We start from the raw sequence: 72089 nt of genomic DNA on the forward strand, positions 1-72089 counted from the left end.
TACGATGATGATGATTCTTGTTTTTATTGTGAATGCCTAAAAAGTGTGAATAATGGAAATATCCGAAAAATGTAAAACATATATAAAATGTTATTGTGCGCACTCGTGCGAGCGCTCGCGCGCGGCTGTGTGTCTGTGTGTGAAAAATGTAAATTGTAGACCTTAAAAGTAAGTGACGTTAACTCACATATGCAAATGGAAATACCCCTTTCTTATTGACTAGATTAAACAGTCAATCGCCAGGAAAATACGTAATCGAATTTGTTTGTTAGCAAGTACCATGCATACTCTTTGATGTAAATTTATATAACTTAGTTTCTTTGAGATTAAAAAATTTCCGTTGCATTTGCTCAGAAAGTGAATATGTGGAAAAATATCCTCTTTAATATATTATATCGTCTTGTTTCATGCTATTGTGCCTTGCACAGGCGGAGAGAGAGAAAGAGACACACACACACACACACACACACACACACACACACACACACACAGAGAGAGAGAGAGAGAGAGAGAGAGAGAGAGAGAGAGAGAGAGAGAGGAGGTTACGTTTCCGAGGAGTACAGTTTATGATATGTGAAAGCAGACGGAGATGAAATGCAAATGTGTGTGTGTTTCTGATGTATTTTGAAGTGGAAATGCTGTAAGTTTCAACTTACCTATTTTTTGGAGAAATGCTTTCGAATATATTGCAAAAAATTCATGTCCTTTGGCTATCTTGGGAGGATAGCCACGGTGGCTGCTAACTGGACGAGTGTGAAGTGGAGGGGGTGGGGGTTGGAGGGATGGATAGGATGATATCATCTAATAGAAGCATGGCTTGTCGCCTGATGATGACAGTGTCGAAAAGGCTGTAAGGCTTGTGCCGTCAGTGTTGCGGGCCAAATGACTAGTACATGATAACTTTCAGCAGACGTTTGATGGTAGACGCACTACTGACTGGTATGTTTCACATTTCTTCATTAATGACTTGTTTTACTCAAGCAGAACAACATCACTGAAAAAATATTCATAATTCCGGTTAAAATGGAATGTTACTCATACTTGGGCATACTTGCTCTGTTTCTGAACGAGACGTGACGACTGGGTGTTGTGTGATGTCCTTAGGTTAGTTAGATTTAAGTATTTCTAAGTTCTAGGGGACTGATGACCATAGATGTTAAGTCCCATAGTGCTCAGAGCCATTTGAACCATTTTTCTAAATGAGTGGTGTTTGTGCATCACTGAATTGTATTTTATTTTGCTATTGTTAATTAAAACATTATTATTTACATTGCGACGGTGAAACATTTTCTTCAGGCGGATAGTTAAAACGATGTAAAGGAAGAAACTTCCATATTTTTGGATTATTTTGTGACAGAGTTGTACAATACATTTAATCAATATTGTTATTTCGTCATCCTTTCTCTTATGTGAACAAGAATCTCTCTCTCTCAAGCCCTCGAACACTATCTGTCTATGTCTGTCTGCGATCATTGTATCTACTTGTATCTACTGTTTTGTAAACACATCAATAAGTTATTGCAGAGTGTTATCAAATAACCATCGTTATGATTTGTACTTACCCCTATATACAATCTATTGAAGAAACGGTGTCATAAAGAAGCTCAGAATATATTGCACACTGTACGTCAGTGTTTAGTACATTTATGCAAAATATTTTCGTACTGTCGGAGTATTACTTAAAAATAAGTGATAGAAGGTGGTACTACAAAGCATAACATTTTGGAAAACGAAAGTTTATGGAAGCATTTACATCTATAACATTTATTTATTCGTTCAATTAGACGCATTTAGTACATATTTTATAATGAAGAGGACTGTCATCTTTTTTCACTTTATGATGAAGTCACTGACTGATATTTACGTTTTTAGTACGATTACTTCGTAATAAATGACCAAACTTCCCTTAAACCGCACAAGGAAATTTGTGTTTACGGCAGCAGATCGTGCCAGAAATTCATATCTGTACCAAACAAACTCTTCGCTGTTTTAAGAGGAGATGTTATCTCGAGGTATGTCGGCGACGATTCGTCATACTCGTTCCAGACTTCTGTCACAAGCGAGTTTCCTTCCGGTGTTGGGTTGCTGAAACAAGAATACAAACGTTGCGGTTTATTACCCAGCGTCCCTTCAACATAGTAACATTTAATTTCTTACACTCAGGATTTGTCTAGATCACAATAAGTAGAGATTCCTTATGGTACATTTCGACTATGCGCTTGCTGAATTCAAAACAGAACCCAAATATATTGTATACCGTTAAAAAGTGTATCTAAGTGTCAGATTCTCTATAATGTATAGCAGAATTTTGATGTGAAACATTGTGTCTAAGGCTTAAAGTTCTATTTTTATCTAATGATGGCAGTGCATGTACAGTATAGCACGCAGATTACATTATTAAATCTGTCGATGAGATGCTGGGATACTGAGTGCGAAATACTCTACATTAGGCTGCCACCTCTCGCAGAAACAATGGTTCTAAGACAACACAGTTCGCCATTGAATCGAACTGAAATTCGATGAAAGTTATCAGTATGTCATTCCGCATGCTTCAACTCTACGCCAGGCCCATGTTGCAATGAAAAATGGAGTATGGGAACGTTCGTTCCCCTGCGGCAGACGACATAAAGACACATGTAACATGATGCTGTACGCAGAACTGGAATTTGTCTGATAAGACGACGCGGTGCCACTTCTGAATACAGTGTTATCGTGCGGTAACACGCTGTAGACGCGCCCCGCGCCCCACGCAGTAGTACACTCAGTCATCAGACGTATAATACAGCAAAACTCCACCTACAGAATTTCAGAGGTCGTCCAGGGTTATTTTATGAGTATTTTAGTATAAGGGACTTGCGGTTCCTGGCTGCCTAGATACAGAATGATAATGTAATTATGATTTATCCGGTTTTATAGTACAAGTACCTTCACTACAATTAAATATCCCGTAACATGTAATAACCAAAATGCACAACAGAAAAAACAAGTAATGCCACAACAATGAAACGAAACTCTTACGCTTTTGTGACAGCGTGTCGAGTCTGTTCCCTCGGTGTATAGTTTACTAACAAATGCGAATCTATCCGCTTAGACGTATTGTTGAATATAAGGACAACCATGATAACGGCGGAGCGTACAACGATACACCATGAGTTGTCTTATCGGCTCCAAATTCCCAGGAGTTTGTCGTAGTTCTTCTGCGGCTGTGACAATCCATCTCCATGTGAGTAACGACAGGAGTCTCGTAAACGTGAGTCTCAATAGGCCCTCAAAAGGTGAAGTTTGTTGTTGACATGACTTATGGCGGGTATGGCCGTGGAGCAGGACCACCTCGACGAATCCAATTTTGTCCAAACTGTGGTTCCTTACACAGAGTGCAATTTGTGCAGACGTACGGTTATATAGTTGTTGTGGTCGTCAGTCCGAAGACTGGTTTGATGCAGCTCTCCATGCTGCTCCATCCTATGCGAACCTTTCCATTTCCGAATAACCTCGGAACCAACATCCTTCTGGAACTGCTTACTGTATTTATCTCATGGTCTTCTTGTGCGATTTTTGCCTCCCCTCCAATGCTAAACTGGTGATTCCATGATGTCTCAGGATGTGTCCTATCAATCGATCTCTTCTTTTGAACAAGTTGTGCCACAAATTTCTTGTCACGCCATTTCTGTTTACTACCTCCTCAACCTACCTAATCTTCAGCACTCTTCTTTAGCACCAAATTTTGAAGGCTTCTATTCTTTTTTTGTCTAAAGTGATTATTGTCAATGTTTCAACTCCATACACGGCTCCACTCCAGACAAATTTTTTCAGAAAAGACTTCCTTGCGCTTCAGTCTGTATTCGATGTTAACAAATTTCTCTGCTTTTCTTTCCATTGGCAGTCTACATTTTATATCCTCTCTACTTCGGCAGTCATCCGTTATTTTGATGCCCAAATAGCAAAACTCAACTACTACTTTACGCGCTTCGTTTGCTAAGCTAAATCCCTCAGCATCGCCTGATTTAATTCTTCTATATTCCACTATCCTTGTTTTGATTTTATTGATGTTCATCTTCCGTCCTCCTTTCAAGATAATGTCCATCCCGTTCAACTGCCCTTCCAACTCCATTGCTGTCTCTGACAGAATTAAAATGTGATTGGGAAACGTCGAAGTTCTTATTTATTTTCCCCTAACTTTAATTCCCACTCCAAATATTTCTTTGGTTTCCTTTACTGCTTCTTCAGTGCACAAATTGAATCACATTTCGGATAGGCTACAACCCTCTCTCACTCCATTCTCAAGCTCTGCTTCCCTTTCATGCCCCTGAACTCCAATTACTACCGTCTGGTTTCTGTACAAGTTGTAAATAGCCTTTCGCTCCCTGTGTTTTACCTCTGCTACCTTCAACACTGTCAAAAGCTAAGCCCAAGAACGCTGTAAATATAGGTTTGCCTTTCCTCAATCTACCGTCTAAGATAAGTCGGAGGATCAGTATTGCCGCGCGTGTTTCTAGATTTTTCCTGAAACGAAACTGATCTTCTCCGAGGTCGGCTTCTAGCTGTTCTTTGTTTCTTCTGTAAAGAATTTGTCCCACTATTTTCCTACCATGACTGATTTAACTGATAGTTCGGTAATTTTCACACCTCTCAGCCACTGTTTTCTTTGGAATTGCAATTTTATATGCTTCTTGAAGTCTTTAAGGTATTTCGCCTCTCTCATACGTCTTGCCAACCAGGTGAAAGGGTTTTGTCATGGCTGCCTCTCCCAGGGGTATCAACAGCTCTGACGGAATAACTTCTTCTCCCGAGATCTTGTTTCAGAACTATGTCAGTTTCTTGTCGCAGTATCATGTCTTTCACATCATCTTTATCTACGTCCACTTCCCTTTCTACACTCCTGGAAATGGAAAAAAGAACACATTGACACCAGTGTGTCAGACCCATCATACTTGCTCCGGACACTGCGAGAGGGCTGTACAAGCAATGATCACACGCACAGCACAGCGGACACACCAGGAACCGCGGTGTTGGCCGTCGAATGGCGCTAGCTGCGCAGCATTTGTGCACCGCCGCCGTCAGTGTCAGCCAGTTTGCCGTGGCATACGGAGCTCCATCGCAGTCTATAACACTGGTAGCATGCCGCGACAGCGTGGACGTGAACCGTATGTGCAGTTGACGGACTTTGAGCGAGGGCGTATAGTGGGCATGCGGGAGGCCGGGTGGACGTACCGCCGAATTGCTCAACACGTGGGGCGTGAGGTCTCCACAGTACATCGATGTTGTCGTCAGTGGTCGGCGGAAGGTGCACGTGCCCGTCGACCTGGGACCGGACCGCAGCGACGCACGGATGCACGCCAAGACCGTAGGATCCTACGCAGTGCCGTAGGGGACCGCACCGCCACTTCCCAGCAAATTAGGGACACTGTTCCTCCTGGGGTATCGGCGAGGACCATTCGCAACCGTCTCCATGCAGCTGGGCTACGGTCCCGCACACCGTTAGGCCGTCTTCCGCTCACGCCCCAACATCGTGCAGCCCGCCTACAGTGGTGTCGCAACAGGCGTGAATGGAGGGACGAATGGAGACGTGTCGTCTTCAGCGATGAGAGTCGCTTCTGCCTTGGTGCCAATGATGTTCGTATGCGTGTTTGGGCCGTGCAGGTGAGCGTCACAATCAGGACTGCATACGACCGAGGTACACAGGGCCAACACCCGGCATCATGGTGTGGGGAGCGATCTCCTACACTGGCCGTACACCTCTGGTGATCGTCGAGGGGACACTAAATAGTGCACGGTACATCCAAACCGTCATCGAACCCATCGTTCTACCATTCCTAGACCGGCAAGGGAACTTGCTGTTCCAACAGGACAATGCACGTCTGCATGTATCCCGTGCCACCCAACGTGCTCTAGAAGGTGTAAGTCAACTACCCTGGCCAGTAAGATCTCCGGATCTGTCCCCCATTGAACATGTTTGGGACTGGATGAAGCGTCGTCTCACGCGGTCTGCACGTCCAGCACGAACGCTGGTCCAACTGAGGCGCCAGTTGGAAATGGCATGGCAAGCCGTTCCACAGGACTACATCCAGCATCTCTACGATCGTCTCCATGGGAGAATAGCAGCCTGCATTGCTGCGAAAGGTGGATATACACTGTACTAGTGCCGACATTGTGCATGCTCTGTTGCCTGTGTCTATGTGCCTGTGGTTCTGTCAGTGTGATCATGTGATGTATCTGACACCAGGAATGTGTCAATAAAGTTTCCCCTTCCTGGGACAATGAATTCATGGTGTTCTTATTTCAATTTCCAGGAGTGTATAATACTGCCTTCAAGCTTATCTCCCTTGCGTAGACGCTCTATATACTCCTTCCGCCTTTCAGCTTTCCATTCTTTGCTTAGGACTGCTTTCCCATCTGAGCTCTTGATATACGAAGAGCTGCTCCTCTTCACTCCAAAAGCCTCTTTAATTTTCCTGTAGACGTTATTTATCTTTCCGCTAACGACATACTTTTCTGAATCCTTAGATTTCTCCACTAGTCATTCCTGCGTAGCCATTTTGCATTGCCTGTCAATTGCATTTTTTAAACGTTTGTATTCCTTTTCCCCTGCATCTTTTCTCATTTCATCAATTAAATTCTATTTCACTTTTGTTCTCCAAAGATTCCTACTAGGTCGTATCTTTTTATCTGCTTGACCCTCTGCTGGCTTTGCTACTTGATCTATTAAAGCTATCCTTTCGTTTTCTACTGTACTGATTTCTCCAGTCATGTAGGAACCACATAAACTAATTTTCAGCATTATATACAGTCGACATTTGGACTTTAGTACAGAAATTTTCAATACAATACAGAAACAAAGTAAATTGTTGTCAGAAGTCAAAAGAAATTGAATTATTCTGTACTAGCCCCCAGCCATACCCGTATTATTAGTGCAGCTCTGGTTCACTCAGTATTATAGTTTTTGCAGAGTGTATGTTTCTTGCTTATTTTTGGTATTCCGAGAGAGGCCCATGGGATTGACATGGCCAGTGAGCATTCAGTGGCAACTAAGCGACAGAGTTGGGTGTTGGTCACGCTGCTGAGCGGTCTGAAAATAACTTGCTGAACACAGAGAAGAAAACGCGGAGGACGTTGCTTTTTGGAAATGTGATTTTCTAAAGATTAATTAGAAAAGTATGAAGATAGTCAGATAATGTCGCTACAGGACACTCACATGCGTAGTTTTTGATGACTCTGAACGAAGCAAATTTTTACCATGATTTTTCTAGGTGATTCTGGCCAGTTAGCTTGATTATCGAGGCGAGATGAAGCAAAATTATTTGCTCATACGTCTTTCATTTAGAGTTTAGTTTCTGAGCACCATTAGCGTTTCAGTAACGCATTAAATGGAACAGTAATATTTTTTAATTGGAAATTAATATTGTAAAGACTGTTGTAATTTTTAAGGAATGATTTTCAAAATTCACAACATAATTTTTGAATGTTTCGTTCTTATCATCATTCAGTAAGTTTAGTTCTCCCCACCGTTTACTCAGGAAAATTTAATATTGTAATTGAGTGTTGCTGCATTGCATTGAGTGAATCGCAGTCGTTCAAAATAAACCATGATGTGCATAGCATAGCTGCTTTTCACAGCACTGCACTTGGCAAGTATCTATTTTCTTCTTTTTTCTTAGTTAGTCAGTTTTCTGCGCCACTGTATTTTAATGTTCATAACTTTTGAGCGTCTAAAATCATTCACCGTTAAGCACTGAATTACAAAATTATTATCATGATCAGTTTAGATGAAGTTAGTTCAGACTTGACATACTTTGTCAGCTGACCTTATTCTTGCAGTGCAGTGTTACTCGTTCGCGCGTTTGTCATTTAGTGTTCGGGATTTCTGTTTGACGACAGCAATTTTGCTCAGACGTGTTTAACGATGGTGTGATTACATGTACCCCACATAATTTTTTATTCTGACGAGGATTGCCCTAGTGCAGTCGAAACCGTGATCAATTCTCAAAATTTGGTGCAACCGAAGTGGCTGTACATACGTTCCTGTAACAAAATGGAATTTGTTTTTGTTTGATTTGAGCGATATTTTTGCGATTTAATGCAAATTAATTGTCAGATTAAGGTCATTGTAGTAGATATTTTAGTAGATTTGATTTAATATATGCAGGATTTTTATTAATTTACCATCTGGGGCAAGTTACGTTTTCGTGGCCAGTCAGTGTTGAAAAGTTTCATTTTTTATGGGCAACGAATTTTTTATAGTATTTCATTCTTTGATAGGAATTTACACAGTACTACCAAAACTGTACTTGCGTCGCTTTCTGTTGATATTACTGTAGAATCTGGTAACGTCAGTATTGTAGAATTGTTGCTACAGATGAAAAATCTGCATGAAGGCACGATAGCATATATTGAGGATAGTACCAGGAAACAGGAAGAAAATATTAGGTCACTGAAAGAAAACCGGGAAGAGTTGATTAGGCCACAGGAAGAAAACACTAGAAAACAAGAAGAGAAACTGGAATAGATAAAAAGTCAATCGAAGAATATACTAGTTCACAGGAAGCGATAAAATCACAGAAAGAGAATTCAACAACTCTAATTAGGAAAGAGATCAATGACGAATTCCAAACGATAATGAATATTATTGAGACCAGGTTCCATAATAATGAGACGAGCGTCAACAGAACGAAACATTTTCAGAAAGAGAGAAAAGGGTAGATGAGATGATTTCAAATGTTGAAAAGAATCAACAGTGGAGTAAAGAATAATTCTTATCAATGATAAAATCCGTTACAATTGTAATAATTATTTATTTCTAAAAAGGACACCACTAACCTATTGCAGGATACAAGTCTCACCTGCAGGTGCATCTGCTAAATTTTAAATGAATAATACTAACTATCCACATTATTAAGATAATCAAAGCTAAACAGGACCAATAGAAATTCTCAGAAGAAACCCCTACACCTACACTAAAATTTGAGTCCATAAAGGTTGCATAACTAAGATTAAAATAGATTAAAATGTGTTAAAATAGCTTATGCACCATAGATGTACTATTTTAGCATATTTTGAAATTATTTTAAACTTGTTACGCAGCCTTTGTAGACACACATTTTGATATACTTGCTATACGTTTTTCTAGGAATTTCTATGGTTTCTTTTTATCTTAATCATGTGGACAGGTTTTATTATCCATTGCAAATTTTTGAGATGAACCTGAAGATGGGAAATATGTCCTGAAATTGGGCAGAGCTTTTCTTTTTAGAAATAAGTAAGTTTCACAACTGTAGCGTATTTAATCAATGACGATGAACAACAGTTGTGGATGTCCCGTCAAGAAAAACATGTGAAGAATTTTTAAGAGAAATAGTGTAATGCAGAGTGCTGTGATCACTCAAGTAAAGGAACAGAACGATTGATTCGATGTTATAATTCGCGAAACAGGTGAACATATCGAAGCACAGAAATTACAATCGGAAATACAGAAAGTTCTGAGAAAGTTGACGAACTTACCGTGAAAATCACAAATTCGTCGTCCAATGCAGAAGGGGCTCGGATGACACTTTACCTACCCATTTTTTGGAAGCAGGAGAATAAAAGGCTTTAAAATAATTTAAAGATGCTCAAATGAAAACAAGCAAGAACAGAATCGAAACGTAAATACAATGTGCCATCAGCTCACAGGAATCGAAAGAAACTTACTCGAGGAGGCGATGTTGCTGATTTTTGACATTGTCATCAAATATCTAATGAACAATGAAACTAATAGTATGTAGGATTATTGAGAATGAAATTTCTGTCGTAGACAAGATGGCGAACGGCTTCGATTACAATCGTTTTCTGACGGTTAGAAAATTTACTGTGTTTCTAAATTTTCGAAAAGAAGAAAGCAGTGAATTCTCAATGACCATTTTTCACTTAGTATGTTTGTACCTAGCTTACTTCTTGGGCCAGTTGACTGTCAGTTGATTGTGGAATATCTATTGCTGTAATTTGTATTGTTGCCTTTTCAGTTCCATGTACTGAATTGTAATGTAGAGAATACATGGTATTTGGTACAGAGTACTTTTCCGTGTTTCTGAATATCTTTTTATATGTTTAAGGGATTCATATCTACCACAGAAGGGATTAATTGTTCCTCAGCTGATGGAAGTAGATGATGGAAAATTTGTAAGACTTGCATGAGCGATTAAGACAGAGAAGAAGGATTTACAGAGTCCTGTTCGCTTTTCTTCTTGTAGTATACGCATTACTTTAGACCTTACTTTTAAATTTGATTTTCCTGCCATGAGTTTATGGTTTTTCTTTAAATGTTGTAAGACGGCATTATGTGGGTATGTTTGCTTGTGAAAATGTTCCTTTCAAGTTATATAAATGTTCGTTTTAGGAAAATATGAAAATATAACTCAGGAGCCCAATGAATCTAGGTAAGCAAAATTATGTGCTTTGCTGTAAAGGACCTCGGCCTTGCCGTTTCAAACTAACCGTTCCGACATTTGCCGGAACCGATTTAGGGAAATAATGGATAACCTAAGTCATGATGGCCGGATGCGGATTTGAACCGTTGTCCTCCCATATGTGACTCCAGTGTGGTAGCCACTGCACCGACTCGGTCCAAAATTATGTGCCAAAGTGAAGCTTTAAGGCTGGAAAATGATCAGATAAGATGAAGATGAGTTTTCGTTCTCCTTAGTGTCCCAGAAGAATTTAATTTTTTAATGTATTATGGTGTAGCTTGTATTTAGGTTCTCCTGCTGCGTTTGTAATATTGCTGGTTTTGAAGAGGTAAGATGAAATGTATGGCTGTTGATAAATGATGCACTGTGGGATGTTGACAGAGGAGAAATGTGATACTGATGTAGAGAATTTGTTTCGTAGTAGTCGAAATATGAGCATGAATGTAAAAGTATATGAAGGAATGATAGTAAAATGTAACATGATAATGATAAGTTTATAATGATGAGAAATGTGATGAAGACTGAGGTACGAAATAAAAATTCATAAGGGTTCAGTGCACTGAGACCTAGCTTTGGTTACTTTACTTGCGTTTGTTTCTTACCGCTGTTTTTAACCAAGCCATTTTCCATCATTTAACCCTGTTTCATTCAAAGTAACATGCTGAAGATGAAACAAAAACACGTCATTTACAGCATTATTTAATCGGAAAGTTAAGTTTACTTTGGAGTACCATTTAAGTATTTATATCTTTCCCATTTTCTTTCTTAATATAAGATGATATTTCAAGGTTTCTTCTTTTGACTGACAAATTACTAATGCCTTTCTACCCGTATTTCTTTCTTGCAGCTAATTTCTGACTTTTCGTTTGGATGCAGTAGTATATCCTTTTCTTTAGTTAGTTCAATCGTGATTCTTTCCAGTTCTCAAATGTGTTTTTGTTGATTTGTTATATTACATATGTTTGTTGTGGGTTAGTAATGGTTTGTGTTCTGTGTGTATTCCTGTAAAACAGTGAAATTTCTTAGTTGTGCGCACACAAATAACATTATTTTTCATTTCTTCCTTGCCACTGATTATTAATGTGGAAAATTTTGACACTTATAGTTATGTATATTATCTTTTGTCACTTGCTTTGTAACAGTTGACAAATTTTACCTTATACGGCTTATTCAGTTGTAGATCGTAATGCATGTTTCGTTATCGAAAAGTCCACGGGTGTACTGCCGGTCCATAGCGTCCAACGGGCACTTTTAATATTACGCCGATCAGAGGAGTCGGCATCTTCAGATGCGTTGACGACATGAGCTCCTGGTGGAGCGAGGCGGACTTATATCCTCCCCCAAATCACAAGCCGTGCTCTCCGCGGTTCAATTTGGCGACTCATTTCGCAGCCATGTCTCCGCGCTCCAATATGACGACTCATTTCACCAGAACAGCTTTTATGGAAGCAAACTCATCTTCCCTACTATTAACTTTTTGTAATTTGGCGGAAGACATTCAATTAATCTATGATAACCTGCCCTTGTCATTGGTTCCTTAATGAAATACGTAAAACATCAAAAAATACTTTACGTGTAAAAGCTGTAATGTAATACTTTTCGTTTGGATGCAGTAGTATAACTGTTTTCATACCCATGACAAGAGATCTAGGCTTAAAAGTGCATTTAAAGTTACGTTTCTATGATTTTTGCTGTGGCTTACTAAGCGCTCCATCGGGAAATTTATGGTATTGCCAACAGTAAACAATCACAGAACTAAAAGACATTTCATCAGACCTCGAATGAGATGCAGTGGTACCATAGACTGTACAGATCAGTTTTGTTTCAAAGTATATTAAAGCTTATAGTGCATTGCTCATAAAACATTTTCGTTACTATAACGTTATTCATTTCTAACTACAAATGAGTTTTATTAATGATTGATTAGTTAATATGACAGTAACGTGTGAAGAAATCTCGAAAAGCGTTAAATGTTTGTTCCTTTTCGTAAGTAGTATCGAAAGGCTTCAGGAAAATTATCGTTACGGTCAGAGGTCAGATATTCTAAGGAAGGATGTTACCAACGATGTATCACAACCAGTAGCTCTTGTACGTGATGCAAAAATTCCGCATGGGAGCTCTCGTGAAGTTTTAAACTCTCATTAAAGTAACCAATAAAGTCTCCATTCGTGTAATAACATTTGACCAATCTGTACAATAAGACAGAGAAATGTACATACAAGATATCTGGATGAAAACAATAAAGTAATTTTTTGACGGAGCCACAAGTTGTGTGTAAGTAGTGAACAATCTACTGCATATGTGTACCTGCATAGATGGAAAGAGATGGGAATCATTTACATAGGCTTTGGATCCTTAGGGAGGATGGTTAAGCTTCTCCATGCAGAAATAGCGCTATGATTTACTTTTCTTGTGGGTAACTAGTTTTTTACTTTCCTTGATGCAACCGAAGAATCACTTGATTATGAGGCTGTTCACCGATATGCACGTTCTGTTCGTCATTAAACTGTGGCTTCAGAGATCATATGCTAACTGTCTGTACTTGTATCTATGCACACTTCGAAATCGTGATGTTCTAATGGAACAAAGTTTTGGACACGTTTGATGAGTATGTGGAAAATTATTGAGAACGGGTATGGACAAAGGAGTAATATTTTTATTGATGGCAGAAGGAAGTTAGTCCGTGAGAGCTACCAGAGCCTTCCATCCGTTCTTACAATTGCACAAGAATAACGACTTGCACGTAGACTCGTGAACGTCGAGGAACCTGAAGGTGAAGTGACTACCCGACATTGCAGTAGCAGATATCATCGGCCGCTTATCGTCCCACAATGATGCTCTGGACTGAGCAGCACTCAGCGGTCTCGGGCACCGTGATGGAGTCACTGTAGAATTTACTGCGTTCTGTAGGATTGTTCTCTAATATATAACAGAACAGCTTTTATGAGCATTGTTACTGTGGCCACAGGTTCTTTGCGTCTTAGTGTTGAGATTGTCATTTGGGTTCTCGTCATATTCAGAAAACGTAGGCTACGTTCTTTGCATGTCGTAAGCACATGTAACCATTATAAATGATGCCATACCAGTTGTTTCATACTGTCATCAGCTGAAGTGTCGCGCTATAACAACACTGGAAATATGTGTTGCTGTATTTCTGTTCGTAACATTTGCTCACGTTTTATGTAAAAGACGAGGAGAGAAATGTCTCATTCTAATTACTGGATTTATAACAATGTATTTGTACCCATTCCTTACAACATCCGTTTTGTAGACACAGTCGTACGAATAGATATGCTCGACCAAAAATAATTTAATGGAAGTCAGAAATACGCGCTTAATAACGTACACCATAAAAATATAAGAATCAAACACGTTAGTACTGTAGTGTGTCGCGACTAAATATGACGCTATGCCGAATTGCAGTTGTACAATGGTCTGCACTGATGTGAGTTTGCCTTCCTTGTTTAGGCATTTGCTGAACTCTTTTCACTTCTCTGTTCCAGAAACCAAATGGACAAGCAGCTAATACACGAATGCTCAGAGGACATCTTTTCTCGTCAGGCGTCACATTCGACTTTACTCCCTTTGATAACTGATGGTTTTGGTAACAAGAATAACATTTTCCAGGCATCTTTCTCTTAATTGATCAAGATCAGTGCCGGGGTGGCTCCAATGAAAGTAAACGACTATTTCCTTCTTAAGCAACGCCTGTAGTCACCCAACGTCGTGGGGACGTTGAAACTGTAATCATCCATCCGTCCTTCGATTACAGTTTCATCGTTCTCTGTTGTGTCCCTCGTAACGTATGTATAACCAGTCTTTGAATAAAAATATGCTGCTAAAGATGTATTCCTCTGTATGTTCATCCTCACAAGGCTCGGATACAAAACGTCACATTTCTAACAAAAATTCATTGAATTCTCTTATGGCAACCTTCCATATATATTTCAGTCTTCAATTAGATAACGGCTTGATATGTTACTACTGCTGAAGTTAGACGCGCTGTTAATATTTTCAGTACGTTAAATGACGATCTCGACTTTTGTCACAAAAATGCAACTGAAAAATCAGTCACCTAATATGATGAAATCAAAAAGCTCTTGATCACTGGAATTATATTCCCTAGCATTTACTGCAAATCATTCAGAGAACACTCCTACCGATGCCGTTGTGTAGATTATAATGTTCTGATCGTGGTGACGCCTAAAGTATCTCTCAAGAGTGATATATCGACATGAAGCTTATTCTCCTACTTTGAATTACAATCCATTTTAAATTGGTATAGAAATGTGATAATAATAGTACTCACTCGTATTTAGCAAAGTTAGTCCACATAGCTGTCATCTGAGCCCGGACAATACCCCCGTCCGAATCTGGATCAAGAGTCGATGTTGCGAACAGATAATGTATGTCGTCAGCATGGGCTGCCCCTAGACATATATAAAGTTATATCAGCAAAGTTCTGGTAATGTTATTTGAGCAATAAAATGTAACTGTAAATCCGTAGATTCTATTTTTGTCAGTCTGAAAACCAGATATAAACGAAACATATTCAGTTATGTTTTGTAGATCTAACAGGAGATCATGGAGTAAAAATATTTTTAATATAGGGATTTTTGTATTTTGGTTTCAGTCGCTGAATGACTCACCACCCGAAAGTTTATGCCACTCTCCAAGGAAACTTGCACTGTCGGGTTAAGACAATGTCACGCTTTTGCGTTTGACTTTAAATAGTTTTAAAAGCATTTCGTACCATAGAGCATGCGCCGAAATTAATTCGTCTCGTAAAAAGACGAGAGAATTAACTTGATTTTTCTTCCATAATGCTTGACAAGTAACCAAATATCTATATGAACACATAATGCTCGCCAAGGACTGTATTTAGTCACAAACTTACTGGAATTTGCAGGATAAAATTTATTTCTTAAGTTAAATTAAAATGTTTCTTTCCCTTTGTTTTACATACGCTGTGTCATTTGCACAATGGAAAAGCTGTACATTAAAATCATACATTAAATAAGGAAAAGCCAATGCTGAGAAAAAAAAGCAATGAAGACATTATTGCGTGCCGTCAAATTACTGTTGGTGATTTTTTTTTAAAAAAATAATATGTTTAAACTGAGAACCATTTTCAAACGAGACTCGTTCGTACCCTCTGTAGCAGTGATTAAATCACTTATGTCAAATATCCAGAGTCATCATTTCACACGAAGCAGAAGTTGCCACCTCATGTCCTCCACATTCATTACTTGACCACAGCGGAAGATCGCCTACTGGTAAGGCGATCGACATATCGGTCTGGAAATAAGAAATGTAATGCATGTTTTGCCACTGAAGAATCATGGGCACATTTTCTAACAACAACGGTAAAGCAGTCATCAGAAAGAGTGCGCACTTTTTCCATTAAACGTAACATAAACTGAAAACGGACCGACCACGTGCTGTCCTATTATGCGACACCACACGTTCATACGTCACTGTCATTGGCTGAACATCTTACGAAGTGTGAGTTTCATGTTGAGTAAATTTACTTCAAAGTGATTTGTGAATGTATCCTCATCAGTAAACAATACAATATAGTATCGTGGGTCCGCCTTGAAGCAAAACACTTTTGTTTATTTTCTTCCCCAAACTAGTTTGGTGAAATACCACAGTCAGCAGTAGACTTATTATAAAACATGCAAAAAGTACGAGAGACATTTTTACATGTCTACTCTTTGGTTCTAGCTACTGTACTGAGTGAACAGTTTTATAATACCTTTTTACTTTAGAGTCCTTCAATGATTTCCATGTCTGTTGACGTTTTTTCGGTATGCACAGTATTATATGTAAGGCATGAGCAGTGGTTATTAACAAACACGAAAACGTCAGCTTGCAAACCTCAGTGTTATTACTATTGAAATTTTCCTTAGTGTTGCACATATCTCATACAATTTTCTTAGTTGTTAGACTGTAACCTACTCATGTCATGTAATCTTTTTAGTTGGTCGGCCTTTTGTTTCTCTACAAGCAGACAAACATAACTTTTCATCTTGGCTATAATGCAAAACATTACTCCGTCTCTGTGTTGACAAACGTCGCGAGATGTGAAGCACATTGCTAGAACGTTTTGAGGCTATAGCGGGAACTCTGTCGACATTTGTTTAATGCTCAAGTCTTTCTGTGTGACTGGACATGCCTTTGTGCACATATTTGGTGTAATGTGTTGAATTACGGCTAAGGCGATGCGTTATGGTTTTCTGTGTTTTAGAGACCCAAAAAGTTGACCTACTAACATGAGTACATGACATGTTTACATTACAACTTTACAGCCACAAAAATTATATTCGCAACACTACGGCTAATTCCAATATTAATAACTCTGACGCTTGCAAGACCACATTTCGGTATTTGTTAACAACGGCCGCTCGTGTCATGCAGATAACATGCTGTACGCCGAAAAAACGGCAACAAACATACAAATCATTCAAGGACTTCAAAGTTGAAACGTATTATATGCCTGTTCACACAATACTGTACCTGGAATCAAACAGTACAAATATAATAACCTGCAAGCTTTTGTAACGGTGCCAGTTTCTTGCGTGTTTTAGAATAAAGAAACCCACTGATGACGGCGGTATATGGCTGAAACTAGTTTGAGGAAGAACACCAAAAGTGTTTGTCACCAGTGCAGATCCACAGTACCATTTGTTTTACGCAGACTCCAACCAACAGAAGAGTCACGATCATAGTAAATAATACACGCAGAACAAAATTATTAGCTTGGTCTTGCTGGAAGACCCACTGACACTACAGGAAACTATAGAGACCTCGATGTGGAGACGATTGGTAAAGAGCAAAAGAAACTGGTACGCCTGCCTAATATCGTGTAAAGCCCCCGCAAGCCCGGAGAAATGTCGCAACATGATGGCATGGACTCGACTAAATTCTGAAGTAGTGCTGCAGGGAACTGACACCATGAATCATGCAGGGCTTCCATAAATACACAAGAGCACGAGGAGGTGGATGTCTCTTCTGAACAACACGTTGCAAGGCATCCAAGATACGATCAGTAATGTTCATGTTTGAGGAGTTTGGTGGACAGCGGAATTGTTTAAACTCGAAAGAGTGTTCCTGGAGCCATTCTAGAACAATGATAGACGTGTGGGGTGTCGCATTTTCCTGTTGTAATTGCCCAAATACGTCGGAATTCACAATGGACATGAATGGATCCAGGTGATCATACAGGATGATAATGTACGGGTCACCTGTCAGAAACGTATATAGACGTATCAGGGGTCCCATGTCACTCCCAACTGCACACGCCCCACACTATTACAGAGCGTCCAACAGCTTGAACAGTCCCCTGCTGACCTGCAGAGTCCATGGATTCATGAGGCTGCCTCCATACATGCCCACCCGCTCGATACAATTTGAAGCTAGGCTCGTGCGACCAGGAAACATATTTCCAGTCATCAACAGTCCAGTATCGGCGGGCCCAGGCGAGGCGTACAGCTTTGTGTCGTGCCGTCATCAAGGTTACATCGGTAGGCCTTCGGTTACTGAAGCCCTTATCGATGATGTTTCGTTGAATGGTTCGCACGCTGACACTTGTTGATAGCCTAGCATTTAAAACTGCAGCAATTTGCGGAAGGGTTGCACTTCTGTCACGTTGAACGATTCTCTTCACTCATCGTTGGTCCCTCTCTTACAGGATCTATTTGTGGCCGCAGAGATGTCTGAGATTTGATGTTTTATGTGATTCCTGATATTCATCACACTCTCGTGAAATAGTCGCGTTTCATCGCTGCCTCGGAGGAGCTGGTCCCAATCACTCGACCGTCGACTATAACACCTCGTTCAAACTCGCTAAAATTTTGATAACGTGCCATTGTATCAGTAGTAATGGATTTAACAACTGCGCCATACACTTGTTGTCTTATATAGGTGTTGTCGACCTACCTGTGTACATATCTACCTGTTTACATACCTCTGATTTTAATACGCATGGCTGTACCAGTTTCTTTGGCGCATCAGTGTACATGCATATGCACGATACTCAGAACGCTTCTTCGCCTGAAGCCAACCTCTCTTTTCATTTGACGAGAACTGCCGAGCAGATGCCTGACAGTAGTCGCAAGAACCGTAACTTCTGCAGCTTCTTTGGTAGCATTACTCCTCCGGATACATTTTTGGTGGGCTAAACTTCAATTGTTGCTAAGTACTTTGACGCTATAAAAGATGGAGGTACAACTTGGAGACTATCAGCCTAAGAACCGTTCTGCATACAATCCTGACTCTCTTGATGCAATTTGAAGGTATTCGCACTAAAATGACAGCATATAGGCCTCTTCCGAATTAGGTAACAGCGCTGTACTCCAAAAATGGTTCGTGAGTTACATACGATTCGGCTATCTGGCTACTTTACACGTGAAGCGGGCGTGCTGTACCTATGTTGGATGGTGGGAGCCGTCTTTGTATTTGTTAGGGGAAGGAGACATGTTTGCTCCGTATGATGCCGAGGGAGACATGGGAGACATGTACACCTACACTCTGCAAACCACCGGGAAGTGCACGGCAGAGGGTACGTCCCATTGTTCCAGACATTGGGGTTTCTCACCGTTTCATTCACGTATGGAGCGCGGAAGAACGATTCTTTGTACGCCTCCGTGCGTGCTCCAGTTATTCTAAATTGTCCTCGCCATTCCTATGCGATACATTTGGGGTTGTTGTATACTCCTATAGTCATCATTTGAAGTCTGTTCTTGAAATGTTGTTAGTAGACTTTCTCAGGATAGTTTACGTCTGTCTTCAAAAGTTTGTCAGTACACTTTCTCCAGAATCTCTGTAACACTCTCCCATCGGGTCAGATAAACCTGTGACCACCCATGCTATCCTTCTTTGTCCTTCTCTGTATACACTGAAATGACTCGAGTCTGTAGCGACCTAGGAAGGCGAGGGAGACAACCTGTCGACAGAGACCTGCGTGAATGCAGCAGTTCTTTGTCATTCCATTAGAGTTAAGCAGTATCATACGCATGTCCTTGACCCAGTGCGTCCTGGCACCATCCCGTATTGTCCCGCATCAGCAAGGCCGCACAGCAAGTGGTCCTGCCGTGGACACACGCAACGGGGCAGGTGGCGTGCTTGCACAGCAAATGCCAGCATGCTGGATGCTGATACGCCAGGGATAGTGGTGGTCACAGCTCTCAGACAGGCATGTCGGCTCGCGGTAGGCAGATGAAGAATTCTTGCGTTGTAGCCTGGATCGTTGGCTGGAGAGCAGCGGCTTGTGGTTGGTGGACCCCAGCGGCAGGTCCCCCTTCGTTCCTCGGGCCACGAGGCGGCGGTAAAATTCGAGCGGCATAGGCAAGTGGAGGCGGCAGAGTAGAGAGCGCTGTCAGTGAGCAGTTCACTGTTCGAAACCCAGTCAGACTTGTGGCGAATACATCTTCTGTACTGCACTGACTTCGCGGCAGCAGCTGGCTCATTCGAAAATCCCAGCTGTCCCAATTCATTGTGGCCCTGATAGGGGAGGGGGGGAGGTTATAAATACGGCTGTCTGGTGGTTCAGCATATCGAAGAAATAACCTTGCTGCAGTCCGCCATGTCGATGAACTCTCTAGATAACACGGAAGCTTCCCAAATAGTTGGCAGTATCCTAGACGCAGTCACTGCTTAGAGGAAGTGAACGGCGCGGAAGTGGTTGCTACTGCTGCTGGGATGCCTTTTGGCAGGCCAGTGACTGCGGAAGTCTATGGAGACTAACGCTGTAGGAATCACAGTATAATGTTGCTCTGTCGCGTGCCATTGGACAAGCAACACACCGTTAATAACTAGCATCATTCCTCATAATAAATCTGATCTATATACGTTGAACATTAATGAAACCCACAAACTGGCTGGAAATGCAAGAAAAGAGGTCCAATGAACACGTGTCCAGAAATGCATCGCTGATACAGTGGATAGCGCTGACGAATGAAAGTTCCTCTGACGACGTGCTGTACGTACCTTGTGTGTTGCAGGTTGTGTTATAGACGCAGCGTACAGCAAACAGCAGAATGGTCCGGTATTCATGACGGGAACAAGCCAAGATGGTGCTTGTGCACGGCGAAATTGATGGAAACGGTCGAGAGGTAACATGGTTATACCAAAACAAGTACCCTCACATACATCAACCACATCACACATCATGTCAAACCCGTTTTGGGCGTTTGTGTGATAATGGGTCCTTTCAGACAGACGAACGTGCAAGGAAGTGGCACGCTGTGGGTGCACCAGATCTGGAGGACTGCGCTCTGCCTCTCAACCATCTGCTTGGCCGTACACAGACACCATCTCGGCTTGTTCCCGACATGAATACCAGATCTTTCTGCTGCTTACAGTACGCTGTGTCAATCACTCAGGCGACGTCACACGAGGAACACACGGCATGTAGTCAGAGGAGCTCTCATTCATCAGCGCCATCTGCTGTGGAAACGATTCATTTCGGAACACATGTTGAGAGGATCTTTTTTCCTCCATTTCCACTCATCAATCCATCTTTGCAGTTTGTCGGTTTTATTAATTTTCATCCTGTATAACCAGTGGTTCTGCTGAACTTCAGTTGTGTCAACCGAACGTTAATAATATCGACACGTTTTTCTTTTCTCAAAGACACAGGTTTCTGTCGAGAGCAGTGTAAACATCGCATATTTCCGGTTGGTGTGCATTCAATGGCCGCAGCAGCAGCAGCACAAGATCCTTACATTCAATTAATTTCACCTCTTCAGTTAACAAGAAAATTATATCACCGAATTTGTCTCAACGAAAAATGCTGTTTCATTGGGAAAAATGCTGATGCCTGTACTTCAGTTATTAATAAAGTCGCGAAAACGTATTGCTATTTGTTTGTGCATCTGCTTTACATATATGCGTATTTAAGTTGATAACTCTCTTAGAACAGTTCAATTCAAGATTTTGTAAAATATATTAAAACTAGTGTTCATCTATATTAAAAGTATAAGGTCCGTAAAACTACTGAAGAAATAATGGCTACTGAAGATGAGTGGTTTATTATTTCATACTGTTCAGAGTTGTTTATGTACATTGCTCCTTATTATTTCACACTCTTGAGAGTTGTTTATGTACATTGCTCCTACATCAAGTCCTACACGAAGGTTCCATGATGAACTGAATGAAGGTAACTTCCTAATCACCAACAAAGAATTTCAGATATTGTTCACAATTAACCTAGTGCATCCTGGTTTACAAGCACAATAAAAGGTACATAACACTATTTTCACCACAAATTGAACTTACAAACCTAGCCTTTAGGAACAACATACTGATAGAGTACTTTACCTTAGTACAGATACCTTTTTGCGTTTTCTGTTACAGCTAAGCAGATTAACGGACCGGATTATAAGCTAAAGTGCGGAACATATCTCGCTATGCCCATGTAGCTGATCAAAAATGAATGACGCAATGTGTCATTTTGCGGCCTTCATTCATCATATTTGGTACCGTGTTTTAAACAACATTCAATTTCAGATTCATTCACGCCTTTTCTTTTCTTTTTTCTTTATTGCGATTATCAAAGTGTTATAGTGCATAACACAATTATTATGATGACAGGTATAGTGAAACTTGCTTACGTATGTGTTTTAATGGTTTTATTTTGCTTACCCATTCCGCCAGGAAATGAGCTGAGAGGACCGTTGAACGAGAACTCGTAGTAAAACACAGGCTCTGAGGAATATCGAGCAGTGCTCCTGATGACGGCGTCAACTCCTTCCACGAAAAAGAGGTGGGAATCGAACTGTAACAAGGAACAAAGGTGTCTCGTAAGAGGAGAAGAAATAAGAACAACGCGGATAAGATACAACATACATTGTTGTCACTAACTGCTCTTACAAGGCCTTCATGGGACTCAAATAGGTTATATCTAAATCCTGCCACCGAAACTTGAAGCATTACAGGGCAGATCTCAGGCGATCAGTTTAGAAAGGAATCTGTTCGTAATCTCTCTCTTCCAAGCATAACAGGAGTAGTGGTCACCAGGTCAGATTTAAAATAATACGTTAGATCTCTGATGCTATAGTGTTAAGTATCCGTTTTTGATCTTTGTCATTTTAGCAGCACTTTCTACGTAAGTCAGCAGAGTGCGATGTATTCCTCATCCTTCTTAACAATTTAATTCACTGACCATATAGAAAATTCTGTATCCAGAAGAAATTCCTTAATTTCTCTGTGTTGTACACTCCTGGAAATGGAAAAAAGAACACATTGACACTGGTGTGTCAGACCCACCATACTTGCTCCGGACACTGCGAGAGGGCTGTACAAGCAATGATCACACGCACTGCACAGCGGACACACCAGGAACCGCGGTGTTGGCCGTCGAATGGCGCTAGCTGCGCAGCATTTGTGCACCGCCGCCGTCAGTGTCAGCCAGTTTGCCGTGGCATACGGAGCTCCATCGCAGTCTTTAACACTGGTAGCATGCCGCGACAGCGTGGACGTGAACCGAATGTGCAGTTGACGGACTTTGAGCGAGGGCGTATAGTGGGCATGCGGGAGGCTGGGTGGACGTACCGCCGAATTGCTCAACACGTGGGGCGTGAGGTCTCCACAGTACATCGATGTTGTCGCCAGTGGTCGGCGGAAGGTGCACGTGCCCGTCGACCTGGGACCGGACCGCAGCGACGCACAGATGCACGCCAAGACCGTAGGATCCTACACAGTGCCGTAGGGGACCGCACCGCCACTTCCCAGCAAATTAGGGACACTGTGGCTCCTGGGGTATCGGCGAGGACCATTCGCAACCGTCTCCATGAAGCTGGGCTACGGTCCCGCACACCGTTAGGCCGTCTTCCGCTCACGCCCCAACATCGTGCAGCCCACCTCCAGTGGTGTCGCGACAGGCGTGAATGGAGGACGAATGGAGACGTGTCGTCTTCAGCGATGAGAGTCGCTTCTGCCGTGGTGCCAATGATGGTCGTATGCGTGTTTGGGCCGTGCAGGTGAGCGCCACAATCAGGACTGCATACGACCGAGGCACACAGGGCCAACACCCGGCATTATGGTGTGGGGAGCGATCTCCTACACTGGCCGTACACCTCTGGTGATCGTCGAGGGGACACTGAATAGTGCACAGTACATCCAAACCGTCATCGAACCCATCGTTATACCATTCCTAGACCGGCAAGGGAACTTGCTGTTCCAACAGGACAATGCACGTCCGCATGTATCCCGTGCCACCCAACGTGCTCTAGAAGGTGTAAGTCAACTACCCTGTCTAGCAAGATCTCCGGATCTGTCCCCCATTGGGCATGATTGGGACTGGATGAAGCTTCGTCTCACGCGGTCTGCATGTCCAGCACGAACGCTGGTCCAATTGAGGCGCCAGGTGCAAATGGCATGGCAAGCCGTTCCACAGGACTACATCCAGCATCTCTACGATCGTCTCCATGGGAGAATAGCAGCCTGCATTGCTACGAAAGGTGGATATACACTGTACTAGTGCTGACATTGTGCATGCTCTGTTGCCTGTGTCTATGTGCCTGTGCTTCTGTCAGTGTGATCATGTGATGTATCTGACCCCAGGAATGTGTCAATAAAGTTTCCCCTTCCTGGGACAATGAATTCACGGCGTTCTTATTTCAATTTCCAGGAGTGTATTTGATACGCTACCTTATATGTTTTCTTTTACTCACTGATCTACTGACTTTGTCGAGCGATTGTAGCACCACTGCACAATTGCGGTAGCTGCTATGTATGGGGAGATTGTGACTTACCAGAGCTGTAGTGTAGTTTTCTGTCATAGTGATCTCGCTGCCGTTATAGTAATACTGTTTCACCGAAAGCGCTCCATCCAAGCGTTCTTTCCTCGTGGGCAGTCTTAGATCACAACCCACAATCTCGTCAAAGTTCTCGTCCAAGTTTCTCACTCGTGAGTCTGAAGATAGCGCCCCGTGACCTGTCGACAAAAAGGGGCAAATATTAAAGAGAAGTAGGCACGCACCTGATTGCAGAAAAGTTTTACACTTGGGAGATTCAACTAGAGCACAGTTTCTGCTCACAGTGCCGTTTACTTGTTTAGTAGGCCGTCATGGAATGGGATTCAGATATCTGTGATTACTTGTAAGGTTAGCATAAATCTTCAACATACATTGTTCAGTCACATTAAGGAGGCCACGTATGAAAAACTTGAATAACCATATTTCGCTGTGCGGACGGCTGTGGGACATGAAGCAAGAGTGTCACTGGCGTTCAGGAAGGTACCGACAGGGATCCGACTCCAGCGCCGTGTCCACCTGTGGTAAGTTTCTCATTTTAGGATCGATGGCGCGAACAGCCCGATCCAGATGGGCCCACAGATTCTTAATTCGCAGCGCGGGATTAGCCGAGCGGTCTTAGGCGCTACAGTCATGGACTGTGCGGCTGATCCCGGCGGAGGTTCGAGTGTGTGTGTTTATCCTTAGGATAGTTTAGGTTAAGTAGTGTGTAATCTTAGGGACTGATGACCTTAGCAGCTAAGTCCCATAAGATTTCACACACATTTCAACAGATTCTGAATGGGATTTAAATTTGTGGAGGTTGGTGGTACGGTATCTTTGTCCTGGCGCTTTTCAAACCACGTACGTACATTACGAATTGTGTGGTACGTAGCATATTCCTCCTGCAATAAGCCAGCATGCCTAGGAAAAACAAACTGCATGTAGAGAAGGAAAAGTTCCCCAAGAATAGACGCGTACTTGTGTTCATCCATTGACCTTTCAGAATGATGCAATCATCAGCTAATTCCACGAAAATATGCCCCAGATAATAACGCTCCTGAAACTTCCTGGCAGATTAAAACTGTATGCCGGACTAAGACTCGAACTCGGGAACTTAGCCTTGCGCGTGCAAGTGCTCTACCAACTGAGCTACCCAAGCACGACTCACGCCGCGTCCTCACAGTTTTACTTCTGCCAGTACCTCGTCTCCTACCTTCCAAACTTTACAGAAGCTCTCCTGCAAACCTTGCAGAAGTAGCACTCCTGAAAGAAAGGATATTGCGGAGACATGGCTTAGCCACAGCCTGGGGGATGTTTTCAGAATGAGATTTTCACTCTGCTTCTGAGTGTGTGCTGATATAAAACTTCCTGGCAGATTAAAACTATGTGCCGGACAGAGACTCGAACTCGGGACTTTGCCTTTCGCGGGCAAGTGCTATACCATCTGAGAAGGGCTTCTGTAAAGTTTGGAAGTTAGGAGACGAGGTCTGGCAGAAGTAAAGCTGTGAGGACTTGTCGTGAGTCGTGCTTGGGTAGCTCAGCTGGTAGAGCACTTGACCGCGAAAGGAAAAGGTCCCGAGTTCGGGTCTCGGTCCAGCATAAAGTTTTAATCTGCTAGGAAGTTTCATTTCAGCGTACACTCCGCTGCAGAGTGAATATCTCATTCTAATAACGCCCCTGCCTCATACCTGGATCCTTTCGACGATTGTTGCAGGGTGTCTGCTTTCAGACGTTACGTCGTACACACCAACGGCCATCTGTCCAATGGCGCATAAAGTGTGATTCATCTCAAAAGGGCACCTGTCTCCACGTCTAGTTGTGTTACTGGAGTGTTAATTCCAGGCTTCGTCAGCGATGGACAGCTGTCAGTATGAGTGTTGAACCAGGCTCCTACTGCAGAGGCCTATAGACAGCAACGTTCGCTGAATGGTCGTTGAGGAAACTGTTGGTAGCCTCTTGGTTCATGTGGGCAATCAGCTGATCAACCGTTGCACGTCTATTCGCCACTACATATCTCGGAATATGTTGTACACTCCTGTCATCTATGATATATGGTGCACCATAGTTGCCTCCGCGCCAGGTCTGGATAGCGTGATCTTGCCCTGTAGGCTATATTTTAGCCACGGCGACTCACGAACAGATTACAAACTTAGCCATTTCGGAAATGATTCTATCCTTGGCCCGAAAGCCAATGTTCATGTCCTTGAAAACTCCAAATAAATCGCCCCGCTTCCGCATTTCAACAACGGCTGCACTTTTCCATCAAGTTTCGGGTGTGCACCCGCGAAAATTCTCCTTCTTCTTCTAATATTTCGTCTGTATATCGTTCAGCCATCTTCAGAGTGAACCGCAAGACTGCCACTCCAGTGCTCGCTTCCTCCCTTTATACACGTGTACTGCGCACCTGCGCATGAGGCCACAGATGCAAATGCGCCAGAGACGTTTGTCAGCGGCAGAGACGTGAACAATGCACGAGTTACATCTATGACTCCGCAGTCGATCTATGTTAGCATGCCGATATATCATTGTGAGCTGTACTGTGACGACGTCTTTGTGAGTTTATTACGCCTGCGGAGTCATAGGTGTAACTCGCGCATTGTGCACGTCTCTGCTGCCGAGAAACGTCTCTGGCGCATTTGCATCTGTGGCCGCATGCGCAGTTGCGCGCCACGTAAGTATAAAGGGACGAAGCGAGCACTGGAGCGGCACTCTTGCAGCTCACTCTGAAGATGGCTGAACGTTATAAAGCCGAAATATTAGAAGAAGGAGAATTCTTGCGGCTGCACACCAGAAGCTAGATCGAATAGTCTTTTCGTCGCCAAAACTTGAAGTTCATAACGACTGCATCGTTACCCCCGCCCCCTCCCACGCATTACGTACCCTTTGATGCTCGATCTGCCAGCTGCCGTCTGTAAGTGGCTATTGCACAGTGACGTCGAACATAGGGGGTGGTTATGTTAACGTGACTGGACCGTGTATAAAGTTTCAAAAAAGTCCTTTAGCATCATACATGGCTGTTAGATATGCAAACAGTTACTTGTAGTGATTAGTCATATCATCCATCACTCTGCTTCCTCGTGAACCAACGTTCATACACACTATATTGACATAAACCTATTTTATACATACTCAGTGTTAACGTTATCTTTCAGAAAATTAATTATGAACAAATTCATCGAAATATTAAATCTGTTTCTGAGTCCCCAGGAAGAGGTTATAAATTAACTACATCCTTCAAATAATATTTTCAATGGTGATTATGTGTTCGCCAAGAAACACTGGAGATGCATTGTTCTCTTACTCATGACTTGTGCGAGCTGTTCCAGGTCAGTGACACCAGACATATAAGGGACATACGTGAAGCGTCCTTCGGCAACCAGAGTCCACGGTTCCTCCGTTAGAAATGCAGACTCGTGCTCAGGTTCTGCACTGGGTACCCAGACGCAAGTGAACAAACTCTTACTGTCCTGTCACAAGAAAACACAAAATCTCTTACTCAGTTACATGCTGATTAATTACAAATATTACTAGTACAGATAGATGTGATAGATATTTTAGTAGCCTAATATACAACAAAACCAAACGGTTACTATTTGTCAGTTTCTGCTCGCAGTTACGTAATATTCCGTTACTCCCCACTTTAGTAAAATTTTGTGACAATCATCATCAAGTCTCGGTGGTAACCTCACCAAATAATTATTTGCTCTGATGTTCTAGTGAGTTAATATGTGTAGGAAATTTTAATGTTTTCTGACCCCTCGAACAATATGACTACAATATGTACTCTTACGAAAGGTCCCCATCTTCTTGAACTTTATTAAGCCTCTTTTATGAAATATGTGTATGAGTTTTAAGTGTACACCACAGTTACAATGATACAGTTTATCTTTAGTTCACAGAATGTATGGGAAGATGCTCACAACTGCATTGTATTATAAGATCAGGACTAACTAATATATACGAACTGTTATTGAATTACGTGTTTAACTGTCTCAAAAAGTTTGGTTTAGCGCTCTTCAGTTGGCTTCTCCAATATTTACTGCTTTTGTCACGCGCAGGCCTTGCAACACATAGTCCAATCTATCCACGCTCAGTGCAAGTTATCTGTCTCCACTACGCTTATGGAATAGTGAATCGGATGTCCAGAACATTGATGTAGTTACAGCTGTTCGAAAAACTTGATCTCCGGCAAATCCGCACAGGAAAATATCCAAGGGCATAACGTCAGGGAGTTAGAGAGTCTATGGATTAGGATCACACCTGCCGACCTGGAGTTCTAGAAGGAAACGCCTCATCCAGGCTATCTCGCACAGTGTTGGCACCATATGCTAGAGCACTACTTTGTAAGGAAACAACATTCGTTGACGGTCAGAAAATTGTGGTACGACATAATTTTACAGTAAGTCAACATAACTGTTAAAAAAGGAGAATGGTCTAACCTAATGAAAAATCATCAAACAGTACTACTCATTCATTTGAGGCTTACAGTATCCGATCGGTTACGTTTCTTAGACAAGTAGTATGTTTGGTAACCATACTGCATACGCACGAAATGCACTCGTTGCAAAACTGTAAAATCCTCGGACAACTCAGATGTCACCATACTTTTTTTTATTCACACACACACTTTTTTCAATTTTTAGTGTGCAAATTAATATCCCAATTAGATGTCGGGCTCAGTGCCCTTTTGATTTATGTTTTTGGTTAGGAAAGTATTATGATCAAAGAAACTGGTCAGAAAAGTGTTGAGGTCATCAGCCTGTGACGTGAGAAACGCATGTTTTGCTGCAGTCAGCTTTTGCTTGGTGTTCAAATGATGAGTGTGACAGACAGGTGCAGACATCATGTTAATGGAACGTCGTCGTGCCCGTCTGAGGATGGCGACGCTCACATAGAAACAAAAGAGAGATGGCTTGATAGATAGATAGATAGACAGATAGACAGACAGAGAGACAGAGAGAGAGAAAGGCTACCGTGTGTAGAATGTGGTCACGGTCGGGAATGTGTGCGCTGGATATACACAAATAAACGAGTGTAAATTTTTTTTTCTAGGGTGCAAGAAGGGCACGATAATCACGAGTGAATAATGACAAAGTATTGTTGTCATTTTAATTTTCGACTAATTATCCAACGTGATTACAAATACGGTACATTTGATATTAGCTCTGTACATTATCTGTTGGTGCCGAGAATCGGGTATTCGTAACTCAAAAATCAATAGAATTCAGGGCCCCTTATTTAATATAGTTATCTTCCCAAGAATATCGCTTCCAGAATTTACATTGACATCGCCATCATGGGAATGACGCACTCAGCTAAGGTTCTCTGCAATGATACAGGTAAAGCAAAGCACACTACTTATACGCTCCTGAAACCTAGCCTTCGCATGTGGACGGCATATCAAGACAAGATTTCAACATGAGAACAATAGGATTCCGTATTCAAGAATAGACATCTCATATCACAGACTGTATTACTAATATTTCATCGTCAAACTTCAAAGAAATAAAACTACTGCACAAGAATGGGCTAAATTAAAATATGTGCCTATAGAAACTAATTTAGAACAATGGAAAATAGAGGACGAATTCATATTATTCTTACAAAATAAAATTATTGTTATTGTTACAAACTATAACAGACAGTTTCATATTGCAGACTTAATGTTTAGTAGTAGCAGGGTTAAATTATTTTTTGCTTTTGGTGTTGGGTTAAAACTAACAATTTTACGTCAGTAACATTTAGATTACTTTCTATGCCAACTTCTTTACCAGTAACTTGCTTTTTTGGAGAGTCGTGATTGTCACTCAGCCACTCATCAATTTCCACAAACGTACTGCATTCGTTGCGGCGTAGGCTAAGATTTGTAGTACAGAAAGTCACTGTAATATGCACAAAAATATGTAGTTATGACCGAAAATTTACAAAAATATGCCCAATGACTTAAAAGTTATGACCTGACAGTATGGAAGTGATGTAAAATTTCTGCTAAAAGTAAATCATTATGTCACTCTTTGATAAGGAATTGTTTAGTTAAGAATAAAATGGTCATGATAAGGAAACTAAACCTTGGAATTTGATGTTGTAGAACGCTTTTTACTAACATTAACATAATTAATGTGCGATGTGTTTTTATATACTTATTTTTACTTCATTTTATGAGCTCTGAGTTGCAAAATACAATCAATAACTTGCACAAATTTTCAAAGAAGAATTACTTCCTGTTATCAACCAACAAATCCATGTAGTCCGAAAAACTCATTTTTCCTTCAACTGAAATAAGAGGATCGTATTTAAAATGGGCAATATCGTTTGAATCCAACTCGAAGCGATTACGAGAGAACTTTTCACTCATCGGCAATCATTGGCCTGGAACATAGAGTAAGGTACACTTCGCTTTATTCTAAAAGCTTCTTCATTTTCTTTGACAGACTTTTTCTCATTTCACCACAAATGTCTTCTAATGTATTCAACAATTTTTATACTTATTGTGTCCACTTCCCCTACGTGATTGCTTCTGATTTCCCCAAAGCAATTATGGTAGTAGGAATAAAATCTAAGTTTTGATTAATTCTTGAGCTAGCTGAATCGAAGGGACTTCACTGCTGTCGACTGAATCAATGATGCTTTTCACAATGTTGAAGTTCTGGCAGTAATAGTTACAGACATATATACAACAGTCCACTCAAGATAGATGGTGGTAATTAAAGGTCTGAAGCTATCAATTTAAGTGTTACAACTCGTGAAGAGGCTTTTGATAATACCTTTTAACGTACCAACTAAATTTGTCAATAAATCTTCCAATAGATTCTGTGATTTGTCATATTCTTTTATTTTCAGCTTGTGTGATTTGTTGCATTGTTTTTTCGTAGCTTCGACTGGCGTAGTCCTTCCTTATGTAGAAGAATGAGAATGAGATTTGTCTTTGTATCTTTCTAAGAATTCTTGCAATGTTCGATGCTTGAATTTGCTTTCTGGAGTGTCAGTACAAAGAAAACCTGTACAAAGTTTGCCGCACAATAGTGAATAAGATTGGCGTAATTCTAAGAATATTTATTGCAGTGTTTTTCACTTTTAATCTGTACTTCACTTGAGACACTAACTTTTGTAATTTTACTTGAATATTTCGCTTCCTTTTCGGTATTTTTTTTCTAAACTGTTGTGCAGATACTTGAACTTCAAAAGGATTGAATAACACAACGATACACTTGGCTGCAGTGCGGAGTCCAGAATGGCTAAAGCACGAAGTAACAATAGGCTACTCAAACCAATTGTTACGCAAGAATGAAGGCCGTATTATGTATTCACGCGAAATGGTTGAGGAAGGTAGAAATTAGCCATTTTCCAGAATAGAAAATGAGATGTGCAGTTCTCAGAAATGTAACAAAAAGAAATAAATTAATTGGTAAAAGTTCTTGAAAGAATGAAAATAAAACGAATACGACCATTTAGTTACTAAAATTTGTTCTATGAGACTGAAACGCCCATACATGAGGTTATTACTTACTAATTTAAAGCAATTTCTTTACTTTCTTCCATAACAAGCATATGTAAGTATTTAAAGAACGTTTCAGTCTAAGCGAAAAATGTATGCCATGTCGAAAACGGCCTAACCCTAATCACCAGATTTCCAAACTCGCAAGTTTTATAAGCTGTTTGGATACGACTATTGACGTTCCGTAGGAAGGCCATGCACTACGCGCTGTGCACTGGTGCGGTGAACGCTGGAAAGTTACGTCTGTGTCAGCTTCTCTTATCTTTGGCCCTGCAAATGACGTTTTCCATTCTCACTGCCTGCCTGCAGGAAATTACAGCACCAATGGTATATCGACGGTCTTCATGGTGAATTCTACCCAATCCACATTGGATGTTCTTTTGAACTCTCTTATTCGATTAAGCCTTTTATCAGAACACAAAGCGGACATGGTGCATCTACTTCACGTAATTAGCGGAGTAATTTTTTTTCCATTAGCGATAGCCTGCTATTTTCTGGAAGAGACATGTTTCTACTCGTCGGAGTGTTGGCCTTCTCTCACCAGAGGTGACACTTGTTTAAGCTCCAAAAATTAACCGAAGGCAGTTGAATATAAATGAACGTAAACATTTCTTATCTATTAGAAAGATATGTTAGTGCACACTTCCTGGATCTTACTCTACTAAAATAAGATATATGATTTCGAAAGCCCTGTGTCCCCTTTAATGTACACGAATCATTCGATGTATGAGATTCAGTAAAATCGTCGTGGTGTCGCGTCTTTGTCTTAGGAAATCAGGTTTTGATGGTAATTCATATAACTACGTATATGTTACTCATTGTGTATTCCAGTTCACGAATACGGTCTAAACGTACAAAGGAAAGTGCCTTAACACTCACCCTTGCCACAAATATCAATATAGTTGAATAAAAACTTAATTAAATGATGTTTGATTGTTATCCTGTGCAATAAATACACACTAAATACTACAAAGTATTTTCAGAAATATGTAAAAAGCTATAAATAATACACTGAATTATAATAATTATTGCTAAATAACAAATATCAGGAATTTCTATGAAAGGAGCTCAGCAATGACACATCGTTGCAAAACGAGTGGTCTGAAGTTACTGTACACTTGGACAAGAATATCGTAATTTGAGAGAAGTTTAAATTCATTTTAGTAGTCCATTATCAGTAACAAATTAATTGCTTTGCCAGAATTACTGACTACATAATCTACTTTTTCAATGAAAAAGTTCATATTGATTTGCGTTGCGTTACAGATCAATTACCTCAATCTTTACAAGCCGTTCCATTGTTGCGACCAAATCTCAAGGAAAAAGAGTCATACATACCTCATCGGACAGAGCAATTGTTTCATCACTCAGTAGAGAACCAAAATCTACAGTTGTCAGAAAATCTACAAGGTCATTGGAACTTTTCCCTGTATATCCCAAAGTCTTTGCATAGCGTATTGCCCTGTCTGTGGAGTTTTTGGAAAAGGCCCAAGGGTTTAAGGCTGATCCACTCATTGCTATAGCGTTCTTGAACAGACCTGATGAGTAAAAAAGTTACAATTAGTAATAGTTATCACGCTCACTATTTTGAGAGAAGATTTCTTTCTTTCACTAATATTATATAAAATATTTATTAACGCTAACACTCTCCAGGTTATCGACAACAGTACTGAAGATCATTATCAAATGAGTCATGCCTTAATTTATTAAACAAATCTAGCTCTCAATTTATTTTTGTCCAGCCCTAATCTGTTACAGCCAATTAGTCTTCCTAAGTGTGCTAAAATACAAGTCATGTTCCACTAACACCTAATAATGTGACTTCATATGATTGGGAAAAATATGTTTTGTTATCGCCCACCAATTTGACGAAGTCACTATTGTAGAAGCTACTATGAGAAATTTTTAGGCGCAAAAAATAAGTAAACCTGAAAAATGAAAATCATTTCTTTCATTTGCAGTACATAAGTGGATGAACAGTTCTACTTTTGAAGGCTGACATGGCCCATATTGCACTTATACTGGGCAAAAGGGCCGTGGAGAACCGTAGTATTCTAAGCTGAACGCCGAATTTTCATGATGAGTGACAAACCGAAACTTATCAGGTGTGAACCCAATGAAAGGATGGATTCTGATTGCCTCGTGCGAACTGTGAAACATGCTCAATCGCTAATGGTATGGAAGCAACGACATATCAAGCTGCAGGAAGGTTGTACTTAGTTCAGGGAACAATGCAAAGTAATGTTCACTGATGTTTATAGGACATGATGCTTTCCCAGGTGCCCAGTTGATTTTCCATCTGGACCTGGTTACATGCCACACATCAAGAAAGCTTACTGCTGTTACACATCGTCCTAATCTATTGTTTCAGATTCGTTGTATCATGACTGAATTGGGCGCCAGAGAATGTACGTCGCCGGTAAATTTGCCAACCGATGTCTTTGTGGCAACTAGTTGTGAAAGGGGTCCGGAAGAAACAACCAGTAACAAAACAGAAACTGTCGGAGGTGAATTTCAAAGTGTGGCACCTTCGAATTGACGTCAGGAGCATTAGAAAATCGATCGACTCTATGCCTGACAGAGTGTAGGCTATTGTAAGGGTCAAGGGTGTGCAACAAAATATTAATATCATTTAAAGTATAACAAATTACTATTGCATTTGTGATGTACAATATTTTGCAGTATGAGCAAATGAAATAGTACCATAGAGCATGGCCCGAAATTAATTAATCTCATAAAAATGTAAAATTAACTTCCATTATGTTTGACAAATAGCCAGCTATCTACGAGAGCACATAATGCTCCGCCAAGGACTACATTTAGTCACAAACATACTATCTCTATATTTACCTCCTTTACAACGTTGTAGGGATATTCAGTACTGGTTATTAGTTGTATAAATGCTATCTCTTATGTAGTGGTTAGTCCACAAGCTCTTAAAGTTCAGACTATCTTCTGTTCCCATGTTCATGACGTAAAGCTCTACTTCTGAGATGACGAACCTATCAAAGATTCATACTCCTCTTTAGTCACCTCTAGATATGGTACCTTCTCTAACTCAGTCCCATCTAACGAGCATTTTGCTTGATAAGACATGACCCCTTTTTATAACAAATGTTGAAGGTGAGATACTTCCGGTAGATGTAATTGGGTAAAAAGTGAACATGACCCTATTGCAACTCAGCGATCCAATCAATCTTGTAGTCGCCATGAAATGATTGTCATTATTTCCAAGCCATGGCTCCTTTTCTTATTCTTTCTGTTAAGAACGCTTTCAAAATACAGTATTGAAACATTTTGTTTAAATACCTTTGCTGGAAGAGGACAGGACGTGGTAATGAACAGACGCTCCTCCAGCACTCTGGCCGAAGATAGTGACTTTGTCTGGGTCACCACCAAACGCCGCTATGTTCCTCTGTACCCAGCGAAGTGCCTCTGCCTGGTCCTTAAGGCCCATGTTCCCAGGAACCACTCCATCACCGGTGCTTAAGAAACCTACAAGACATTTCTTACAGTTAACAACAAACTTAGAATAACAATAACTGGCTACAAGTTTTTATCGAACAAAACTATACCTTGCATTAGTACGTACACAATTCTGTTTATAGCATTATCATTTTAATAAGGTTATGCTATAAATACAATATCCTAATGTCCTGTTCGTGTGACAGCATACAGTATCTTACTCATCTATACTGACAACATTCCGAAGAAGAATCCAGAGATCCAGCAGTGTAATGGTATTCCTCACACCAGTATGTGATGTTAAACAGAAACAGCTGAGGCTGATGTTATTCTGATTGTACCAAATTCAAATATCGAAGTTGTGACATCTTTTCTGTGTATTGCCCTTAACGTTTCATGTCAATTAAGTAAACATGGACTTATTTCTGGCGGGACAAAACGTAAGGTACTAAATGGTTGCTAAATATATTTATTTCTATACGTTTAATCGCCAAGGACCTAATAGAAATAAACTAACAGCTTTAAAGAAGCTTGGAGAATCAATATGTGACGTCTCTCCAGTGGACTTTCACATCAGGTAACCAGCTGAACTTTCGGCAAGAAATGAGCTAGTACTTACTCAGAATTATGACCATGCTGCACTAACCCATTATCTTTCTGTAAGTACTGACATGTCTTCAGACGTTTACAGACACTTGACATAATTCACAGGCATACAGTAAGTTAATACTTTTTCATACTTTTCAAGCACAAGTCTCTTCTTTGTCTGACTATTGTAACTGTGCTTTCTGTGTCTACTCTTTCGTTACCTTTCAAAGCAGTTCCTTTTGAGCAGATTCCCCTGTATGGTGTAAGGATGATCTCATTCTTGATTGTTACGGACGGTGATATCCTGTTACCTTTAACCAGAGTAGCTGGGCATTCCAAAAGGGTAATGGAAAATTCGTTGCAGAAGCAGTCAGAACTTAAGCCTCGAGTGAACATACACTAATAGACAAATATTATATCACCCAGAAAGGGTGCCCAAAGTGCGTCTACACGAATAGAGTTTTCAGAACAGCGTGCCAACGTTATGTACTGGACTACTGCAGAGGTATGGCACACATCAAACAATTTTCGACGCTCAGCTAGTACAGAGTTCTCAGATGAAACGTACATGAAAGTACATCTGGATATGCTGTCATCGAGAGCTCTCTAACCTCCTCTCCCGACTGTACTGGTGACATATTGTGTCATTGCGTCAGCTTCCGTTTTCCAGCAGCCACGAGTTCCTCGGTCGCTAACAGGCACATGACAATGATCACTTTGGCGTCGAATGACAAAACATAATTTTTTCGCACTAGTTGCTTTTTCATCTGTCTTACCGTGATGGACGCACAAGATGTAGGACGCCGTTATAGTGACAGCAGGTTGGCGCAGTGTATTACTGACTAGCACAGCGGTAAAACGAAAGGCATGATGGTTTTCGGATGCCGCTGAATAGTGCACGTGACCCAAGTAGTATGTATTAAGTTAATACGATCAGACATTGCTTCTTCGAGGGCTTTTTATAGCTCTGGGTTCTGCGTTCTCATGATAAATTTCCGTGTCCAATTTTATAAGCAGACACCCAATTTCGACGAGTGTGCAAGCCTCCATTCAGGAACTGTAGGTAACAGTGTATTCCTCGCCGACATGCTCGCGTTCCATGTGTTCTGTGTTGTCGGTCATGGTTCTCACACAGTTGTAGGTGGTGTTCTGGTACACCGATGAAATACTCTTCAGGTGTTACACTGTTGCTCCTTTAGCATGTGCTCCCAGAAAATTTGTATGCAGGTGCGTGATAGGCACCTATGCTTCTGTCAGTGACGCAAAGCACTTGGAATTTTCTGTGTGTGTGGAAGGTGAGGTACAATTGAAGGGAAAATAAATTACTTGCTAGTTGTTTCTAAATTAAATTCTGTAGCTATTACTGTATGTGTTATCCATTGGTTGTGAGAATGAGAAATAAGAACTCTAGCCGCAGAGGTCAAATGCAACAATACTTTTTGTCAAGTTCCGCTTAGAGGACATAATTATATCTTTGTATGGCAGAATTGTGGTAGTGGGCAATTTTAAGAGGGTAGAAACTCTAATTATTGGAATGTCAAACGAATGCGGTTACGGTCTGGATGCTACGTGTGGGACCGAACCGCTCCTACCCCGCCCACCATGAGTCGGCTCGGTGACGTACCCGCTCCACGTCTGACGTCTGCACTCTGGACATGCGACCAGGACCGGTCTTACGAGGCTGATGCATCGCTTCGGCTCACCTAGACTCGCTGCACTGCACAAATCCACTGCCTCTCTCTCTCTCTCTCTCTCTTACTTTTTTTTCTTTTGTACTCTCTCTGCATTTCTTTATCAATTTAATTACTTTATTTTAAGTTTACGTAATGTTTTCAAGAGAGCTTATATTCCACAGCTAAATTCATGCAGCACGTGGAAAATTATTTGACATTTCAGTACAAACCTGGGACTCCAAGAAGTTTTATTCTGCGTGCCATTAATAGGGAACTACAGACACATTCAATAAATACTATCCCTGAAGTATAGGATATGACGGTCCTTACAAAGAAAACATACGAATAAAATTGTATATTTACAGCTCTAACTTTGTTTGTTTGCTGGAGAAGAAACTTCATATTTACTGTTGATCACCAGTAGATCACTAACTCGTTCTGAGTTTAACTGACGATGGCGATTTTTTAATAACATTTCAGCGTTACTAAAGCACCGTTCGCTAGATGCACTTGTTGCTAGCATGCATAAAATAAGTCTTGTGACTGGAGTCATGCCTGGTAGATCCTTTTCACTTCTTCTTTCATCTGCTGCGGAGGACTCATTTTCTTCCAGTCAATGAAAAACATCTCTCTTTCTGGCTTGCGGTGACACTGCAAGTGATGAAAACTCTATTTAATGAACAAGAGAGAGAGAGAGAGAGAGAGAGAGAGAGAGAGAGAGAGAGAGAGAGAAGTAATATAGAACTGATGTTGAAATCATGAAAGCCTGCTTGGAATAAAAATCGATGTAATATTACATGATTTATAACACTTCTATTTCGCTGTAAGCCACTATGCGCTAAGTATACAAAAACAATAACATTAATGTCAGCATCTTGTACTTGAACAGCTTGCACACATTTGTTGCACACTGATAGGAATTTCGTGTTTTTTGTTCATATGAAATATACTGAGATCGCGGAAAATCAGTCAGACGAATGTAGCAATTTTTTATTCGGAGGTAATTACAACCTACAGATGCAGAAAATTCCGCGCTCGATTTGTAATTCCTGTAAATCGTCATAAGAAACACATATCTGCCAGTATACATTACTTACTCTTGTGAATTACAAGTCTATCCTTTCCTCGTATCATAATCGCATAGTATCTGTAAGTACAGTAATTAAAGTGACCTCAAAATCATTCTCTTTGACACTGCAATATATGTTGATCTTTATGAAACCAAAAAGTAGCTAACGCGATTGTAGGTACTTTTTCTCCTTCTAATTTATCTGTCCACTTTCTAAATAATTTTGGTAAATTTACAATTCTCCTGCAAGTTCAAAGTCGTATCTCTGTAAACTATAAGCGTAATACATTTCCTTCCGTAAAGCGGCAACTTCATTATACCGAGTAAGGAATCCAGCTTAGTGTACCAGCTGATACAGCGTGTGCTGACCTCTGGGTTCTAAGACGTTTCCAAACATTAGCAGAGCCACTTAACTTCACATAACGAACGATCGTACAGTATTTATTGTTGCCATTATGTTCCCCCTGAGGTCCAGCCGCCTTGCCACAGTTCGCGCGGCTCCCTCCGGTCGGAGGTTAGAGTCCTGCCTTGGGTATGGGTGTGTGTGTTGTACTTAGCGTAAGGTAGTTTAATATGATTAAGTAGTGTGTAAGCCTAGAGACCGATGACCTCAGTAGTTTGGTTCCATAGAATTTACCACAAAATTTTCCAAAAATTTCTACGATGTTCGCAGAATGATTTAACAAGAAACTACCAGCTAAGTGGCTAAGTGGTATTAGAGAAGGAGCAGCATTAGGAATCCTGTTGTAATTTTCCTAAGCTTTCGATTTATTGGCACCATGGTCGGATACAAAACAAAATTATGCAGCATTTCCACCGAAATGTTCCAATCAGTTGTCTCCTCTTCTATATCCTTCATAAAATACACATCAAAATTAGTTTTGCATCACCCCGGTTCCTACAACTCCTGAAGATAGACATTAACTGTGGATATTTTATGGCAGACACATTCCCTTTGACTGTTCCTCCCTAAACCCACCCAAAGATGTAAGCCGGCCAGGGTGGCCGTGCGGTTCTAGGCGCTTCAGTCTGGAACCGCGTGACCGCTACGGTCGCAGGTTCGAATCCTGCCTCGGGCATGGATGTGTGTGATGTCCTTAGGTTAGTTAGGTTTAAGTAGCTCTAAGTTCTAGGGGACTGATGACCTCAGATGTTAAGTCCCATAGTGCTCAGAGCCAACCAAAAGATGTAAACAACCATGTGTTAGCAGCGCCAATTGGACGGAGGTGGTCCGACAGCCCATCAGTTCCAGTCATTCCATCGGGAAGGAGGTACGCGGCTCGTTCTGTCCGTAGTTCAACCATGCCTAGACAGTCAATAGCGCAGTTCGATCGCGTCCGCGTTGTTACTTTGTGGCAGGAAGGGTCTCCATAAGGGAAGTGTCCAGGCGCCTCAGAGTGAACCAGAGTGATGTTGTTCGGAACCGAAATGATGCAACACTTTTTTTGATGTGTGTATTTACTCTCGTCAGATAACGTCCGCGACTTGAGTTGTAAATAATACACTACTCACAAGAGATCAATCTGTGTTAATATAGTGTGCTGTAAGTGTCAAATTCTATATTTTTTTTTGAACTGTAACGCTGACCTCTCGATAAAGTGCACCTGAATGAATTATATACTGACCCTAGTTCTTTGCAACTTTCACAAGAAAGCACAGCACACACTGGAACAAACTTTGCTTTTATAGTGCTTTTTAGTGCTGTCGTTATTCCTGAAGCAGCTGTGTCGATACAGGATTTCTTACAGCCGTGTTTCCTTAAATGAATCGCTCCCAACCGGAACCACGATAGTGCAGATCAGTGTATGCACTAAGGTACCCAAGTAGACCTTTTGTTTTTTTCTGAAACAAACTGAAATTTATTCTATACGGTTTCTAGAGTCTGTTGTTCCTTCGATGTGTACGAATTGGTTACAGTTTTACTACTTACTTCATTGGCTTCCTCATGCTGCATTATTACACGCACAAGGAAAATGAGCAGCATGTGTTGGGTGAATCGAGCACGAATGAAAACACATTTATCGTTTCCGAAGTCAAACATCACCTACGATTCGGGAATGGATGCTATGTTCGACCAGAACAGCTACTGCGGGTAGCGTTTACAGTTAGGCTGTGCTCCGCCCAAGCTGGATTTTGTGCTGGCTTGCTCGACCATGAAAAACTCTGATAACAAGCCCGAATTGAGTATTCAGTGGAACATTCCAGATGCATCTACCCTTATAAAAATGAAAGACATCCACTGTGTTTTCTGTTCCTATCATATAGTTAATCTCACGAGCTAATATATGGATTTCTAAATGGTTTTCACTAATAGATAAACAAATTAACAAGGAAGGAACGTGTATACAATTTATTGTTAATAGTAATGATGAGTGTATAATATATGTATTTTTATCTGTTCCATATTTAACTGGAGTTAGGAGTGACAGTTCTTGACAACGATGGGTTGATACGAGCAGGTCAGATAGCGAACGGACTGTATATGGCGGGAGAAGCAGTAAGCAGCAGCCACAATTCCAGAGAGCTGCGATCTTGATCGGAATCTATACATATTATAAATTAAAGTCCCCTGCTGCATTTTTCTAGTTGCATGTAAAGAATAATATCAAAAAGTACTGCAAGTATTTAAATACAGTTTCTGTTACTAGATAGACTGAATCATGAGGAAGGTTTGTGTGTATCACTACAAATTATGAACAAGTCATCTAGACGTAGACCATCATAACCGAGGATACTGGGAAAGATTCAGGTAGACAGAGTATAAGAAATGTCGGAAGAAAACGGAAGAGGTTGCAAAAAATACCTGAAGAGAATGGAGGCCGAGAGATTGGTAGTTGTAGTATTTACCTTTTTAGGTGGTGGTGCCCCACAGTCCTTATATACTTGAGAAACGTCATAGCACCACCTTGAGTTCCTGGTGAAATACTTCACTTACACAACCTCGAGCTACTGGTAACGTAACTTATTTATGCAACGAGCTTCAGTAGCCTGAGCATCTTCACTCTCATTTAGGTATCCGCAATATGTTGTTACGTGAAATATAAAATATAAAATAGTTATAGTTAGGTGTTATCACATCATGTTATAAATTACGTTGACAGTCTATAAGATCTTTGGTATGGAGTGTACAGTAATGTTAAGACCGTAATCGGCATTAATATTGGCGACGTAGTTTATATTACGGTATGATAATACTATATTATTCATGATTTATCACCTGACGATAACGATTTTGTATTTTACCTAACAAAACTCTGTGAATACTTTTATGAACCTGATGGTCAGCTGACTGAAACTCGATGCATAAATAAGTTATGTTACCAGCAGCTCAAGGCGGTAATATGACATTTTTCAGTTATGACAAACATTTCAAGTCAAGAACAGAGGGATATGCTGACAGGAAAAAGAAACATATGGACTGTAGCAGGCAATAAAGAGACAAATGCGAGAACTAAGGACGAAAAAGCAGAATAATAACCGGCAGTGATCTTACACAGTTTAGACATTCGGATACTTTCTCCACTTTGCAAACAATTTTATTTTTCTTACAGTCAGCGGCTCACATACAAAATGCGGGGAAAAAATTCATCACACTGTTTATGAAATGAACCACTGAAGCAAAAAGCCTGGATTAATTTTTTAGAATGTATGGTTTTAGAGATACCTTAGAAGCCAAAATGCTGCAAGCTTCAATTTGTTCGAGAGAAATCGGAGTTGGGAATGACGCTGGAGGGTATTTTGAGATTTTTTTCATTTGCTAGCCCACCATAGAGGCAGTGATGGAATAGTAAGGCTCGTGTGTTAAAACTGTTAAGTGTTTCATGGAAGTTAGCGTGAGCAAATATATTTCCGATAATTTCAATAGAAGCCAGTAAAACAGTAATACTATCACATTATTTACTTCTGGAACAGCAGTTAATTAGTTATATTTCTAAAACAAAGAGTATTTGTATGGGAATAAGATACAAAGCTCACATTCATGAGCTTCACTGCAAGCAACAATGTAAATGTCGATGATATTTTGAAATTCTCAGTTCTTATGCAGTAGTGTAAAGTGAATTACAGCTTCCACAATCGAAGTCACTAAACCACGTTATTTGATGCCTCTTGAGATGGAACTACCTCTTTCGAGTCATGATGGTGGAAAAATTGGCTCCTGTAAAGTAGGAGGGGTCGGGGAGGTAGTACTGTTCATGATTTGCACTTTGTGTACTCAAGTCCAGTATTAAACTCTAAATCTTTCCACAAAAATGGTTCAAATGGCTCTCAGCACTATGGGACTTAACAGCTGAGCTCATCAGTCCCCTAGACATAGAACTACTTAAACCTAACTAACCTAAGGACATCACACACATCCATGCCCGAGACAAGAATCGCACCTGCGACCGTAGCAGCAGCGCGATTACGGACTGAAGCGTCTAGAATAGCTCGGCCACAGCAGCCGGCAATCTTTCCACATTGCCCAACAAAAGGATTAGATAATAAACCAGTTGATTGTGCTCGGTTCATCAGTACAATACTGCACTAGCTATCATCCACGTCGCTTAGTCTTCTCACAGATATGATACAAAGTGCAAAGAAAAGATGTTGGTTTATTGACATTTTTTCCGGAATGCACAACAGTGTTATTATTCTAGCCCAGTGGCAAAAAAGGGCTTCCAAATTAGTATTTGAGTCTACGTTTGGAGCAGCTTTCAATCTCTTGTTCGAACTAATAGTATGGTGTTAGACTGAAGGAAAAGCATTTACTTTAACTCCTGAGACACACATTCCTATTCGACACACGTAGCTGTTAACAGAGTACTCAGTAACTTTTTGTACAAAAAGGTACCAGTATTAACACATTCAGACCTGAATGTTTTCTGGAGGAAGGAAAATTTTAATTTATGCCGTCATGCTCTGAGGTGATTTTTTTAAATGATTTTAGATGCAACATTTATACAAAAATGCGTAACCGTTTACAAAACATGCTGTTCACCCTTGATTTCATTTTATGGGCTAAAATAACTACTTACAAAATATTTTCTATTGCAATAAATAATAGAACGATCATTCAACGATCAACATGCAAAATAACAATATTCAGTTAGACGGTGAAATATAGCGAACCAAGCACATCCGTGTATTCTGGCGGTCACGAGCTGCTGCACACTGCTGCACTGACGTGCTGATATTGTCATAGTGATGCCCAACACTTGGAGCACTCGCACATGAAGAAAAGGTTGGATTCACAAATATGCACCTCATGTTTCCAATGGGAAAAATATTTACGTTGCAGCCAAGACGCAGTAAGTGTTAATGTATACAATTATAGCCAGAGGGCCTGAAAGCGTTCAAAGTGGACATGTATGAAGTTGTGGTACCAAGGGTAAATAAAAATTACTGGCTTGATCCTCTCTTTCGGAATGGTAATCCGGTAACACAAATATCGCGCTCCCGTGTTCGGTCCACGCCACATGAAAACAATTTATGGAGCAATAGAGAGCTAAGTATGGAGAATATGAAATGATTTCAAGGCATAGCGTTGGTAATCTAGTCCATTTTCTTCTAATTGAAATTAGTTTGTATTAGTAAGAATTTGCAGCCGGCATACAAAGATGAAGCGAATGGTTCCTGATTCTGGAAACCCCCAACTATGTCGAAGTATTGTAATAAATATGGTCTAAGGAAGTGTAGAGCTGTAATTATATTGATAACCATTACCAAGCAGTCCCAGACGATAGTTTATGCTGACCACTATTACATCGTTGTCCACAAAGTAGTTCGGTTTCGCGGATTCGCCACTACCTTCTGTGAAACATCCACCATGAATCCACACCATAACAGCCTTCTTTGTTGCATTCTGCGATGGTGTCTGCGAACGGATACACAATAATGACAGTATAGAACATAAATGCAAGAATACACACGATAGCTATAGCATTCAGATTATTTATTTAGAATTTACCATGAATCTGGGACTATTCTTTTATGTGTTATCATATTATACATACTCCAGGGCCATATACGTTCAGATAGAGGCAGTCTTCGTCGCCAGATGGTAAACCACTTTTGCGCTGCGGACAATGAGACGCCATACTGAGGGCATCCCGGACCTCAGACCACGCAGCTTTCTTCACGGGCGGCTATAATAAGTTACATCAATTTATATAACTTACTAGATTTGTTAAAATATGTAGAATTTCGTTTCTGGGCAGTGCAGCAAATAGTTCATATAATGAAATGAGATATTGAGTAACAACAATTAAAAGCGGTAACTGCATGCTTCGCCGAGTGTTGCGAACAGTCGACCGTTCACGTAATGATCTTTTCGTTACCCAACGTAATTCACTGGCATTGCTTTCAAAAAGCACCTCTCAAGAAGTGGAAAGGCAGTTGTTCATCATGACGCCACAGTATTTCACGCAATATCTGAAATTTTATATAATCCACTGTTTCCTTAAAATTTACCTACATCGTAAATCGTGCACACATTAAAATTTTCTCCGTACATACATGGTAGTAAGAACATACTCTTTCTCTACGAAATTAAAGGTGAAGCGCATTTTGGATAGTTCGAGATAAACATTGTGTCATCCACAATCTCCATATTGTCCCTATATATGTATTACTGCACGTCAGTGACATTTCAGTTACGTAGCTTATTGCTGTTGCTACGAAGTTATCTTACGTCTGTACTGGGAATATCCTGCCTCTTGTAGGTAGTAAAAGGATCGAGTACCGTCAGCATGGAAGTGAATATTAGAGGAAATGTGTTATGAGAGAACAGTTAATTATGAATGTTGGTGCATTATTCGTTAATACCTGCCGAGAGGTATAATGGCTGAAACGTTTATGTACTGCAGTCGGTCGTGTGGTGCAGTCCGAGAGGGCGGCAGCTTGGAAACATATGAAAGCGCTCAATTTGCCCCAGAGAAATTCGTTCCAAGTTACTGTCAGCGAAATTTGGCCTCTGCCCAGAAACCCACAGTAACATCTCCAAAGCGCTGGAGATAATGAACAACGAAATTGCACTTTTAGTAATTATTGATCATTTAACTTCCCTACAGCTTTCAGAAACCAAGCTCTCTTCATCGTCTTGCAAGTCCTACGTCCCACCTATTCCCTAGCAAATAAGCAAATAACCTTTCTTCTACCAGATCGAAGGAACGAAGATTAGCGTTTAATGCCCCGTCGAAGACCACGTCATTAGACATAGGGAACAAGGTTGGATTAAAGGAAGATAGAAAGGGAAGACGGCGGTATATTTCTCAAGGGAACCACTCTAGCATTTACTTTAACTGATTTAGAGAGACCTCGCGTATTCAAAATGTAGCAGGTTGTACGAGAATTTAAACCGCAGTTCTAGTAATCACGTTGCTTATAGGAAAAAAACTAGAGAGATGGAGTAACTTGCCTGAAATCGGAGATCTCCAACAGGTGGTTCTGCATATGGAATACCTAGAAACCTGAACATAGGATTTCCAGTGTATGTTTCTAACAGCTCACCCCTCAACGGGCCTTCTTGTGTCTCCACTGTTACATGTTCTCTGGCCTGTAACAAAATAGAAGAAAAACGAGAAATAGATGGAAACATATAGCGAAACGAAAGAAAACAGAGAAGTGAAAAACTATTTTAAGCATTGGAGAGACCAGCTTGTAATATTCTCAACAATGACTACAATACAAAGCAAAGATTCAATAAAATTCAATAACATAAATGTAACGTGTCATGTATTGACGGATATTTTTGCACAGAAGTTAGAAAAAAAGGGGCACATAAGATTTCCTCTGGAACTATTTTGGTCTGAAATAAATGCAATTTGTCTAACTAGGGTGTCTGGAAATTAACTACGTATAACAAAATGACTATAGAACTTTTGATATAGATGGAATCATGATGAAAACAGTGTGTACATATAAATCATGAAACAAGGCTTGGATTTCAGCAATCACAGTGTGGACAAGCGTCACGTAACTCCACTGTCATATTGCTATATTGGCATCGATGCAGCTGTAAACAACCGGCTGACTGGACAGACCTGCGCTCCACATTCGGAATTTGTTCCCTCTTCCTTGCTCTCTCACCAGTTGGCGAGCGCTTGTTTTTACATTTTCTGCAATACAGACGGTTGCCGGCGAGAGAAACTACACATAGCAACTGAAAAGATGAACGATAGCCTTACTGTTCTACAACGAGCACAGACGGTTGCACGTTATTAAGTGTGTAATTCCTTCGTCCTGGTGGCGATATGGTGACTCACTGTAGATGAGATTAAAGTCACAATTTGTCCAGAGACAGTACAGAATTGTCACTGGCTCGGCAAAAGAAGCAATAAAAACAATTCGTCAGTCCACGTCTCGATCTGATTATAAAGTGGCGCCTGTGCAGAAAATATTCGTACGCAGCCGTTCGAAATCATCACGGCAGGCAACACATCAAAGCGAACTCACGAGGTAGGTGCTGTGTCACATTCTGGATAAAGAACTGAAATACCGAACGTGGCAACCTCATATTATACAACAGATGACTCCAGAAGACGGTGATAGCAGAATGGAGTAAGGGGAATCGACGCTGGGGCGGCACGAAGATCGTCCCCAATTCTTTAATTATACCCTCTGCACCGACGAGACCTTATTCTATGTGGGAGATTGTGCCAATCGACTCATTTGCGAAAGACGATCCTGGAGTTACCATCGACAAGATGCAGGCTCCTCCAAAAGTGACTGTGTGATGTCAATGACTTGTCACAAAGATTACTAGGCCATTTGTACTGCGCAACACAATGAATGCGGAACACTTCCTTCAGGTGCTTAATAGTTATGTATGCAGTATGTACATGCGATAACATAGAGGACATTGCTATTACGCAATGTGGCGCACTTTGTCAGTTTAAAAATGTCGTTTGTCCGTGGTCGGCTGAGAAATTTCTTGGATGTTGTCTGGGAATACACGGACGTCATGAGTGGCTTGCAAAAAGTCCAGTCCTGACGCCATGTTACTTCTTTTTGTGGGACTGGGCAAAATATGAAGTGTAGCGGATGAAACCTCGCATACTAGAAGAAAATGAAGCCCGGTTTCGGGATGTTATCAGCATTACACTATGCCACTTACTCCAGACGACTCTGTATTCCATGTCCTACAGTGTGAGACGACTGGTCGACGTCCCAGGCGCCTACATTGAATTTTAAAGTATCCATCCACATCCATATATAACAATGTATGCCTCTTAATTTCAATAAATTAGCGTCGTAAATGTGTCTATTCCTCTCGTTCGTAGCTAGTTACATTCCAGACACCCTGCAAAAGGTAAAATACAAAGAGGTTGAATATACTGCTTCATTTGTAAGGTTTAGTTTACTTCAATCATGATCGGTTTGGGGCTCTTAATCCCCGTCATCAAGTGTGACGTCTTTGCGCTCTGACCCCGAACGTTGCGATGGCCGAGTATAGGACGTGGTGTACCACCAGCGACCGGGCAGCACTGAGAGTAGCAGAATGCATCATAAAGTCACAATACTGCCATTATTATAATGATCAAATAGCTATAATTTGAACACCCGACATAAATTTTCAGTTCGTACCTAAACTGCATGTGACTGGGGATTTTAAGTACTTTACCTGAAATTTACAGCTGAAAATGAGCTAGAAACCCTCTTTACCATTAATAAAAAAATTCATTATCACCCAGTAAAATTAGACCACAAAAGAAAACATCATTGCAGGACGTTTGCCTTACGGAAGTCAAAGAACACACCAACAGCCTGAGCGCTATTGTCTACGATGCCCTAACGCTTATAAATGGAGAAAATCATTTCAGTTTCATATGATCTCTGTTTGCGGATTCCATGTTAGTTTTAATAGTGCTGGGCAGTATATTCAAAAAAAGATGTAATGCATGGGCGTAAAGGATGTTCCATCCAATTGAAGGCGGCGTTGTGACCCTGAAATTATGTGAATCTACCTAAAGATCTAACTCCGAAAGAAGAATCACCTGACCTTTTTTCCAAGCACTTGGTGCCCTTCGTCGCTCTAGCGACCTACGATAAAGTGCCGCTAGGTGAGAAGCATGTTGTCCTAAAGATGGCTCATGCGGTCCAGAGTTTTGACGAATTTCTGTTCCACAAACGCTTATCACAACATTTGCCATTTCAACGTTCGTGCGAGGATTAATGGAAGATTTTTCTCTGTGAAATAATTTCATAAGACCCAGTACAGCACCTCCACCATCACTACATCATAATGTATCGCGGAGCCAGTGTAGTCACTGGCCGACAGCAAAGGTGATTTATATCTACTTCTTGATTTTCTCAGACCAAACCTTGATAAGCATTTTTGTCGGATAAGATGGCAATATTTTCCTTTGGAATTCATCGAACGCTTCTCGCGTAGCCATCATTACTTTCACTTTGCCTTTATTCAGGTTTTGCTCGTCACTTAGCGTCTGACATCACTTAAATCTGCAATGAAGTCCCTTTTGCTTCCATAACAAGTCTCCTGCACGAATACTGCAGAGCGGTGGATCTTTACCATCCTTCACGACCTTGCTCAGCATTTACTGGTGTACAATGAATCCTACAACTCTTTTAATTTTACCAGCTTTAGCTTCCCACCTTCATTCTCAGAGAAACTTTCAAGACCCTGATGTTCACTGTAATGTCCTACACAGAAATTTGTGCAAGGTCTTCACTTAAGGGCAGACGCTGTGCTAGTTTGTTGTCTTGGAACAATTAAGGGACGATAACGATCTTGGAGCTGGGTTGTATGATGTTGTCTAACTAGTGGGGTAATGTTATCTCGTCGCCAAACGAGTGTCGATTGTGGGCAATCTCAAGTATGCCACTGTCATTACCACAAATAACTAAATCTAGATGTGTCTGATCCCCAGACTACTTTCCTAAAGCTCAAATGACAAAATTTTCAGTAAAAGCGTTTACACCGAAGAGTTCTCGGTTACAGATATTTCATCAGGTTACCTCCTATTAGGAACGTGGGTGCACTCAGCGAGTGTGATATGGTTTACAAATGATATAGCGCAGCAATCAGTCGCCCTTTTTTGCAGGTTTTATTTGGCAAATTTAGATTTCGGTCAATGCCTAGCCATTATCAATGCACTATTTCATAGTATCAGTGCATATAAGCTCCCAGTTGTTCGGACGACTGTCGCAGTTCTTTCAAGACTACGAAATCTAGATTTACGAAATAAAACCTGAGAAAAAGGACGAGTAAGTATGGATATTTACTTCAGCTGTAGCCGTTATCATATTGGCCTCTTGTCTCTGTCACGATTTTCACTACGGTAATGCAACGGTTTTGTGTGTCTCGTATAGCCATCAAACAGTGGCTTTTTCTTCAATAATCTGTTTATGTAGTCCTTGAATATTTCTGTGAAAATAAGTATGGCTCAAATGGCTCTGAGCAATATGAGTCTTAACATCTGAGGTCATGAGTCTCCTAGAGCTTAGAACTACCTAAACATAACCAACCTAAGGACATCACACACATCCATGCCCGAGGCAGGATTCGAACCTGCGACCTTAGCAGTCGCGCGGTTCCGGACTGAAGCGCCTAGAACCGCTCGGCCACCGTGGCCGGCTGAAAATAAGTAAAGCAAACGAAAAATTAGGTATACCTTGTATTACAAAACAGCTTGGAACAACTTTAAAGGGACTATTTAATCAAGGGTAAACTATGGTCGGGCTCATATGGAACGCGATCCGTTAGCATCGTGAAGCAGTTATGAAAGGTGGAAACGGAATCTGTAGAAACTCTTCAGTTGAGAGTAACGTTAAGATTTTTAAGCTTTCTCGTTCCCAATTAAGAAGAGACCGCATCTTACAGTTCAAATACACTTTTGCAACGTTCGTATTTCCAAAACTGAAGTAATACTGCGTAATAATATCACACGATCCAGTCATATGAATGAGATGCCGCCTAAGTTCTACTTCAACATCGATAACCATTCACAGGCGCCAGGTGGCAACACTAGCTTTTCGGGGCACGGGGAAACGGAGCGATTTATGTGCCGTCCCGAAGGACACGATCATCGGCTTTATGGCCAAGGCTGGAAGCATCTCCGAAACGGCTAAGATTGTAAAGTGTTCGTGTTGCGCCGTGGTTAACGTATGCTACACATGGCAAATGGAGCTATCCAAAACTGGCGCCGAGGCAACTGTGGTGTGCCACGGGCCATAGATGTCAGCGGTGAACGACTGCTGTAGAGATGTCTACGAGGAACAGACGCGCAACTGTTGATCAAAGAGTGTCCTCAACGCGCCTTCAGTGAATGTTGCTACCTACAGGCTTCCGCAGCAGGCGCCTGGTACATACACCCATGCTGTCTGCTGCTCATCGGCGACAAGGGCTATAATTTGCATGCCAGTATCGTAAATGGACGTTCACTGAGTAGCGACGGATGGCCTTTGCAGATGAATCACTTTTTATACTCCATGGGCAGATTGCTGTTTGCGCCTATGGCGCGAAGCGCCTGAAAACTCCGTTTCTTGCTCCATCGGACCGAAAACAAAAAACCTGCAACAATTGTCGCCAGGATCCAGCCGGAGGATGGAGAGTTTATGACTTGGGAAATGTTTCCGTTGCATTTCCAGCGCAATTTCGTCATTCTGGTAAGCATAATGGCTCACCAAACATCTGAGTCTATCTTGTGGACCACGTCCATTCCTACACGCAGTTTGTTTTGTCCTCGGCACGATGGCATCTACCACAAGGGCAATGCAAGATGCCACACAGCTGACAGTGTACGCTCGTGTTCCAACAAGCACCAGGATTGGTTTATTGTACTCCCATGGCCACAAAAGACACCATCTGTAGGCCCCTCGAGACTTTTTGGGACCAGCTCGGTCTGTTCGCGCCATGGATCCTCAACCGAGAAACCCGGCGTGACTGACCACGGAACAGAAATCTGTACCTTGGAGGGCCTCATTGACTCTCCACTTGCACGTTCACGCTGCGGAAGGTGGTTGCTCGAGGTTTTCACAGGAGGTTACACTGATGTGAATGAAACATGTATTAACAATGCTATTCTGTACAGAATTAATAGGAGGCCAGTACAAGCAAATCGCAGATGATGATATGAACAACATAACAGCTGCCTTCACAAATGGAAGAAGTAATATAAAACAACTGAATCACCCAACATGCAGTATGCTCTAGAGAGACTTGGTTGATCTAAACAGCATCAAACGAAAAGGAAAACACAAATGATAATGGAGTATGGACACAATAAATCGTTTACAATTCTTATCTGTGTCTTCGTTTACTCCTGTTTCATAAATAAGTTTCTGTACCCTTACGTACAACATATTATAACTGCGAAAGCCATATATTGCCTTCTCTGTGTCGTCACGTAAGGTAAGTATGTGTTTTTAATTTACTTTGTGGGCTGTATATAAGGACACTACAGAACATAGGAGGATTTTTAGTAAAATATTCTACAAGCTGTCCTGATCATTAATCGCTAAATACATTCCCATAAAGTCGAAAACTGTAGTTGTCTAAGAAGTTGGATCTCTGTCAACGAAATCTTTGACACCACTGAAATTCTCCGTTCGAAATTTATCATCAACAGTAGATTAAAATCATCAGTGCACATTTCAGTCTCAATACTACACACTACCCAAATTCTCTGTGTCTACTATACTAAAATACTAGCCTGCAAGCACTGATACACCATACATTTTTTTATTTCAAAATAAATTATGCCGCGAATTACACAAATGAATGAACTTACCGATATACACACTGCCAACAAACACAGATTTGCTGTTACCACGAAGTAAGTTTGTGTATCGAATCTCATGTTCTTACAGAGTTAGCAATGTTCACAATACATTAAGAAAACTGGTCAAATTATGAACATCAGATTTCTCACCGACAAAATATCTTATCGCGATTGACATCCTTCACAAAATCAAGAAATATGCTTTAGTATATACTTAACAGTTTACTTGCGATAGTCTTATGATAAAAACTCGATCCATGGCAGATAACGGTCTGATGAGGTAATTAGCTGGGAGTACTTTCCATGTCACAAATTTGATGGGTCGATTATATGATTCAGATAGTCAGCGCATAAGATGCAACGCTACTCTATCACGTTACGTGACAAGCCTACTCAATTGCGATTGCACAATTCAGATGCTAGAGGGAGTTGACTTAATTATACCGGCACGAAATGTGACGGCTAATATAGGCAATGCATGACCTAAGACATTAGTAGGGCTAGCTGTAGTCTATAGGGTGTATCCGTGCACCATCGCTTCAAAGCCCAAATCCTAATACAAGAATCCTTAAACTTTTTTCTATGATAAACATATTAACGGAAAAATAACAAAATATCTAAAAAATTAATAACTGAAATGATGATACATCGTACTGCGTACAATAATTCAGCTGCGAAAAATTCAGGTTGCTTAGAATTCAAGCCAAATATTTGAGTCATATAAGAACACAATATACAATTCCCGACGAAGAAAGTGAAGCAAAAAAAAAGACATGGGCCCATAAAAATGCAAGATCATCAGTGGGTATGTAAATGATCAGAGTTGGAATTTTCTGTGACAGATAGAGAGATCACGATAATTCTTTTGCGATGTTCATATTTAGTGTTGTTACAAGAGCTCGCACGTAGAGGCAGATGAAATTCTAATGGTAATGGGGGACTGGAACTCCGGTTTAGGGGAAATAGTTGATGAAAGGGCTAAAGGAGAATATGACTTCGGTAGTAGGTACGAGAGAAGAGCAAGTCTGACTTCTACAGCAAACTTCAGCTAATAATAGCGAATACTCTGTTCACGAATCACATTAGGAGGAGGAGGGGGAGGAGGTATACATGGTAAATGCCGGAAGATAGGGGAAGATACCAGTTAGATTACATCATGGCCAGGAAGATTCTGAAATCAGATGTTTGATTGTCAGGTGTACGAACGAGCATATATAGACCCAAATCACAAATTAATAATGATGAAGAGTAGGTTAAAGGTTAAGAGACTACTCAGGAAGAATCAGCGCTCAAGGAAGTGGTTTCCGGAAGTGCTGAGGAATGTGGAGATACGCTTGAAGTTATGTGAGGCTATAGATCCTACGATAATGAATAGCTCACTATGCAGTTCAGTTGAAGAGACTTGGACATCTCTAAAAAGGGAAATCACAGAAGATGGAAAGAACAACGTGAAAATAAGGAAGTTACCTGCGTAGACAACATGACTAACAGAAGACACGAGTAATTCAGTGCGATCGGCGAAAGAAAGAGGTGCAAAAACTTCAGAAATACAGAAAGACAAGACTATTAAGAATGAAATAAACGGGTAATGCAGGTAAGCTAAGGCGAAATGGCTGCAGTAAAAATGTGAAGAAATCGAAAAATAAATCAGTGTTGGAAGGACTGACTCAGCATACAGGAAAGTCAAAACAACGTTTGGTGAAACTGAAAGCAGATGCGGTAACATTAAGAGGGCAATGGTAATTCTGCTGTACAATGCAGGATAGTTGGAAAGATCAGACTGAAGGACTCTGTGAGTGGGGGGCGGGGGAGCCGGTGGGCTGACTCGCGCCACGATGCAAGAACAGGAGTCGACGGCGAAGAGGTTGGATTCAGTATTAGAATCAGAGCTTTTGTCAACTTAAGATTAAGCAATTCAGAAGGGATAGATAACATTCCATCTGAATTTGTAAAATCGTTGGGAGAAGTGGTAGTAAAACAGCTACTACGTCGATGTGTAGAACGTATGAAACTGGCGATATACAATCAAACTTCCGAAAACCCATCATTCACACAATTCCGAACACAGCAAGAGAATTAAAGTGCGAGAAGGGTAAAAGCACAAGAGGGACAGTTCAGTTCTGACGTTTCGGTTGACAGTGGAAGCAAGACTGCAGACAAATGAAGTTGGTTTATAGCATTTGACGACCTGGAAAAATTTTTAGACTATGTAAAATAATGTAAGGTGTTCGAAATTCAGAGAAAAGTAGATGCAAGTTATAGGGAAAGACGGATAATATACAATATGTACAAGACCCAAGAGGGGGTAATAAGAGTGCAATAGCAACAATGAAGTGCTGGTGTTAAAAAGGAACTAAGACAGGGGTGTAGACTATCGCCTCTACTGTCCAATCTATACATCGAAGAAGCGATGACGAAAATAAAAGAAAGGTTCAAAAGTGACATTAAGCTTCAAGGTGAAAAGATATCAATGATAAGATTCGCTGGTGCCATTGCTGTTGTGAGTAATATTAAAGAAGAATTGTAGGCTCTGTTAAACAAAATGAACGTCTAATGATAACAAATATTGACTGGAATTAAACCGATGAAAGACGAAAACAATGAGAAGTAGCTGAAACGAGAACAGCGAGAACTGGGAATCACGTTGGGGAAGAATATAACAAGCAATATAACAAATGGTAGACGGTTCAAGGAGGATGTAATAAGCAGATTGGCACTGGCAAAAATGGTATTTCTGACTACTGTCGAACATAGCCTTTAATTTAGGGAAGAAATGTTTGAGAATGTAAATTTAAAGTACAGCCTTTTAAGGTGGTGAAACATGGACTGTGGGAAAACCAGAACAGAGGAGAATCGAAGCATTTCAGTGGTAGTGCTGCAGACGAATGTTGAAAATTAGGTCGAGAGGTCCTCCGCAGAACGGGCGAGGGACGGAATATCCGGAAAGCGCTGACAGTAAGAATGGACAGGATGATAGGGAATCAGCTGAGAGATCGGAGAATAGTTTCCATCACGGTACTAGAGGGAGGTGTAGAGGGTAGAAACTTGAAGGGAAATAGAGATTGGAATACAGTCTTCAAATAATTGAGGTCGTAGTTGTCATTTGCTACTCTGAGATTAAGAAGTTGACACAGGAGACGAATTCGTGGCGGACTGCAGGCATCAGGTACTATTCCAGGTAACGGCTGGTAGTGAGTGAGGGAGCTCTGATCGCACAAGTCACAGGGAGCTTTCATAAGGTCACCGCTTGTCCACATACGGCACACATCTCTATATAAAACGTCCGTGTGATGTCACGGTACTTCTATGGCCAGCAAGGTCCACATATCTGTCCCCAATACAGGTGTCGGCACCACGTGGGATGTCACCTTCATCCCAGCACCAGTATCGAGGATATCGAGGACCAATTACAACGCCGACCGATGTGGCCGAGCGGTTCTAGGCGCTTCAGTCCGGAACTGCGCGGCCGCTACGGCCGTAGGTTCGAATCTTGCCTCAGGCATGGATGTGTGTTATGTCCTTCGGTTAGTTAGGTTTAAGTAGTTCTAAGTTCTAGGGGACTGATGACCTCACAAGGTAAGTCCAATAGTTCTCAGAGCCATTTTTGAGTCGCCAGTTTCTGAGCCAAAAATATCCTTTTACTATGGGAAGAGTGGCCCCAAAATATAATATCATACGACATAAGCGAATGAAAACAAGCAAAGTAGAGTAATTTTCGTGTTGAACGATCACTCACTTCATACACGGTTCGAATAGTAAAAATGGCAGCATTAAGTCTTCGAACATAATCCTGAACATGGGCTCTCCACGACAGTTTTCTATCTATCTGAACACCTAGAAATTTGAATTGTTCAGTTTCACTGATCATATGCTTATTCTGTGAAATTAAAACGCCAGGATTCATTGAATTGTGTGCTAGAAACTGTAAAAACTGAGTGTTACCATGATTTAGCGCTGGTTTATTTTCTACAAGGTCATGCATTGCACTATTTGAAACCGAGCCAATGTGGCACACAACATCCTTTACTATCAAGCTTGTGTCATCAGCAAACAGAAATATTTTAGAGTTACTCATAATACTAGAGGGAATGTCATTTATTTAAAGAAGGAACAGAAGTGGCCCCAACACTGTTCCCAGGGGCACCCCCCACTTGACAGTACGCCACTCAGATGTCTCATCACAGCCATTCTCAACACTGAGAATAACGACCTTTTGCTCTCTGTTGCTAAATTAAGAGGTGAACCAATTGTGAGCTGCTCTCCATATTCTGTAACAGGTCAACTTTTGGAGCAATATTTGGTGATCCTCACAATCAAACCTCTTAGTTGAATTTAAATATATCCCTAGCGTTCGAAATCTTTTGTTTAACCCATCAATTACCTCACAGACGAAAGAGAATATAGCGTTTTCAATTGTTAAACGACTTCTAAAGCCAAACTGTACATTTGATAGCAAATCGTGTGATATAAAATGATCAATTATCTGTACCTACACAGCCGTTTCAATAACTTAAGCAAACACAACTGACATAGAAAAAGGTTTAAAATTGTCTACAGTATCCCTTTCTCCCTTTTTATAAAGCGGCTTTACTACTGAGTACTTCAGTCGTCCAGGAAACCTGCCATTCCTAAAGGAAAAGTTAGAAATATGGCTAAATACAGGGCTAGCATGTGCAGCACAGTACTTTAATTTTCTGCTAGGCGCTCCATCATAATCATGAGAGTCCTTAGACTTCAGTGACTCAGTTCTTGACTCAATCTTCCCCTTGTCAGTATCACAGAGGAGTATTTCAGACTTCAATCTCAGAAAGTGATTTTACAAGAAAGTTATGTTAATCCTTGTAAAAAGTAAATTTGTCTTTAATTCACCAGCAATTCTCACCAAATGATTGTCAAATATTGTACATATATCTGATTTATCAGTAACAGAAATATTTTTACTACTAACTGACTTATTGACGACTTTGTGATGCTGACCTGACGCCTCCTTCAAAACTGACCATATGGTTTTAACTTTATCTTGTGAATTATCAATTTTATTTGCATACCACATACCGTTGCCTTCCTAATAACATTTTTAAATACCTTATGATACTGCTTGTAATGGGCTACTGTAGCTTCATTGTGACTACTTGTAACACTTTTATATAATTCCCACTTTGTTTTACATGACATCCTTATCCCACTAGTCAGCCATCTGGGCTGCCTATTACTGCTAGTACATCGTTTAGAACGTTCTAATGGAATGCAACACTCCAAGAACACGAGAAATGTGTTAAGGAAAGCATTATATTTATCATCAATGTTATCGACACTATCAACATTCTGCCACTCCTGTTCGTTGACAAGGTTTAAAAAACTCTCTATTGCTGGTGGATTAACTTTCCTACATAGTTTGTAATTTAATGTGACATTTGTTTGAGTACAAAATCCTTTAGGTGTTAAAATTTGTGGATCATGGTCTGAAAGGCCATTCACCTTTTTACTAACAGAATGCCCATCTAGTAATGAAGAATGAATAAAAATATTGTCGACGGCTGTGCTACTCTTCCCTTGTACCCTAGTTGGAAGAAACACAGTCTGCATCAGATCATATGAATTTAGGAGGTCTACCAACATTCTTTTCCTTGTACCATCCTATACAGAATTTAAATTGCAGTCACCACATATAACTAATTTCTGGTGCTTCCTACAAAGTGAATCAAGAACCCTCTCTAGCTTGAGCAGAAATTCTCTGAAGTCAGAGTTAGGGGACTAATAAACTACAACAATTAGAAGTTTAGTTTTACTAAATTCAACTGCCCCTGCACAACATTCAAATATCTGTTCAGTGCAGTGCCATGATACGTCTATGTACTCAAACGGAATACTGTTTTTATGTACATAGCCACTCCCCCACCCCACAAGGAACTCCTTGAAAAACAACAACCTAATCTGTATCCTGGAAAAGGAAGCCTCTGTATTGTCAAATTATTTAAGTGGTGCTCTGACATACCAATAATTTCAGAGTCAACATCTATAAGCACTTCACTAACTTTATCTCTAATACCTCTTATGTTTTGATGAAATATGCTGATTCCTTGTCTATTTGGAAACATGACATCCTATGAAGGTGAGCCCTTAGTTAGAGGTACTTTCTTTGAGCAGGTATATCTATCACCTGAATTCAGTCTAAAAAGGTGCAGTTCTAACACCAATTACTACAGGAATTTTTCCATGAGTGAGAACACCAACACCCACTATAAGCTTTGCCAGCCTCCCCTCCTCATACCTACTGAGGTGTAAGTCACGTCTAGTGAAATCCGATTTACTGATAGACCCAACTGGCACCATCGAAATGTACCCCATGCCCTCTGCCATCAGCGCCCTCTCCAGCTCGACGTTAACACCCCTATCAGCCTCATTAAGATGAGGCTGATCATGAAGCTGAAACAGCTGCACTAAATGCATGTTAGTGCCACCAGTTTGAGTAGCTATCTTTACCAGCTCACCACCTACGTCATATTCTTCGTCCATATCAAGACTGTTCCCTGCTCCACCCACTATCACTACCTGATCCCCCTTCGTAAAATTCCTACATAACTCCCCTATGCTGTCAGTCAACTGAGCCAACCTTCTTCTAGTCTTCACAATGCTGGTGACCTGGTTCTCACTCCCCAACACTTCCTGCAACTGTTGGCCCACACCTCTACCTTGCAAACTACTTAGCAGCAGAACCTTCTTTTTACCGTTAGACTTTGCAACTAACCTAGGCCTCCTAACTGCTGAGGACTATTGAATGTTCTCTACATCTACAGTGACAAGAGGCTCCTCTCCACTCAACTCTGACAACTGGTCAGATCTATTGCATATACACAAAATATCACTCTCTGAATACCTCCTCCTCCTAGCTGCCTTCTTATCAACTCATCCTATCTAGTTCCTCCTCTGCGCGTTGTAACTGCACCTGAAGAGCACAGATCTTTCGCTTCTGCTCCTGTATCAACTTATTTCTACTACAGATTCTGCATTATCAGGAGAGGATCTCGCTAGAATTCCCACTGGCTTCCCTACTGCATTTCCCCCAATGAAAATACTTTGAACAAATCCCACACTGTAAGCCACTACCACACAAACCTGCGACAGAGGCCACAGTTCTCTCTGACAGTAAAATGTTACAATTACTGAAAAAAACTATACGTTACCAAAGTGCAGTCACAGCCATAGAATTATTTATAGTAACAATAGCGGTCCTAAAATTCTCCATCTACTAATAAAGCAACTACTTGTATTAATACTAATACTAAGGTTGTATACATGGAAGAAACACAGAGATACTGACAGGTTTAAGATAGATTATGTAATGGTAGGACGGAGGTTTAGGAACCAGGTTTTAAATTGTAAGACATTTCCAGGGGCAGATGTGGACTCTGACCACAGTCTATTGCATATGAACTATAGATTAAAACTGAAGAAACTACAAAAAATGTGGGAATTTAAGGAGATGGGACCTGGATAAACTGAAAGAACCAGAGGTTGTACAGTTTCAAGGTGAGCATAAGGGAACAATTGACAGGAATGGGGGAAAGAAATACAGTAGAAGAAGGATGGGTAGTTTTGAGGGATGTAGTAGTGAAGGCAGAAGAGGACCTAGTAGGTAAAAAGACGAGGGCTGCTAGAAATCCTTGGGTAACAGAAGAAATATTGAATTTAATTGATGAAAGAAGAAAATATAAAAATGCAGTAAATGGAGCAGGCAAAAAGGAATACAAATGTCTCAAAAATGAGACTGACAGGAAGTGCAAAATGGCTAAGCAGGGATGGCTAGAGGACAAATGTAAGGATGTAGAAGCGCAATCACTAGGGGTAAGATTGATACTGCCTACAGGAAAATTAAAGAGACCTTTGGAGAAAAGAGAGCCACTTGTATGAATATCAAGAGCTCAGATGGAAACCCAGTTCTAAGCAATGAAGGGAAATCGGAGAGGTGGAAGGAGTATATAGTGAGTCTATACAAGGACGATGTACTTGAGGACAATATTATGGAAATGGAACTGGATGTAGATGAAGATGAAATGGGAGATATGATACTGTGTGAAGAGTTTGTCTGAGCACTGAAAGACCTGAGTCGAAAGAAGCTTCCAGGAGTAGACAACATCCCATTAGAACGACTGACGGCCTTGAGAGAGCCAGTCCTATCATCTGGTGAGCAAGATATATGAGACAGGCGAAATACCTTCAGACTTCAAGAAGTATATAATAATTCCAATCCCAAAGAATTCAGGTGTTGACAGATGTGAAAATAACCGACCTATCAGTTTAGTAAGTCACGGCTGCAAAATACTAACGCGAATTCTTTACAGACGAATGGAAAAACTAGAAGAAGCCGACCTAGGGGAAGATCAGTTTGGATCCCTTAGAAATATTGGAACACGTGAGGCAATACTGACTCTACGACTTACCACAGAAGCTAGATTAATGAAAGACAAACCTACGTTTCTTGCATTTGTAGACTTAGAGAATGATTTTGCAATGTTGACTGGAATACTCTCTTTCAAATTCTGAAGATAGTAGGGTTAAATACAGGGAGCGAAAGGCTATTTACAATTTGTACAAAAACCAGATGTCAGTTATAAGAGTCGAGGGACACGAAAGGGAAGCAGTGATTTGGAAGGGAGTGAGACAGTGTTGTAGCCTGTCCCCGATGTTGTTCAATCTGTAAATTGAGCAAGCAGTGAGGGAAACAAAAGAAAACTTCGGAGTAGGTGTCAAAATCCATGGAGAAGAAATAAAAACTTTGAAGTTTGGTGATAACATTGTAATTCTGTCAGAGACAGAAAAGGACTTGGAAGAGCAGTTGAACCTAATGGCTAGTGTCTTGAAAGGAGGATATAAGATGAACACCAACAAAAGAAAATCGAGGATAGTGGAATGTAGTCTAATTAAGTTGGATGATGCTGAGGGAATTAGATTGGGATATGAGACACTTAAAGTAGTAAAGGAGTTTTGCTATTTGTGGAACAAAATAACTGATCATGGTCGAAGTAGAGAGGATATAAAATGTATTCTGGCAATGGCAAGGAAAGCGTTTCTGAAGAAGAGAAATTTGTTAACATCGAGTACAGATTTAAGAGTCAGGACGACGTTTCTGAAAGTACGCTCCTGGAAATTGAAATAAGAACACCGTGAATTCATTGTCCCAGGAAGGGGAAACTTTATTGACACATTCCTGGGGTCAGATACATCACATGATCACACTGACAGAACCACAGGCACATAGACACAGGCAACAGAGCATGCACAATGTCGGCACTAGTACAGTGTATATCCACCTTTCGCAGCAATGCAGGATGCTATTCTCCCATGGAGACGATCGTAGAGATGCTGGATGCAGTCCTGTGGAACGGCTTGCCATGCCATTTCCACCTGGCGCCTCAGTTGGGCCAGCGTTCGTGCTGTACGTGCAGACCGCGTGAGACGACGCTTCATCCAGTCCCAAACATGCTCAATGGGGGACACATCCGGAGATCTTGCTGGCCAGGGTAGTTGACTTACACCTTCTAGAGCACGTTGGGTGGCACGGGATACATGCGGACGTGCATTGTGCTGTTGGAACAGCAAGTTCCCTTGCCGGTCTAGGAATGGTAGAACGATGGGTTCGATGACGGTTTGGATGTACCGTGCACTATTCAGTGTCCCCTCGACGATCACCAGAGGTGTACGGCCAGTGTAGGAGATCACTCCCCACACCATGATGCCGGGTGTTGGCCCTGTGTGCCTCGGTCGTATGCAGTCCTGATTGTGGCGCTCACCTGCACGGCGCCAAACACGCATACGACCATCATTGGCACCAAGGCAGAAGCGACTCTCATCGCTGAAGACGACACGTCTCCATTCGTCCCTCCATTCACGCCTGTCGCGACACCACTGGAGGCGGGCTGCACTATGTTGGGGCGTGAGCGGAAGACGGCCTAACGGTGTGCGGGACCGTAGCCCAGCTTCATGGAGACGGTTGCGAATGGTCCTCGCCGATACCCCAGGAGCAACAGTGTCCCTAATTTGCTGGGAAGTGGCTGTGCGGTCCCCTACGGCACTGCGTAGGATCCTACGGTCTTGGCGTGCATCCGTGCGTCGCTGCGGTCTGGTCCCAGGTCGACGGGCGACAACATCGATGTACTGTGGAGACCTCACGCCCCACGTGTTGAGCAATTCGGCGGTACGTCCACCCGGCCTCCCGCATGCCCACTATACGCCCTCGCTCAAAGTCCGTCAACTGCACATACGGTTCACGTCCACGCTGTTGCGGCACGCTACCAGTGTTAAAGACTGCGATGGAGCTCCGTATGCCATGGCAAACTGGCTGACACTGACGGCGGCGGTGCACAAATGCTGCGCAGCTAGCGCCATTGGACGGCCAACACCGCGGTTCCTGTTGTGTCCGCTGTGCCGTGCGTGTGATCATTGCTTGTACAGCCCTCTCGCAGTGTCCGGAGCAAGTATGGTGGGTCTGACACACCGGTGTCAATGTGTTCTTTTTTCCATTTCCAGGAGTTTATGTGAGACTGCCGATACACTTTAACAACGCTCATTATGAGCTGGATTATAACTACAATTAATTTCTCCCGTTGAAAGGACTGTTCAACAGTGTGTGAACAGCATAAACATCTTTATATCTCAAACACACTACAACCCCATCACATTGTAGCTACTCACAGCAGTATGTCCTATGCTTTCACCTTTATGCAGACGGTTTAATTTCTTTGAACGGGTCTGACACCTCATTTTTCGAGGCGACAAACAAGAGCAACAGATTCTCACTACATGATACACCTCACACACCACCACGACTTCGCCTGCCAAGCTCCATGGTAGGTTCCCCACAGATTATGTTCCCACACAAAGAAACACAACTTAAGGTATGGTCGTCTTTCCGCTCTTGAAATTAGTTAGCCAATTCCCTGTCGATCGCAAATGTCTGGCTTACGAAGCAGGTATACTTCTGCAATAATAACCACGTACTGCAGCACTCTGCGAGCTAGGATCTTTTTTCAACGCTATTTATGGTATACCCACCAACTCATTCATTTCATTTGTTGAAAACGGACCCTGAATTTCTTTATGATCCACGCATTTTGGCCAGTCGGTGTAAGTATAGTTTTATTGGCACCTTTGCCACAGACCTTTGCCGAGCAAAGTATTCGTGTACAACATTCAGCTAGCCCCGTCACCATGAATACTATAATAGTTCACTTCATGTTACGAGCAAGCCTCATATCAACTATATGATGAGCGACAAAACTAGTATCTTATCATTAGTGGCTATATGGCCTTATGGATGCATCAAACTTGCGTAAACTTGTTCCGTTCTGAAAAAAAAAATCACCTTTGAACTATGAGCAATAAACTAACCAGGAAGAGGTCCTCTTCTACTAATTCTTTGCTTTAGGCTTGTAGAGGAAAATTAACGAAGAAGGTCAGTATTCCCGAAGCAGTCTTCTATGGCTAATCGTAGGGAACTTATGAATTGTTTTCAATATCATTCGTCAAACGAGTAACTACTGCCGAATAATTCCAGGATTTTAACCCAAAAATGTGAATTACTCAGTATCTCAAACTTTTCGTACTTCGTGTCAGATGAATCAGAATCCAAGTGGCATGGAACATTTTCTGCCATTTTCAGTTAATTCAGTGGATCCAAGAGGTGAAACAACAGAAAACCATTCAAGGACAAGCAGGAGTATGAATTTCTCTCTTTCTGGTAGCTGTAGCGCATTTATGCATTCTATAATTGGATAACATGCTCCGACGTAAATTGCTTTTTCGTCACATCGACAAAGTAAGCTCGTATAACATGAATGTATGGGAGAAAGCCACGGGTACCTTCAGATGCCTGAGTAGGAAAGAGGTTTTCAGTCCTTTGCACCTATAGGCACCTTTCCGTTACGAAATGTGAGGGTTGTGTGTTATTTAGCTCTAACTGTTAAACTGCAGATGACTATACTAAGTATGTTTGTAATGTGGTGTCACATATGTGCCGAATGATTCAGAGAGAAAGGAGAGGATGAAACACGGCGCCGCCACATGGCCGACTACTCTCGAAAAGCACCGACAGACCCGCAGAGCTCAACATCTCCATTCGACGGACGGATAGTCGGCAACGGCGCCGCATGCCTTCACTTCAGCAGACACTGCGCAGAAGTTTGGAATTTAATCTATAGGAAAACATCGAAACACGAAGAAGCAATTGTGTGACGAAAGTTGGTAGACGTGTTTCTACATCTGAAAGACTATGTCTATTCAAATTTCGCGCAAGTCTTATATGAATGAATCTAGTTGAGACTATGAGGGTAGAAATCAGGTTTGCTTTAAATATACGCTGTAGCGATCGTGAGCGTTATTTACCTTTGAGATTGGCGGAGGCTGCGACCGTGCTGCTTCAGTCCGGAACCGCGCTACTGCTACGGTCGCAGGTTCGAATCCGGCCTCGGGCATGGATGTGTGGGATGTCCTTAGGTTAAATAGGTTTAAGTAGTTCTAAGTCTATGGGTCTGATGACATCAGATGTTAAGTCCCATAGTGCTCAGAGCCATTTGAGCCTTTGAGATTTGACGTGATGAGATAGTGTTAGTCAAGAATGCCTTTAAGGTTGCAAAGGTGCCATTATTAACACCTAAGTGCGTTTCAACGAGGCCATTAATACTGCTACCGGAAGCTGGACGTTACTTCTGTAATACTGCATAAATACTTGGCCAGAAGGTATGCCACACGATTGCTCGTAGCTGTTGTCACGCGATTGCATATTCGCAAGAAGACCGGGATACTGACGGTCACGTGGAATTATTGAGAGGAAACTTTCCCTCTCAGTGCTGCCACGTGACCGTCAGTTCGATGTATGGCTCTGGCGTATTGTACTGCATTTGCAGAAGCAATGTGAGCACCAGGTGGCAACACATTGACACGACGAACTGTTACAAATCGGTTACTTCAAAGACAGCTCCAAACCAATCGTCCTGTAGCGTGCATTCAGCTGAACCAAAACCACTACCATCTGTGTCTTTCCTGGTGTACAGCGAGAGCTCATTGGAGGGCAGGGCGGAGCTCTGTTGTTCTGTTTGGTGAAAGCTGGTTCTGTCTCAGTGCCAGTGATGGCCGTGTGTTGATTAGAAGGAGGCTACTTGAGGCCCTGGACCAACCTGTCTGCGTGATAGACACACTGGACCTATACCTAGAGTTATGATCTGTGGTGCGATTTCGTATGGCAGGAGCAGCACTCTCGTGGCTATCCCACGCACCCTGTTCTAAGTCTCGTGGGTCAACCTGTTGTGCTGCCATTAATGAAAAGCATTCCAGAGGTATTTTCCAACAGGATAACGCTGACATACAAGTGCTACAGAGTGCTGACATATTGCCTTAGCATGCTTATTCGCCAGATCTCTCTACAATACGAGGACATATGGGACATCAGTGGAGAACAACTGCAGCGTCACCCACAAACAGCATTAACCGTCCCTGTACTAGCTGACCAAGTGCTGCAGGCATAGAACACCGTCCCAAAAATTGACATTGCAGCTGTACAACAAAGTCTGCATGCTTGCATTCAGCATTCTGGTGGTTACGCCGGTTACTAGTGTACCAGCATTCCAGATCTGCCATGGCTTATCTCGCACTTACATTAACCTGTGATCTTGCTATGTTAATCATTTAAGTATGTATTCCCAATATTTCATTACTCTGCATTAACTATTTTTGGTGTTGTGATTTTTTTGCGTCAGTGTATTTCCGCTTTGAGTCATCAACTTAATCATACTTGCGAAAATGCTTTATTAGTTGGCACATTCTTGTGTAAACGATCCAACATAATCAGTACAGCGCTTATACAATCCTCAACATGCTTAATCCATACTTCCATCATCCCGAACTATATTTGTGAATGAAAAAGTAACTCTGTCTGTTATGTGTTCACGACTAAACCGCAACACCAGTTTCGATGAATCTGGTGTGGAGAAAGCTTGAACCCTGTGAAATAACATAAGTTACTTTAGAAAGTAAAGAAAAAGAAATCGTCCCCTAATCGGGTGAAGGAGGGAAAGTAACATATTTATTTACATAAATGAACAAAAATCATGTTAAAAAATTATTAAATTTGTTGCACAACATAAACATTGTCTAATATATAGCTCCCTCAATATCACGATGCATAGATTGAACGCTCTTATCCTGGTCCACCCGTGTGCACTGCTTGGGTATTATGTTGAGTGTGTCGTTGCGTCATGTCTTGGGCAGTTTGGAGGAGGTGAGCTTACCATAAGTAGTAGACAAATGAAGGAGGCTGGCGTTGCTGTACACAGCATAGTTTACATACTCACCATCACTCATCACAAAAAAACTACTGTCACACGAGCAGTGCTACTCTGCCACGGTTAACAGCTTGTACGGAATGTCGTGCTGTTTTAAGAAATCTCTCTGTGAATAACATTTACTCTGTAAAGTACTCTGTTAATCTACCTGCCCCCTCATTTTGCTTTCGGAAACCAAACTCTCCCATTATTTTGTTTTATTTAGCCTCACCAACGACTGCACTTCTGTCTCCCACTAAGATGAAAATATTGTTCCCTTCACGTATTTTAATAGATAAATAAAGTTATCGGAGATATCTTCTATTTCGTCGTCATTCAATCTTTGATTGGTATATGTACTTGTATGATTACAATACCTGTTCGATATCCATTACATTTCAAAAGCAATGTTTCTCCTGGAAGCACGAATTGAAAAACAGATTCAGTCGAAAATTGTCGTATTTTATTACATTCTCGATGCATTTCGGATCCTGTGGGTCCATCATCAGGAGTAAATGGTCTTAAGACATGATTTATTTTTGCTATTGATCAAGGTGAAATGCATGTTCCTGTCATGAAAAGGTTTGATGCTAGGTTATAAGTTTCGTTATGTCAAATGCGGAAAGACGTGCGGAACAGCAGAAAAAAACCAGTGTAAACTTACCACACGACCCACGAAAAGAGCTTTTAACCTTTTAACACCATCATACATCGTTTTCTCCATCCTGTTCGTGCATATCACTTGATTCAAGAGGCACATTTGTTTACACATATTTGTGAACACTTCGCTCAAGAGGCATATTTGTTTACGCATTTTTGTAAACACTTCACAGACGTTTTAAGATGGTGTGATCAAAGATGAATTTTTTCATAGTGCCAGAGATCAAATTATGTAAGAGTTAACATAGGCAGTGAATAAGTTCATAATTTCAAAAACATGAAATCTCTTAAGCTCAACCACTTCGAAAGATCAGTTAATGCTCAACATAAGCTGCAAACCAAACCCATCATCAGGCGTCTAGAAAACAGTTTGATAACACTGAGCAGCTAAGCCAGTGGTAAGGCCCTAAACGATTGTGGATAAACCTCCACAGAATCAAAAAGAACCGATAAATAGACAGACAAATTTCGCAAGCCACTGTGATTTACTAATTTTAAGGACCTATTCTAAAAATTATTCGCTGCACATGGGTGTTCGCATTCCGCGTAACTTATGTGTTGCTCTCTAGGGCCATCTGTTGGCCGAATTTTGCAATCAATTTTCATTTCAATAACACACCCTGTCATTTCCGCAATGTGTGTAAAGTTCTACCTCTGTACGTACATTATTCCGTGAATTAGTACGTTCTCAAACTTAACGATCTATTGGGTCACCATGATTATCTATTTATGTTATTAGCATGAGTATGGATGGCAGCTTTTGATTAAGTAATCTGAACCCACATCCTCATATGATTAAATCCGGAGTTTACGAGTTATGAATTAAAAATTGCAAAAAAAATTATTTCTTGGTCTCCCGTGGTGCTAAGTTTAAACTGAAAATTGAAGACCTGAAATACGAAAAATGTTAGAATGGTGGCTAAAATTACTGCTGGATGTCAACAAAAATGCCACATTAATACCCATTGCAGTTGGGAACAGGGAATAAACTTAAGAAATGCTTGTTCAGCTGTTATACTGTCTAACACTTTGTGTGTTTATAAAACTTCACAGCACGTTAATGGAGTTATTGCATCACTTATCTGATTTCTCATGTTTTGGTGTCGACGGCCGAAACAAATGTTCAACAAAATGTTTTTGCAGAGATACGTTTTTTTTTCCTTCAGGGCCAATATAGGACTACTTGAATGTGGGAAATCTTCCAAAACCTTCATCAAACTAGTCAGTGGAATCAGTTTTTAGTAGCCTAGGAATCCTCGCTCTCCAGTTTGTCACATTACTGTGCTGCAAGTGAACTGGAATGCAGAATTCGTGTCTCTGTGATTGTATATGGTTCTGTGTTGCACCCATGGACTTTGAGAAGGTCCGAGTCCGGCAAATCACATTTTTTCGACCTTAAAATTTCATGAATGTTCCCCCTTTCCTCTAGAGCAGAAACTGGTATTTTTTTTCGACTGATATGTTTGAGACTTAGTATAGATTTAGACACCTGCAATACAGGTATAGCGTGGCCATGTACTATAATAGCTCTGTCGTGTTAAATCGAATGCAGAGTCCGACAAATGGAAAGTTTTTGCTGTGCATCAAGAAGAACGGGCGTCCTTGTGCCAGTTGGGGACAGATCCACTGACACCTACATTGCTGCTATGTTTATGTGTTGAGAACAGGCGACGGAATCAGTGCCCCAGGATGTTCGTTATACTGGCTCCATTGTGCAGCTTGGAGAGGGCTGAACGAGAAAGCGTTAGAACAAGATTGAAGAGTTTATTGGTACTTTCCTGTGAAGGTTAGTATCTGTTTGAATAGGTGATCTCTCAAAGGGGTCTTGTCTACATAAGTGTTTTACTACACAGCGGGTTTAAGTAAAATGTCGTGGAGTTACCATGCAGCTCGTGGTCAAGGGGGAAATAATATACACCACTACATTATCAGTCCATCGACTGTGGTAAATAATTCTGTTTGTAATTACTAGAGATAACCGCTTTTTCGAACGTGATGATGTTGATGAGGCAACTCGGTTTCTTTTAGCAGGGGAAACACAGTGTTTGTACGCGTTTGTATTATTCATTATAGCAGCAAAAGAGTTTGTTATGAACATACAGGTTTATACACAAACCTCCTAAAATATAACCACAGCCAAATACACGAAGCAGACGGTGGTGGGTATGCTTCATCTTTATCATGTCCATCCTTCGCTGTCCACTTACAGAGACCGTTATAAAATGGTTTCTGCTCGTCAAGTATGCATTGGAAGATTTTCTTTAGATCATCCAGTTTCTTCTTTCCCATTCTAACTGGTCCACTATACGCTTGTTTATATGGACATCGTTCCTTCTCCAATTCAGTATCCTTCAGTATCCAGATATAAAGATCAGTTAACTTCGGTAAACATAATTTGAAGAAAAAGTGGTCTTGACCCCTCTTCCAACTAATCGATACATTTTGATTGTAGATCAGCGCCGAATTCGCAGCCGCACCGAGAAATCCTCATAATTTCTCGTGAACACAATGATAACTAAGTAAATATTACTGATTTCTACAACTGCAGTATTGCAGGTGATGGTCAACACTGTTAAATCTAGAGTGTAGTGAAGTGGGGAGAGAAACCTACCTACCGCTTTCGACGAGCCTTTTAGGCTTGAAAAGTTTAGTGAACCTACAAAGAAATGTGAACGGTATTGTGGGAGTCTAGACCACAACTCCTCTGAATATGACTTGCTTGTAGTCGCGCATTTGATCATATTAGTTATTTTTGGTGCATCCTGAGGTGTGTGCTAGCCAGCATGCCCTGTGATCATTACACACTATGTCTAATTAGCAGCATCTCAATCTCAGATCGTCCCATTATGTGATTACGTACTTCAAATACCTATCATTTCATCATAACACTAATAAGAAAGAGTGTATTGGCAGTACCTACCCAGAAAGTATTTCTTATAATGGACAGTAAAATATGTCTTTTTATCCTTACTGTTATACCGATATGTAACTCAAGTATTTTATTCCTCATTGGGCTGTTTCTTTATTATCGTTTCACTCTCAGCCCTACAGGCTGACGCAATTCGCACCATGGCTCCATCCAGCATTCCATGTTTCTGCCAAGATGATTCTGAATTACAAATTTAAGGAACATATTTCAAAATCCCGAAATTTTTACTGTTAGTTCAACATTTTTTGCGTTGCTAAGTTTAAATTACTCAAAGGCTTCTGTGGTTCATAAATATAGCTATGCTGAGGTGCTGAGTACCTAGAAGAAGTACTAAACTTTATAGAGCAGAAGAGAGGTAGAGGATGAATTATGAGACGTATGGTTACCTGGTTTAATGAGATGGTAGAGTGTGATACAATGCTTTGGGTTATGATGTTAGGTGTAATGTACTACAGATTTTGATGGAGAACATATGACCGTTATAATGAAGGATTTCACACAGTGGTGCGCAGAAAAGGGAAGTGGGTGGGAGCACAGATATGGGTAAGGACGTAAAGAGTGGCTAAGATTTTTTTTTATGTTTATGCTGATTTCATGGCCCGGGATTCAAAATTATATTCGTCATTTCAAGAAGATATAGAGTATGGTAGGTGTTAATTTATTGGGGATATATTGTGTGAGAAACGTACAACGATTGTAAATTTGTGTGGGTAAGAGAAGGCAGTCTTGGCCTCTTCTTTCGTCATGAAATGCTTATGCGTTCACATACCAGCAATGATAATCGAAACATCGAATATTCGCTTTCCTCCTTGAAATCCATTTAATTCGAAATGTGAATGCAAAATTGATTTAAGCAGCGTTCGACAAATGGTGGGGATAATAGTGTATCCCCATTTTCAACTTTTTTTCCTGGCATAATGGTCAGGGTGGGACATAGTAGAAGTCCGACTATAGCAACGTTTGACATTTTGCACGATGTACGATCCAGTGAGAGTGAACCCCCTGAGACTGACACTCCATTCACCATATGTGATAAGAAGTAAACGCTACCATCTAGCGCAACATCTCATCACATTTTCACTGTAACTGTCTTCCTAACGCCATTTTAGTTTTGCTGTTTGCACCAGTGATTTTGAAATTCGATTATGTTCCATTCAAAATGGATATGTATCAGTCTGCTTCGAAGCAGCTGCACATTTACTACAAAGGAACCAAGCTATGTGCAGTATGCCTTTTCTCCAACTCACATGAAACATTAATGACTTACAGTAATTTTTTAGGAAGTCAGATTTTTTCCAGTGTTTGTCGATGACGCTATTTGATTACGTATGTAACTTTCTGATAAAGTACGAGAGGGTAGGCCAGCCAGAGGCTACAATATGGAAAACGGATGGAAAAATTTGGTTGTAGCAGTTACACAGAGATGAAAAACTTATGACTTATGCTTTTTAAGCTGTATGACAACATGCGGAGGTCAACATTTCATGCGAGAACTATTTTTATATTTGAGAAATTATCACTTTCTGTAGATTCCGTTTTATAAAACGTCTCTCTCTACGATTTTGTTTGAAACAGAATTTTGTAAGGTGTTGTATTTTTCCTTTTTCTCTTTTTTCTTTTACTTTTCCCTACCTTCTTTGTTGTATTAAATGTAAGTAACAAAAGCAGACATCACAATAAGAAATAAACAAAAAACGCAAAAGTACAATAAAGCTAAAACTAGAATCCTGATGTACATAAAATGTTAAAGATATCAGAATGGGCTACCAAATCTACGAAGATGTGCAGTAACTGTGATTGACGCCTATCAGTCCTATTACCAGCCACACAGCTTTGTGCCACGGGTAGCCGCCGTGGTAAGGCGCCTGCAGTTCAACAGCAGAAAAACCTGCAGCAGCCGTTGCGACGTCTGGTGGCCCCACATTCGCGGGATGTAGTGCTACTATTGCTGACACTAGCTCACATCCGCGAACCAGGTGCCATTATCACGATTTCT

General features: G+C 41.1%; 1 protein-coding gene across 1 annotated transcript; it reads right to left on the minus strand.

The window, feature by feature from the left end:
• Nucleotides 1–1780: 1780 nt before the first annotated feature.
• On the minus strand, nucleotides 1781–44583 carry LOC126336160 (bile salt-activated lipase-like). The gene is made up of 9 exons (XM_049999652.1): nucleotides 44462–44583; nucleotides 44172–44322; nucleotides 34983–35168; nucleotides 33012–33211; nucleotides 27480–27645; nucleotides 24197–24378; nucleotides 22086–22218; nucleotides 14749–14869; nucleotides 1781–2085 (listed from the first exon to the last, which is right to left on the minus strand). The coding sequence occupies exons 1-9, from the start codon at nucleotides 44543–44545 to the stop codon at nucleotides 1932–1934; spliced, it is 1377 nt and encodes a 458-aa protein (XP_049855609.1). The 5' UTR covers nucleotides 44546–44583; the 3' UTR covers nucleotides 1781–1931.
• Between the last annotated feature and the right edge of the window lie 27506 nt (nucleotides 44584–72089).

The sequence above is a fragment of the Schistocerca gregaria genome, chromosome 2, assembly GCF_023897955.1.
Source record: "Schistocerca gregaria isolate iqSchGreg1 chromosome 2, iqSchGreg1.2, whole genome shotgun sequence".
Classification (NCBI taxonomy): Eukaryota; Metazoa; Arthropoda; class Insecta; order Orthoptera; family Acrididae; genus Schistocerca; species Schistocerca gregaria.

Bases quoted from the DNA above. Each gene is read 5' to 3' on its own strand.
- LOC126336160 (XM_049999652.1), bottom strand. From the start codon at position 44,545: ATGGCGTCTCATTGTCCGCAGCGCAAAAGTGGTTTACCATCTGGCGAC. The intron at 27,646-33,011 runs GTATGTATGACT...TTCTTGTGACAG, and splicing joins CAATTGCTCTGTCCGATGAG to GACAGTAAGAGTTTGTTCAC. The intron at 2,086-14,748 runs GTGAGTACTATT...TTCTTGTTTCAG, and splicing joins ACTAACTTTGCTAAATACGA to CAACCCAACACCGGAAGGAA.